Source organism: Neomonachus schauinslandi, chromosome 4 (assembly GCF_002201575.2).
Source record: "Neomonachus schauinslandi chromosome 4, ASM220157v2, whole genome shotgun sequence".
NCBI classification, from domain to species: Eukaryota; Metazoa; Chordata; class Mammalia; order Carnivora; family Phocidae; genus Neomonachus; species Neomonachus schauinslandi.
The window spans coordinates 17,102,128-17,172,657 of NC_058406.1; the positions used below are offsets into that span (position 1 = coordinate 17,102,128).

Below are 70,530 nucleotides of genomic sequence, written 5' to 3' on the forward strand. Positions count from 1 at the left end.
TAACAGGTTTAGGACTATGTCCAGCACAGTCAGTACTGAATAAATAACCAGCACATGCCAAGCGCTATGTCAGTAGGGTTCTTGTTCTGGGGACATGGGGATGAAAAGACAGACAAGGATCCTGCCCTCATGGAACCCACTGTTCCACAGAAGGAAATGGACACAAAATAAATAAATAACGTAATGTGTCTTGTGATAAGGGCAAGGAAGAAAACCACAAAGTGGCAAGACCGAGTGACCAGGTACTGACTCAGCTGGGTGGTCATGCAGGGAAAGCCCCCTGTAGGAGGTAACATTTAGGATGAGGCATAGAGGATGAGAAAGAGGTCATGCAGGGAAAGCCCCCTGTAGGAGGTAACACCTAGGACGAGGCGTGGAGGATAAGAAAGAGTCACCTAGGCAAAGAGCAGAGAGGAGAGTAGTCCAGCAGACAGAAGGGCACATGCAAATGCCCTGAGGCAGGAAGCACTTGGCATGCTCAAGAGACTGCAAGGAGAGCAGCATGGCTGGACCCAAGTAAGCAGGGAGCTGAGGGGCATGAGAGAACGGCGGGGAAGCCACCCAGGGGGGAGAGTCTAGATTTTACTCTAAGTATAGTGGGAGGTTTTAAACAGTAAAGTGTTGTGATATGATTTATGCTTTTAAAAGCTCACTCCAACTGTTGTGTGAAGATCAACTATCTATGAATTCACCTAAATACTTCTTGTAGCCACTAGTATTTTTAGCAGTACCCCCTCTGTGCAGAACAAAACTTCCCCTTATTGGTCTTAAATTTACTGCTCTCAGGTTTCAAGGGGAGCCCGCTTCTGCCTTGTCTCATAGGGTTACCAGCCCCAGTCAGTCTCTGCCCAAGATTTTTTACAGAAGGGGTGAAAGAATGGTCCCCCAGGTTGCCTCTAACCTGCGCTGTGATGTTTGCCCACCTGTACAACGAGAGTGGCCACTTCAGAGAGGCTGGAAGGAGGAAGTGCCCTCGGCAGCATGGAACGGCTGTGCCGGCAGTGCAGTGCAGGCAGCGGCTATGAAAATGAAGATGATGATGGCGGGGGCGATGGGGATTCTGCTGCGTGATCTTGGGCGAGTCATTGAACCTCTCTACCCTGAGATGGTAAAGAAAACGAAATAATGATGTTGTAAAATAAGGGTGTTGGCCCAGATGATGCACCATAGGCACAAATCACTACTATGCAGTTACACTCCCATCCCGCCCCATGGGCACTCACACCTTGATGGGGACATGACCTCATGGGACCTGCCCCCAGTTGGCCCCAAGTCCCCCCCACCCAGCAGAGTGTGGGCTCTCACCATGCCCAGTGTGATCCTGGCGTTCAAAGGTGTTTTATACTGCGTGGCCCTAAATACAAGCCAACCTAATCATCTGGTGGTCCGCAGAAGCCATGGCCATCTGCAGCAACACCGGGGAAAGAACCTGCACTATCCACTGTCCACCGGTGGATGACCCTGCTTCCTGTTTCACTGGGAAAACAGAAGCAATCAGAGGGAAACTTCCCCAGGCTCCCACCTCACCCCCTGCTCATCTGGGCCGGTTCTCTGCGTCTCCCTGTCGCAAGGAACCCTTGCGTGTACTCCCAAGACCACACCCTCCAGGTGGGCACCATACTGCATCCTCTCTTGTCTCCGGGGCTCATCCAGCAATTCCTCCTGTGTCTTCTGCAGCAACAGTTTTCCTCCTCTCCTGCTGGCCCTTTCCCATCAGCACACAATCATGCCATCATTCTCCCAGTCTGAACATGCACGCACGCACACACACAAACACACAGGCTCTTTTGCTTCCCTCTTACAGTAAAAGTTCTCCAAGAGTTTTCCAATTGACAGTCTTAATTGGCTTTTCCCTCTTTCTTTCTTCAGTGCATTCTAGTTAGGCTTTCATCCCCTCTGATCCACTGAAAGTGCTGTTGTCAAGGTCACTGATGACCTCACACTGCCCAATGCAATGGTCAATGTCTGCTCCTCATCATCAGCATCTGACCAGGTGACTGAGCCCCCCTACTTGAACACATCCTCCCTGAAACTTCCCAGACCTTACTGTTGTGGTTCCCCTCTCACCTCATGGGACCCCTTTTTGGTCTCCTTCTCCTTCATCTCTCCAACGTCCACATGCTGGAGTTCCTTGGAAGTCAGCCCTTGGACCGCTCCACTTCCCCAGCTCACTCTGGGGTGCTCCCCTCTGGTTCTGAGGCTTTTACATGCATCCTACATGCTGATGACTGTAGATTTGTTTCTCCAGCCCAGACCTTCCCACTCAACTCTAGAATCACACATCCCTGCTCAGCTATTTAACAAGAAACCCAAACTCAATATAGCCACAACTGAAGTCTTCTTTTACCCCCAAACCTGATCCTCCCTTGGGCTTCCCATCTCAGTGAATGGCAACTCCATCCTTCCCATTGCTTGGGGAAGGTCATCTCTGACTCCTCTTTCCTATACTCACACCTGACCCAGCACAAATACCTCCAGCCCTACCTTCAAAAGATGTCCAGAACTTGACCCTCACCACCTTGATGCTACTAATTGCACTGAGGCACCATCTTTTCCTGCCCGGATCTGTATAAAAGCCTTGGGGTTCCCTTTTTCTGCCCTTGCTCCTCCCTCCACCTTCTATTCTCCATACAGTAGCCAGCAGGATCTTTTAAAAACATGAGTCAAATCACTTCCATCCTATTTTCAAATGCTCCAAAGGCTCCCTTGTCACTTGAAGAACATCTTAGCACATTTCCATGACCTAGAAGGTCCTACCTGAGCTGTGCATACCCCTCCTCACCTATTCTTCGCTTGCTTTCCCCTCCCTCCCTTCAGCCACCCTGGCATCGCTACTGATCTTGGAGCAGCTAAGCACAATCACACCTCAGGGCTTTTGCACTTGCTCTCCCCTCTGCCTGAAGGAGACTACTCTGTATCCAACCGCAGGGTTCACTTCTTCTCATCATTAAGGAGACTTTCCCTGGCCACTCCTCATAAATAAGCACCCCATCCTCCCTCCCTCACCTCTGCCACTTTCTAGCTTTCTTTTACTTTTCTTCCTGGCATTCATCACCATCAAAGGGACATTCTCAGCATTTTATTTATATGCTTATCGTATGTCTCCCCACTAGAATGTCAGCTCCACAAAGGCAGGGACTTGGTTTCATCCTCTGCTGTATCATCCATAACAGTTCCTGGGTCATAGTAGTTGCTGAGTAAATATACACAAAATGCATGCAAGTGTTTGAATAACTGAGAAGTTATTTGTTGGTACCCATGGTGGCATCTTCCCTAAAGGATTTTCAAGCATTTGCTTATGCAACAAACATTTTATGGGTTATTTTATTTATGTGCCGACCTTAAACCCTACCCGTCATGCTAAGATGAATTTCCACTGTATTCTCTGTGTCATGCCTCTCCCTACGCTCAGCCCTGAGATGGAGCAATTACACATTCAACATTTATTTGTTGAGCATTTATTATGTGCCAACTATTGTGCTGGGGTCTAAAATTCAAAAAGGAGCAATCAAAATAAGATCGTCTCTGGAGAGAGGCAGATATGAAAATAAATAATTTAAATACACAATTGCTCTAAAAGCAAAAGTATTGGTGAGGATGTGGTAATTGGAGAGTCTCATGCATTATCAGTGGAAGGGGTAAATTGGCACAACCTTTGTGGATGGCTTGTCCCTTTGGTCTTGAATCTCCATTCTAGGAATTTACTTTCAGGAGATTACCACCCAAAGGCACAAAGACACAGGGATCCTCATTGACCTTTTTTTCCCCATGATAGTGAAAAATTGGAAACACCCATGCCCAACCATAAGAGCATGGTTATGAAAAATATGATAGATCTATCCAGCTGATACTAAGGGACCATTAAACATGATTCTGTGCAAGAATATTGAGTGAAACTTGAAAAGATATTTGCAATATATTATTATTACAAGTGAAAAACTTTTTTTTTTAAGATTTTATTTATTTATTTGACAGAGAGAGACATAGTGAGAGAGGGAACACAAGCAGGGGGAGTGGGAGAGGAAGAAGTAGGCTTCCCGCCGAGCAGGGAGCCCGATGCGGGGCTCGATCCCAGGACCCTGAGATCATGACCCGAGCCAAAGGCAGCCGCTTAATGACTGAGCCACCCAGGAGCCCCACAAGTGAAAAACTTTTAAAAACCAGATTGCAGGGGATGCCTGGGTGGCTCAGTCGTTGAGCGTCTGCCTTCGGCTCAGATCGTGGTCCCGGGGTCCTGGGATTGAGCCCCACGTCGGGCTCCCTGCTCAGCGGGAAGCCTGCTTCTCCTTCTCCCACTCTCTCTGCTTGTGTTCCCTCTCTCGCTGTATCTCTCTGTGTCAAATAAATAAATAAAATCTTAAAACAAAAAACAAAAAACAAAAAAACAAAAAACCAGATTGCAGAACAACATGTAAAATGTGATGTCATTCTTACATATACATATTTGTATCTGTTTAGATCAGAAAGATGTTCAGAAATAGGGCCCCCACATGTTTAAAATGTGGTGGTTTCAATTACTGAATCGAGGTGATGTGTGTACAAGTGTTTACTATGCTACTCTTTCAACCTTTCTGTATGTTTGAAAAAAAATCTTACAATATAAAGTTGAAAGAAAATGTGGTTATTTTTGAGTAGAGTAATTTGGGGAGGGTTTTTTTTTTCTTCTTTGTACTTTATATATTTAATTTAATTTTCTATAATGAGCCTCTACCACTTTTTTTTTTTTTTAAAGTAAGCTCCATGCCCAGCATGGAGCCCAGTGTGGGGCTTGAACCCACAGCCCTGAGATCAAGACCTGAGCTGAGATCAAGGGTCAGACGCCTAACTGACTGAGCCAGGTGCCCCAACTACCACTTTTACAAAAATCATTAAGTGATTTCGAAATAAAATGCAGCTCTTGTTAGAAAAATGTTTAAATCAGTTTTGTTTTGTTTTGTTTTGTTTTAGTAAGCTCTACCCCCAACATGGAGCTTGAACTTACAACCCTGATGTCAAGAGTCGCATACTCTTCAGACTGAGCTAGCCAGGCACCCCTAAATAAGTGTAAAAAAAAAGAATATTTGCCCCCTTTAAAAAAGAGGGGGCACCTGGGTGGCTCGGTTGGTTAAGCATCTGCCGTCAGCTCAGGTCATGATCCCGGGGTTCTGGGATCAAGGCCCAAGTCAGGCTCCCTGTTCAGTGTGGAGTCTGCTTTTCCCTCCTTCCCCCCACCCCGCTCCTGCTCTCTTGCTCTCTCTCAAATAAAATAAATAAAATCTTAAAAAAAAAAAAAAAGAATAGTTGCCCTGATAGATTAAAAAAAAGGGCAGGGGGAGGCAATGCAGACACCTGGGGATAGAGAATTGGGTAAATTAATTGTGGTAGTCACACAAATACTGTGCTACTGTTTAAAAAGGTGTTACCGAAAAGATATTTGTAGTACTTTGATAAGTAAAAAAAAAAAAAAAACAGGCCATAAAACAGTTTGTACAGTATTAACCCGTTTTTGGAAAAAAAACAATGCATAATGCCCACCCCTAGAAAAAACTGGAAACATCCACGCCAAAATGTCAGCAGTGGTTTTCTTTGGGAAATGGCAGTGCGGCTGGTTTCCCCCTTCCTTTTGCTTATTTGTATGTCATAAATCAGCTTTGTCCGATAGAACGTTCTGCAGTGATGGAAATGTTCTGTATCTATTCTGTCCAGTAGGGCAGCCCTAGCCACGTGTGGCTCCTGAACACTTTCAGAGTGGCTAGTGAGACTGAGGAGTGGAATTTTACATTTTACTTAATTGCGTTTAATATAAATGTGAATGGCCGTGTGTACCAAGTAACTACTTACTGTGCTGAGCAGTGAGGTTCTGAATTGTTTACAGAGAACACACAGTGGCTTTGCAAAGAGGGAAAAAAAGAGCTTTTCTTTCTTTTTTTCTTGTTTGTTTATTTGTTTGGCTACTGGCAGAGCTCCTTGGAGATCTTGGTAAGAGGCGCTGAGTGTCAGGGCTTTGCAAACTGTGAAATGCTGTACTGAGGAGGTGCTGCCGTCTCTGACTCTTCGTCCTCTCATCCAGCCCCTTTTTCGCCCTTCCCTCCTGGGCTCTGAGAGCCCTGGTGAGAGGCAGCATCTCTGGATGGTCTCTGGAAGCGGGGAGAGTGTCCTAGGGTCTGGCCCTGGCCACTAAGGATGCATTCATTCACTCATTCATTCATTCAACAGTCATTGTGAGCCCTCCCCCTCCTGGCTGGGCACTGAGCTAGCAGAGGGGACAGTGGGACAATGATGTGTATATCAGCATCCCGTAGAGACGGGGTGGGACAGGCTGGGGAGTTACGGAGTGGAAAGTGCAGGGCTGGGACATGGAGGCCTGCCTAGGTTTGAGCTCCAGCGTGGCCTCCTCGGGGCCACCACTTAATCTCCCTAAACCTTCACTTTCTCTTCTATAAAAGCCAGAAAGGAGTGACACTGCCCTGAGGAAGCACAGGGGTGGCCAGAGCTGGGAAAGTGCACTACAAAGGCTTGCAGAGATGTTCGTGGGGGAATAATCGGGTAGCGAGAGTCAGTCCAATGCCTACCATAGATATTATTATTCATATTTTATCACAATGCATTATGGATTCTTTAAGCATAGTTAAGATATCAACCTTAGGGAGGAAGCCTGGGTGGCTCAGTCGTTGAGCGTCTGTCTGCCTTCGGCTCAGATCATGATCCCGGACTCCTGGGATCGAGCCCCATATCGGGCTCCCCACTCCGCGGGAAGCCTGCTTCTCCCTCTCCCACTCCCCCTGCTTGTGTTCCCTCTCTCGCTGTGTCTCTCTCTGTCAAATAAATAAATAAAATCTTTAAAAAAAAAAAAAAAGATCACCTTAGGGGACGCCCGGGTGGCTCAGTCAGTGAAGCATCTGCCTTCGGCTCAGGTCATGATCCCGGGGTCCTGAGATGGAGCCCTGCATGGGGCTCCCTGCTCCGCGGGGGGAGCTTGCTTCTCCCTCTCCCTCTGCCTGCCACTCCCCCTGCTCACACTCTCGCGCACTCGCTCTCTTTCTGACAAAGAAATAAAATCTTAAAAAAAAAAAAAAAGATACCAACCTTAAGAAGACCAAAAGAAGATGTAGTCATCCACCCGCGAAATGGTTCCCCCGTGATGTTCCAGGCCAAGGGGGAGTAGGGTTCTGTCTGGAAATACGGACCCGGATTACAGTCCTCCCCTTGGGATCCTGGCAAGGGAACAGAGGGGACACATAAGGAAACAGGCAAGCTCCATGCCAATGTCCCATTGGTATACGCCTGGCCACTGGGGACACAGTGGAACAAGAGAGCCTCTGCTCTCAAGAAGCTTCCAAAGGAAGCGGGGAGGCAGATGTTCATCAAATAGCCACTCGAATATATAATTGCAAAGTGTGATAAGGGTTAAGAAGAGGAAGCCGAGTGCTGTGAAGACATGTCGTGGGAGATCTTGATTTAATGGGAGTAGGAGGGTCAGAGATGATGTCTCTGAGGAGAGCAGGATCTGAAGGGGCTTAATAAGGGGTGATGGGCCCCGGTGGGAGGGAGACAAGTGCTCCTGAGGCCACTGTGGCTGGAACCAGTAGGCAGAAGGGAGGGGGTCTGCTACATGGCTGGGGAAGGGGCAGAGCCCGCTGGGTCGGCCGGACCATGCTCGGGAGCCCATGAACCGTGGCAGGGGAGGGCTGGTGAGAACAGTTGTTCATTCTGGGATGAATGCTGATGGGGCAGGATGGAAGCAGGGTGGGCACAATGTGGCTGATGTAAAGGGTGGCGGCGGGATGCAGAGATGGGGAGAGATTTGGGATCAGTTTGGAGACTTGGCATTGGATTCGCCCTGGGGGAGGTGGCAGGAGGGGTCTTAGTGTGATGAGTTCTGTGAAAAAGGAAGGTCTGATTCAAGCTGACTTGAGGGGCTTCGGCGCAGACCTCCCAGATGGAGCACATCTCCGCGGGGCTGTGGAAGGGGTTGCAGCGCCCCCCAGTGGAGACAAAGGGGAAAGAGTCTCCGCGGTCGGTCTGCACAAAGACAGTCCTCCGTGTGCTTGCAGAGCTCGGAGCTCGCAGAGAAATGAAACTAAGGTTTGTTGAGTCCTGGCCGTGTGCCAGGCCCTGTTCCAAGTGCTTTACCCTCATCGCCGGATTTAGTCCCCACAACAATCCTCGGACATCGGTGCTATTACAACCCCCATTTTACAGAGGAGGAAACTGAGGGTCAAAGAGGCATTGAGGCTGGGATGTGAACTCCAGCCCAGTCCCACCTTTTCGCAGTGCAGTCATACTGCTCTTGTGGTTTGTGGTGACTAGAGCCCGGAAGAGTTGGAGAAGGGGAAAGGGGTGAGGCGGAGGCTGGAGAGATGGACTCCCCAAACACTGACGGGCTGCACGTGTCAGGTTAGGGGTTCTGGACTTGGCTGTGGCAGAATGGATGGGTAGCACCTTCTTAGGGTGGAGGTGGTGAGGTCAGATGTACTTTTTTTGGAGAAGTCACTCTGGGACCAGATAGGGGGATCAGAGGGGGAGAGACTGAGGAAGGGCATGGGGGTGTCCAGGGAAGAGGCCACCTCAACAGTGGGGGGCAGGCTGTGAGGCGCGAGCAGCAGGGCTCCCGGCGGCAGGGTGGATTCCAGACAGACGGTTCCAAGATAGAGTCAACAGGGTGGTTGGCCGGCGGGAGTGAGGGGTGAGGATTCAAACTTGGGTCACAGGAAGATGCTATTTATTTTATTGATGCATAGAGCAAACTTTTACCGAGCACCTACTAAGTGCCAGGTGCCGAGCAAAGTGCTGAGAACACAGAGAAAAAAGATGGAATTGGTAGGAAGCCAAGAAGGGAAATGGGAAATGCAGGAAGAGAAGAAGGAAGGGGGGAGACAGTGGTGAGTTTGGTTGGGAATGTATTGAGTTGGAGGGGTGGGGACAGTTATGTGGCAATATCCAAGGGGCATTGTATAAGGGATCTGGAACTCAGCAGAGAGGCACATTTGAGATGCAGGATTTAGAAAATCAAGTCTTGAGCACAAACTTGGTAAATTTACTGAACATTATTGAACTGTACACTTAAAATGAGTTAATTTTTGTGACATGAATTATATCCCAATAAAGTTCAAACATGCAACTAGGAAAAAAACCCCAACAAGTCTCAAAAAGTCATGAAAACAGGGAGGGGGCAAACATTCCAGGGGGAAGGCAGAGGGCAGGAGTGAAGCGGGGAGGGCAGGAGGGGGACTGGGGTTATAACACAGTGTGGCTGAATTTGGGCAGCTGTGAAGGATGGGCCTGGCTCGCAGGCTATTGAGCATTGGCCCCCTGCAGGTGCTGCGGGAGACTTTGCTTCCTAGACTGAATCAATCCTCCTGACAACCCCAGAAACGGGATGCCATCCTCATTTTACAGTTGGGGAAACTAAGGTTCAGAGAGGTTAAGCAAGTTACCCAAAGTCACATTGCCTTTATTAAAGGAGTAGAATCAGTTCAGTCCAGGTCTGTTGGTTCCAGAGTTTGGGCTTTTTTTTTTTTTTTAAGATTTTATTTATTTATTTGACAGAGAGACACAGCGAGAGAGGGAACACAAGCAGGGGGAGTGGGAGAGGGAGAAGCAGGCTCCCCGCAGAGCAGGGAGCGCAATGCGGGACTCGATCCCAGGACCCTGGGATCATGACCTGAGCTGAAGGCAGTCGCTTAACCAACTGAGCCACCCAGGCGCCCCAGAGTTTGGGCTTTTAATTAACACTCTGATGTGCCCGGCTAGCTCAGTCGGTAGAGCATGAGACTCTTAATTAACACTCTGGACCAAATTTTGCCACATATAACAAATGCCCCATCTGAGAAGAGGCAGGCAGTGGGCCTGGAACCTGGGAGCCCACTGCCTGGAGACCTGGGGCAGAGACACGGGCGCCACAATGGCGCCATCTGCTGGCCCAGATGTGGAGCTTAGCCGGCGATGGGCAGGTGTTCATTCCCCAACTTGGCACAGTTCTGTTTTTCTGCCCTCTCCTCAACATTGCTTCCTCCCACCAGGCCTGAGAGCTAGTAGACAGGGATTATTGTGTGGCCTCAATTTACCAATGAGGAGACCAAGGCTTAGAGAGGAGAAGATGACTAGAGAAGTAGAGGAGGACCCAGGATTCGAGTCCATGTCCATGAGAGGCTCTCCACATCCTGTCTGTCCCCAGTGTGGGTTTGATCCCCACAGTATCCCCAAGGGCATCCAGGGGCATCTAGGTCAAGTCCCTCCCTTTCTGCTTTACTGATGCGAAAACAGCTTCAGGCAGTGGCCTGACCTACCAAGGTGTGTCTTTGTGTTGGGGTTTGGCTTGCAGAGGTTACTTTAGGATTGACAGGGAGCATGCTGGGTTCTCAGGTTCTCTCTCCACTAGGGAACCTAAGCTGGGCAGCATTGCTCTTTGGAGAAATGACTGCCCTTTCTCCTTCCATAACCCCTCAGGTATTGTGAGTCTCAGGTTCAGGAAGGAGGGAGGGGAGGAAAAAAAAAAAAGGAGGCCCGGGTAGAAGAGAGGACAATGAGCTGGGAGAGGGAGAGGCAGGACCCCTAAGGAAGGGAGAGGGTGGGGCCAGAGCAAGGCCAAGACGGATGATAAGGACAGCCAGGATCCTAAGCTGAGCCACCACTACTGAGGGACAGGCACTGAGGCAGGTACTTTACAGGGATATGACCCTTAACCCTCTCAATGACCCCAACAGACAAGAAGGATTATTACCCTCATTTACAGTTGAGGAGCAATATGAGGGAGTTTGAATAATGTGCTCAAGGTCACATGCAAGTAGATATGAAGTTGGCATCTAAACCCAGGAAGCAAGACTCCCAGGAGAGAGGGAATGATGGAAAGCAGAGAGAAAGGGGCAACAAGTTATTGGAACAGAGATCAGGCTGGGTGTGGGGCGGAAGCAAAGGGGTCCTGCTGCTGGGGGGGTCTTGTCATGGAGTGTATGAATATATATGCGTCACAGGGAGGGTGCCTGAGAGTCTCTTGTCATGTCTTGGTAACAGCCATGGCCTGAGTTGTTGGGCTGTGGCTGAGCAAGCCGGGGTTGGTGAGTGGCCTTTCTTGTCCCCCACATTTCTGGTTTGACTCCTAGTCATCCTTCCCGACTCAGCTGAGAAGTCACCTCCCCTGGGAAGCTGACCCTGCAGAGGCTGGTTAAGGCCTGCCTCTCCGTCCCCCAGCTGCTCTGGCTCAGCCAGGAATCAGGTAAGTCTAGTTCTCTGACCTGTTCTCCTGGTTGTCCCGGGAGGTGGGCACTGAGACCAGACCCAGGGGACAGGAAGAAAGGAGGACAAGGCTGAAGAAGACAGTCAGCATGTCCCCCACCTTCCCAACCACTGTCCCAGCTGGCTGGGCTCCTCTTTTCCCACCCCCTCCTTCTCTAGGAACTAAGGGGGCTAAGTAAACCATCATGGGACAGCCAGGCCAGACCACCCCACCAGGCACCTGGTTAAGGACTGCCACTGGACACCCCCCTCAACACTGTCACCCTCAGCATCCCCGGGAACAGGGGTAACAGAAATAGGAAACTCCCCCGCAGCCTCTCTACCCCCCAACTGCAGGCCTCATCCAGAGACAGGGCTTGGAAATGGTGACACGGGGGGAGAGGGCGCGGGAGAGCCTTAGACGGACTCTGCTACCTACCTGGCAGAGGCATGCGAGCCTCAGCCTCCTCATACGGAAACGGGATGATACTAGTATGTAGAGTTTGCCGTGAAGATTACATAAAGTTCTGGAACACAGGGGCACCTGGGTGGCTCAGTTGGTTAGGCAACTGCCTTCGGCTCAGGTCATGATCCTGGAGTCCTGGGATCGAGTCCCGCATCGGGCTCCCTGCTGAGCGGGGAGTCTGCTTCTCCCTCTGACCCTCGCCCCTCTCATGCTCTCTATCTCATTCTCTCTCAAATAAATAAATAAAAATCTTAAAAAAAAAAAAAAAAAAAAGAAGGAAGCCGGACCACTTTCTTAAAAAAAAAAAAAGTTCTGGAACACAGTTGGGTGTCCAGTAAATGGTAGATGCCCCCACTACCGATACTAAATAGTGAAGAGTCCTCCTTCATATTTCATCCCTCACTAATGTTAATACCTCACATTTACTGAGCACTTACTATATGCCAGATACCATTCTTAGCCCTTTACCTGCACCAAGCCATTTAATCCCTACTACACTGTTGTGCCTGTTTGAGAGCAAAGACGGGGGTCTCAGGCCCGGCGGAGTGCACAGCTAGTAAGGGGTGGAGCTGCGGTTTGAACCAGACGGTCTGGCTCCAGAATGGGTGTCCCTAGCCACTGTCGGGCTGTCAGCAGTTTTCATGTGACTCGGTCATCGGGAATGATCATCCCTTTTACCTCGCTGCTGTTTGTCCAGTTCAGCATTTTCTGATCACTCATTGGTGCCAGGCCCTGTGCTGGGATAGAAAAGGAGGCAACAGAGAGCTCCCTGTCTGGTTCTGGTGGGAGACAGACACTTTAAGAAAACCCACACAAGGGCGCATGGGTGGCTCAGATGGTTAAGTGTCTGCCTTCGGCTCAGGTCATGATCCCGGAGTCCTAGGATCGAGTCCCGCATCGGGCTCCCCGCTCTGCAGGAGGTCTGCTTCTCCCTCTGCCTCTCTCTCTCTCTCTCATGAATGGATAAATAAAATCTTTAAAAAAAAAAAAAAAAGAAAACCCACACTAGCAAGTGATCGGTTCCATGGCAGGGCCTCTACAGGCACAGAGGAGGGAGAGAGAAACCTTAGAACAGGTGACCAAAAGCAGAACGATCGGCTGAAAGAGAATGAGTGTTTGCAAGCTGAGCAGGGTCTTGAAGGATGAATAGGAGTTTGATAGGCGAAGAGGGAGGAAGAACATTCCAGAGAGAAGGAACAGCAGGTGCAAAAGCGAGGGGGCGTGAAACACCACAGCAGGTTCAGGGAAACAATCATTTGGTAAAACTGGAAGATAAAGAGGAGGAGGTGGTGTGGATGTTTCCAGGTATCAGGGTATTTTTTCACTGTGTAGTTAACAGTGACACTACAGAGCAATGGGGTTTTTTTTGTTTTTGTTATTGTTTCTCCGACTGGTGACTTTTATTTCCTTTTTTGCACATTTCTGTATTTCCCAAGTTCTTGTCTTCTTTAATCATAAAAATGTTATGTGAATATGATTTTTACTTTTTTAAATTATGTTTTTGTTGACGTATAGTCGACACACAACGTTACATTAGTTTCAAGTGTACAACACAGTGATTCCACAAGTCTATACCTCAGGCTGTGCTCACCACCAATGTAGCTACCATCCGTCACCATAACAACTTTATTACAGTACCATTGACTGTATTCCCTATGTTGTACCTCTCATCCCCATGACTTATTCACTCCACAGGGCAGTGTTTTAAAAGCTGGCTGTGAGGGGGCGCCTGGGTGGCTCAGTCGGTTGAGCGTCTGCCTTCGGCTCAGGTCATGATCCCAGCGTCTTGGGATTGAGCCCCAAGTTGGGCTCCCTGCTCAGTGGGGAGCCTACTTCTCCCTCTGCCTGCTGATCCCCCTGCTTGTGCTTGCTCTCACCCTCTCTCTGTGTGTGTCAAATAAATAAATAAGATCTTTAAAAAAATAAATAAATAAAAGCTGGCTGTGTGGACTTAGGTAAGTAAGTTCCTTAACTTCTCTGAGCCTCTACTTTCTTTTCTGTAAATTGGAATATAATATAAACTACCTCAAAGGACTCTAGTGAGGGTTAAATGAAATAATATCTGTTAAGTGCCTGAAACAAAGTAAGTGCTTGCTAAATGCTAGCCACCTGTGGTCACTGTTACTGTGAACAATTACTACGAATATGTACTTTAAAAATATGCCGTTACTTAAAAAAAAAAAAAAAAAAAAAAAAAAAAAAAATTCCTTTTTTTAAAAAAAAAAAAAAAAAAAGCAACAAGCAAATTTCCTTTTTTCAGATGGACTCCCAGAAGTGGACAAGGAATTTAAGAGATCAGACAGCACATGCTGAATTAATGAAGTTGGATTATTTACACAGAATCTCCCTCCCTCAAACTTAAAGGCAAAGTTCACAGTTTTATATTAACCCCCAGGAGTATGCAGAAGCAGGAAACATGGGAAGAAACCCAATGTCTCCAATAGTCCTGGGGTTTTGTTTCAAAGTGTTTCAAAGCACTGTAATCTACGGTTATATACGTGTGCAATTTATCTTTTTAACTTTTTCTTGAAATATAACACACACGAGTCCTAAGTGCCCAGCTCAGTTCATTGTCACAAGTGAATACACATGCATAACCTGATCAAGAAGTGAACATGACCAGTCCCCAGAAAGCCCCCTTCTCTGGCCCCCCAGTCACCTCCTCTCCCAAAGGCAGCTGCCATTTGAGAATTCTTTAATTATCGATGTAGATAGCGTCTGTATCCCCCCACGTAGGGTTTTCTTTGGGCTGCTGCAACAAATTGTGACTTAAAACAACAGAAATTTATATTCTCACAGTCCTGGAGGTCAGAAGTCCAAATCAAAATGCTGGTTGCGGGCTTGGTTCCTTCTGAAGGCTGACGGGGAGAATCCATCCCATGCCTTTCCCCTAGCTTCTGGTGGCTCCCGGCGAACTCGCTGGTGTTCTTGGAATGTGACAGCCCTCCAGTCTCTGCTTCTGTCTCCATAAGGCCTTTCCCTCAGTGTCCCTCTGTGTCCCATCTGTCTCCCATAAGGACATTCTCATGGATTTAGGGCCCACCATCATCCAGGATGATCTCATCTCCATCCTTAATTACATCTGCAAAGACTCAAATAAGGTCATATCCTGAGTGGATATGAATTTTGGGGGGGATACTATTCAACTCACTACACCCTACAAGCCTGCAAGCCCCAGAGGGGCCAGTGGTGTCCCTCATCTTTGGATCCCCAGAACCTAGCCCTGGGGCCTGACTTCTGTGAGCTGCTCACGAAATGCTGCTGAATGGATGAATAGCTGTGCCCTGGTATGTGGTGGGTGTCAGGCTGGTGAGTGAATGAGGAGTGACTGAGAGTGATGAGTGAATGAGATTCAGACATGGGTTGAGGGTGAACGCAGAAGGTAGAAGTGATAATGGGTGCTGTCCCTTGAGCACCTGCCTTCTGTGTGTGGTTCCACTTAATCCCACGTTATGGATAAGTAGGGGGACGGTACGTCCCGATTTACCTGGGACGATGTCAGTTTGTGCCCATCGTCCCAGGATGATGAGTATGTATTTCTTGCCCACTCTGCCCTTTTGTTCTCAGAAGTGTCAATAAACTGTGTGGTCACTCCACAGATAAGGCCTCCGAGGTCTTAAAAGTGCCCTGAAGGGAATACATTCAGCACCTGATTTGTACCCACCTGAGGTTCTAAAGCCCTTGTCCTCACCTGCTAGTATGGTGGTTGCAAATTAGGAGGCAGGGATAAATAAGCTGATGTCATCGAACTATCTCAAGAGAGAGGGTAGAGGGTGGGCCTCCTCCTGGGACTGCTGGAGGCCAGCTACCTCCCTGCTCTGGTCCATTGATCTGTGGAGGAGAAGAGGTGGCTCATGAGAAGGAAGGGACCCCCTGGAGGACCCCAGTTTGGAGGAGAACAACAAGACCTCAGAGATGGAGGATGAAAAGAGGGGCCCCCTCCTGGCCAGGCAACCCCTTAGGAGAAAGGTCTCAAGGGAGAAAGCCCCCCAGGGGACATTGTCCCCTTTCCCTGCTGCCCAAGAAAAAGAGGCCTGCAGAAAAGACTGGAAAGTTTCTGAACATTAGCATGACAAGGAGCTCACTCTGAACTCTGCATCTTCCTCCTCAAACCTCCTCCTTTTCCAGATTCCCCATCTTGGCCCATGAACTCCCAACCACACTGACTAGCTACATAATTCACAGGGCCCAGTGCAAAATGAAAATGCTGGGCTCCCTTCTTAAAAAGTTATGAGTAACTTCAGGACAGTGACAGCCGGGCATTAAAGAGGCGCTGAGCCCTTCTGAGTGTGGGATGGTGCAGGTCACACGCCCATGAAGCTGGCCCTACAACCACCCATTACCCACACTGGAAACCTGGCTGCCATCTTTTGCCTCTCCCTCCCCCCACCCCGCCCATCAAGTCCTGTGGATTCGAGCTCATTACACGGCTGCCCCTTCTGCACCCCAAATGCCGTGCCTCCCATCTAGGCAGCATTTCTCAGCCCTGGACAATCGCAGCCATTCCAACAGCCTCCAGCCTTGCCTGGTCTGGCGCATCCTCCCTGCGCAGCCAGAGAGCTCCCTCCCTACAGGCCAACCCGACCCTGGCACATCCCAGCCACCCCCAGTGGCACCTGCGGTGGCTTGAACTGTGTTCCCCCCACATTCACGAGGTAAAGCCCTAAGCCCTGATGGGGACTGTATTTGGAAACGGGGCCTCGAAGAGGTAATTGGGATTAAATGAGGTCATAGGGTGGGGCCCTGGTCTGATTGGACTAGTGTCCTTATAGGAAGAGACAACAGCGAGCGGGCCCCCACCAGCATGGTCATAGAGGAAACAATGCTAGGCAAGGACCCAGCAAGAAGGTGGCCATCTACAAGCCAGGAAGAGACCATCACCAGAAACCGAATCTGTTGCCACCTTGGTCTTGGACTTCTGGCCTCCAGAACGCTAAGAAAATTAATTTCTGTTCTTTAAGATATGGAGCCTGTGCTCTTTTGTTATAGCAGCCTGAGCTGATGAATACGGTCCCCACTGCCTAAGCTCTGTTCCTGGTCCTTGTGGCCCTGCGTGGCTGGGACCTACCTCTCCGGCTCTTGCCAGAACATCTTCTTTCCTGTCTCTGGGGGCTCCACAGGCTCTCTGTCCCCTGGCTCTTCCACATGCTCTTCTTCTACCTGGGGACTGTCCTCTCTACCTCCTCAGCTGGCCAACGCCTATTCCCTTTTCAACCCCAGCTTGGAAATGAAACATCCCTGACACGCCCCACCCCTGCACAATCAAGGTGGGGCCTCTCTTCCCTGCCCCCACAGCCCCTCCAGGCTCCCCCTCTTGTCGGTTGCACTTGTTACTCATGTCACTGCATATTTTGGGCTTCTCTTGCCTGTTGTTCAGGAGCTCCTGGGGACAGGGACCATATTCCCCAGCATCTGCTGCTCCCACGGCTTCTTGTCCCTGGCAGCCTCTCAGAAAGCTTGAGGCCGAAGAACAGGGCCTAAGGAGCAGGGCCAAGGGTGCAAGGAGAGTTCAGTTAACTTTGCACTCACCCTCCTCCAAGGGAGAATTTTTCAACTGTGTCTTTTTGGAATGGGTCATTCATTCACTGGGTCAACAAACATCCATTGCTTTCCCAGGTAGGGCGGGGCCCCGGGCCAGGTGCTGGATGCTGCTGAGAAGGTGCCTGAGTCCCCACCAGGAGACACACAGACACCAGACATCACACTGTATTGAAAGAGGGTCTCCCTGGCAAGTCGTGGGAAAGAGAGGACTCAGATCAGACAAGCCCGGATTTGCATGCAGGCTTCGCTCTTCATTAGTTGGTGACCCTGGGCAATCCGCATGCCCCACTTGTTTTACCTTGAAAATGACCCTGACATCCACCTGTTGGGATTAGCAGTTCTCAAACTTTTTGAGAACCCTGTACACTCTTAAGCATTATTGAAGCCCCTACAGATCTTTTGTTTATGTGGGTTATTTCTTTCAGTATTTACCATATTGGAAATTGAAACTAAGACGTGCTAAAAACCTGAGAACACACATACATTCCATTTTCCATCAGAGTAATGACATAATCTTGCCCCAGGACCTGTGCTCAACCAGAAGAGTGAGAAACAAAACCCCAGCTCCCAGCTCCAACTTTATGAGGAAGCAGAGACAACCTTTAAAAAAATTTTTAGGGGGGCGCCTGTCGTTTGAGCGTCCAACTCTTTTTTTTCTTTAAAGATTTTATTTATTTGACAGAGAGAGACACGGCGAGAGAGGGAACACAAGCAGGGGGAGTGGGAGAGGGAGAAGCAGGCTTCCTGCTGAGCGGGGAGCCCGATGCGGGGCTCGATCCCAGGACCCTGGGATCATGACCTGAGCCCAAGGCAGACGCTCAACGACTGAGCCACCCAGGCGTCCCAAGCACCCAACTCTTGATTTTGGCTCAGCTCATGGTCTCAGGGTCCTGAAATGGAGCCCTGAGTCGGGCTCTGAGCTCAGCACCGAGTCTGCTTGTCCCTCTCGCTCTGCTCCTCCTCTCACTTGTCCTCTTTCTCAAATAAATAAATAAAATCTTTAAAAAATTGTTTTAGGGGCACCTGGCTGGCTCAGTCAGTAGAGCCTGTGTCTCTCTTTTTTTAAATTTTATTTTGCTTAAATTTATTTTATTTAAACGTAAAATTTACTTTACTTAAACTGATTAACATATAGTATTAGTTTCAGAGGTAGAGTTCAGCGGTTTATCAGTTGCATCTAACACCCAGTGCTCAGTACCTCACGTGACCTCCTTAATGCCCATCACCCAGTTACCCCATTCCCTCCACCCCCCACCCCTCCAGCAACCCTCGAGTCTGTGCCTCTTGATCTCGGGGTTGTGACTCGAGCCCCACGGTAGGCATAGAAATTACTTAAATTTGTTTTTTAGTTTTTAAAACCAGCATTACAGGTAGGCAGTATGATGGTGCAACTGGTAAACCGTGGAAATATTTCTCCTTCAGTTGATACACAGCAGCTGCCCTAAACCCTGTGAGGGTCCCCAGCACCCTGGCAGCCTCAGCCCACACCAGAGACCCTTTCATTGTTATAAATAATTCTAGAAAGAATACCCCATAATTGTACCCCCTTTTGATAAATACCTAGAATTAAATTGAATAAAAAGAATGCATATTTTAAGGCTTTGGATTCATATTTTCAAAATGCCCTGTAGAAAGTATACGTTGACTGAAACTCCCATCAATGAAGTATGAAAGTGACCATTTTTCCATATCTTCTCCAACAACGTTTTTCATAGTTTTTTTTTTTGCTCGAAAACCTGAAAGGTAAAAAAATGGTACGTTGCTTCAATTTGCTTTTCTTTCATTCCTCAAAATGTTGGATATTCTTTCTTGGTTTATTGGCTATTTGCCTATTTGTGTGTTGGCAGGGCCTCTTTTTACTGTTTTATAACAGATCTTTGTATATGAAGGTGATGGAACTACAAAGTAAACATCTGGATTCCAGAACAGATTTGGGGACTGATTTTCCCTCTCCTACCCCCTCTAACGCTTTCCACGGAGTTAAGAGAGGAATAATTTTTACTCCTTCTGGGAAGGCTTTTTATAAGAGAAAAGAAGGTGGAAAACAAAAGATACTGAGAATACAAGTGTTTTCATTTTAGAGGATTTTCCTCTCCAATCTACCGTTCCCCACTTCAAACTGTAGAAAGGTGGCTGTGTTCTTTGTAGCCAGAAAAACTGAGTCACACCTCATATGATCTTTCTGGCTTGCTTTACTCTCTGGGCCAAGTGGGTCCCACCCAGGAAACCTCCTCACTCACAAGCTGTGCTTATGCAGATAAGACCCCACTTGTCATCTCACCAAGCCCTGATGTACCAGGTCTCTGCCACTGACCAGCTGTGTGTCCTTGCATGAGTCCCTTAACCTCTCAGTGTCTAAATTCCCTCTGAAATGGGGAAAGCATTACCTCTCAAGGGTTTTTGTGAGGATTAGATAAAGTAATCCATATAAGGCACTGGGCACAGCATAAGGTGCTCAAGAAACATGTGTCAAACTAATAACTGATGATCATTTTTCTTTCAGTTTGTTCTTGGTGTCTACGTGTGGGAGATGTCCTTGTTTAGCTTTCTCTTTCTTTCAGCTGAAAGATCACTCAACTTTTCAGAACAACAATAAACCAAGCCCCTTTACCTTAACCCACAAGGGTTAGGAGACTTTGGTGACAAGCACTGGAAATTAACTGGAACTTAATAGAAAAGAAGGAAGTGGGGAGAATTTATTACAAAGACTCAGTGGTGTCTCAAAGATGCCAAGAGCCTGAAATGGGGATCCTTCTCCCTGTTTCTCCCTGAAGGTCTGCTGTGTCCCTATCTCCCTCTAGACCGGCTTTCTCCACCACTGTAGCCACCACCAACTACTTCTCCCCATTACAGTCTCTACCACACGTAGAGACTCACTAACTGACCCTAAATCCCCAAGCCAGGATCTGGTTAGGGAGATTTTGATTGGCCCAGATTTGGCCATATCCAATCAGATGCTGTCCCTTAAGAAATACACAGTAACTGCCAGAGGGCCAATGAGTTCACCAAAACTCCTCTTTATAGCAGCGCCAGCTGAGAAGCTTGAGTTTTCAGAGGGATTAAGGGAGAGGTGACCAGAAATTGAATCCAGAGCTCCCAGAACTGACCCCAGAAGGTCAGACCTTAAAAGACCTTCAAGCATTACCTCGTTTAACCTCTGCCCGCATTTTATAGAGAAGGAATGAGGTCCAGAGGTATGTGTTTGTCTGAGGCAGTCTGGGCAATCAGTGACAGAGCTGGAACCAGAGCACCATGGCCCAATCACATGTGGCTGTCATAGTTGAGGAACTGAATTTTAAATTTTACTTAAGTTTAATTAATCTAAATTTAAGTCACCACATGTGGGTAGTGACTACCATATTGGACAGGATAGTCCTACAGCTTGAAGCCTTCTGATCGCTCAGGAAAGGAGTAGACATCAAATCCCCCGTAGCTAAAGAATCAAAAGATAAAAACAGAATTCAGGGCAAGAAGATGTATGGAGAAAACTATTACTTTGTAAAAGTATTTAGTAATTATGGAAATGTAAAACTAAATTGCTTTAAGCTCTCCGTTTTGCCTATCAAACAGGTAAAAATAATTAACAGCTGTAAATTATACCATTTAATCTCCCAACAACCTTGTGAAATAATAATTTTGAGTGTTCTCAGAATGCCTGGGCCAGTCATGCCTCCACCCTTTAAGACCTGTGTGTTCTTGGACAAACAACTTTGCCTTCATTTCTTTATCTGTTATTAATATTACTACCTACCTCAGAGGGTGTTTTCTAGGGGCAAATGGAAAACTGCATGTAAACGGCTCAGCACAGTACCTGGCATGTGATAGGTGCTCAGTATATGCAAGCAGAGATTATTATCTCCATTTTGCATGAGGCTCGGAGAGGGCAACCAACTTGCTCCAAATTGCCCACCTGTTAAGTGTTGAGGCCAGGATTCACACTCAGGTGTCTCTGGCTCCAAAGCCTTCTTCTGGGCTCTTTTTTTTCTTTAAGATTTTATTTATTTATTTGACAGAGAGAGACACAGCGAGAAAGGCAACACAAGCAGGGGGAGAGGGAGAAGCAGGCTTCCCACTGAGCAAGGAGCCCGATGCGGGGCTTGATCCCAGGACCCTAGGATCATGACCTGAGCCGAAGGTAGACACCTAACAACTGAGCCACCCAGGCGCCCCTGGGCTGTCTCTTTACATGGCTCAGGATCCCTTAGCACTCTCCCTCTGCCCCCACTCACCCCCTCCTTGTACCCCTTCCTTTAGAACCCTGGTGACTCTGTGTGGTCTCTAGACTCTGGTTGTCCCTCAGACCTGGCTCCTGAGTGCCCTTCCATGCATTGGGAACCTTCTGGACTATACACACTTGTGGGGCTGCTGCGGACCGGCTGGTGTGGGGAGGAAGCTCCCCTGTCCTGCAAGAAGAGAGGGAGAGCAAGGCTGGCCCGGTGAGAATGAAGAGGAGGTGGAGGAAGGGGGAGCAAGCCATGAAGTGGCAGAGCTGACTCACCTGGTCTTTGGATCCCAAAACCAGTTTCCTTCCCAACGCTCCACAGATACACAGAAGCAGGAGCTCAACGTCCGGGGATGGGTGATAAACACAACGATCCCAAGAGCCTCACTTTGCCTCTTAGGAACTTGTGGGACTTATAGCTAAGGAACTGTTAACCACGAAGATGCCAAATAATGAGTGAAAAACAAAGCTTAGATGAAGGTGAACTTAGCTACATGATCCAACCACTCTCAAATCATTTCTCTACCACCACCTGTATCGGAAGAGGAAGGGCCAGAGCTGGTCAGTGTGATCAGCACAGTACTGTGATAATAGCCCTCTGGCTGTCCCCAGCTCCCAACTAACTGCCCAGGTTCTAAGAACATGTTAACCTGTGGTTTGTGGTTAGAGCGCCCCCGTGTGTTTCCACTTTGTCATAAGTTCTTTAAAGGACCAATTATCAGTACCATCAAGATTTATGAGGGAGGGGGCTTATCTCCTTGAAACACCACAACACCAAGAAGTTGGTGGCCACCCAGGCCCGGAGGGGCTCAAGGACCACTGAGTGACTCAAGGACCACTGAGTGAGAGCCGCATAGCCAGGACTCCGATCTGATTAGGTCAGCCTTCTCAGAAGCCTATTCTCTCCGCCACCTTTCCCTGCATCTATCTGGTCTCCAGACACAGAGCCTGGTCCTCAGGAACTGATGTGTGGGTGGTTCCAGAACCTCTGGAGGCTGCCAGCACTGTACTAGCCTCAGACTACAGTCCAGTAGCTTGTCCTCAATTCTGGGGCCAGCCCTTCCGTGTGGGAGACTGCCCCCCCTTCCCCGCCTCATCTTCTTCCCAGGTCCTACCCTAAACATTCATTCAGCAAGCCAGGGCTGGAGGCTGGGACCCCAGAAATGAGCAGGGTCGGACTCACATCCCTTCCTTCGGGCATGAGTTCACTGGGAGGCAGCGCTGGGCTCTGGTGGAGACTCTGCGGTCAGACAGCTTGAGTCCTGCTACTTTCTTCCCAGCTCCTGAGCCTCAGTTCCCTCAGCGCTCAGGTAGAGTTAGCGGTGGCATAAAGGTGACGATGCGTACAGGAGTCAAGCCCTGAAGGCGGCAGCAGTCATTCTGCTTCATTCACCAAACTCAGGGTTTGCCACGGGTCAGGCTGATGCAGGCGGCTGGAGACAGGGATAAATCCATGTGGTTTGAGGCCCAGAAAGGAACAGGAGGCACTTATGTGAAACGCTAGAGCTCCCACCCCCTTGCTCCTTCTCTCCCTACCTTTCCTATACACCCCCCTCCCACAAACACACAGGCCTGAATACCCAGGGACAGCAAGTCTGGGGACCACCTCCCACCCCAGGCCCATCTTTGACCCTTGGGCCACTTCCTAGTGCCCAGCCTGGTGCTAGGGGTGATGGGAACGGGGTATCAATCAGCATCTCAAAGCCCAGAGGAGCCTCCTTTTGGTGGACAGGAGGCTCATCCTCCTCCCAACCCGAGAGGGAGAGCCCACCCCCTGTGAGATGGCTGCTGTGTTCTTCCCATACATCCCAGGACCAGCGGGCCAATAAGAACAAGGGATTTGAGGGGCGGGCTGGAAAAGTGTCTGTAAAAGAGGGTGGGGCCCAGTGCCTGGTTGGTCTGTTCTAGGTGTGAGGAGGTTCAGAGGGGCTTCTCCTGGCTCTGGAGGTAGGCACATCCTCTGGCTAGGGGAGAGATCAGAGCATCCTCAGGTGTGAGGTGTTGGAGAGCCCCCCCACCCCCACCCCGCCCCGCCCCGGCCAACTGTTTTCCTCTCCTGCCTCACCCTCTGCTGGTTGGGCTGGCCCAGTCCCAAGGAAGAGGAGTTCGGGACAGCAGATGGCCAATTTATGCCCTGAGCATACCTGTCCTCTCTCTGAGCAGCTCCCAGCATGGGCAAAGAGAAGACCCACATCAACATTGTGGTCATCGGCCATGTGGATTCGGGCAAGTCCACCACGACAGGGCATCTCATCTACAAATGTGGTGGCATTGACAAGAGGACCATCGACAGGTTTGAGAAGGAGGCCTCAGAGGTGAGGCTGCTCTACCTGGGCTCCCTGCCCCTCCTTCCTAGCCGTGGTTTCCCAGGGAGGGATACCTCATTGTCGGGGAGGAGACTGCTCACTTCCACTGAGCACCTGCTGGGCTGGTAGGTGCTTTCCCTCTCAATCATGTCAGGCAGGTGATGGCTGTCATTTTCCAGGTGAGACAAATGAGGCTCAGAAGGGTAAAACAGCTTGCCTGAGGATGGTGCCAAGGTTTAAATACCAGTGTGACACAGATGCCATGCCGTATCTCAGGAACTAAAGCTGCCATTTAAAAGAGGGGAAAGGACTTATTTGTCATGCATCTACCAGGGATCTTAAGGTAGTCCCATGGGTACCACGGCAGGTGCAAGCAAGCCTTGCCCCCCAGAAACTCCTGGTCACACATCCTTCTGTCACATAGTAAGCTCAGTAACAGCATGGGTGCTGTAGGAGCCCAGGTCACGAACAATGAACACGTCCTAAGAAGCCTTGAAGGATTCCCGAAGGAATGGATCTCCTCTGAGCCTTGGGGAAATGGGGCAGGTGTCCATGAGCCACAGGACATTGAAACAGCAGGTGTAGAGCACCTGAGATGGAGGTCGTTGCCTGGTAGGACAGGCGACATAGCTTGAATGCCCTGCTAAAGAGCCTGGTCACTTTCCCTGCAGTGACTAAAGGATTTCAGGCACGGGAATGGTAGGAATCAGGCAAGATCTTTTTAGGAAGAGCACACTGGCTGCAGCATGGGGAGAACAGGCCAAAGGGCCCAATGCTAGGGGCTAGAAAGCCAGTCGGGAGGTTGTTGCTGTTGACCATGGGAGCAAGGACGGTGGCCTGGGCTCAGGCAGCTGCAGTGGGCATGGAGAGTAATTGGGGGAATCCAGGGACGTGGAGGTGGGGAATCCTCAGAACTTAGCAGTTAGCTGTAGGGAAGGGGCAAGGGAGGAAGAAGAGTTGAGGGTGGCCCCCAAGTTTCCAGCTCTGGAAATTGGAAGGTCAGGGAATACCAGGGGCAGAGCTGATCTGGAGTCCGAACAGGTCTGCTCTAGATGTGTGAAATTTGAGGTGTCCACAGGGCTTTCTGTGCTCATATCCAGGAGGGCAGCTGAATAGTGAAGTCTGGAGCTCAAGACGGAAGCCCGGATTGGGGACTAAACCACGGGAGCGAGCTGGAAAGGTTGAGGGACAGAGCCCCAGGATGGGTGAAGTAAGAGCCCAGGCAGGAGAATGAGAAGGGAGAGCCAGGGAGGTGAGTAAAAAACCTGAGACTTGAAGAAGCATCGGACAAGACAGGAATAGTCTGTAGAACCAGCTGCTGCAGAGACAGAAATAGGATGGAGAAGAGAAAGCAACAGGTCCTAAATCAGTGCCATCAGCTATTCTCATCTTGGCTTCCTCAGGTATAGTCAGAATTGTTGTGGGGGCGCTTATGTGGCAAGGGCTGCCAAGTAAAGCTTTAGAACTGTGAGAAAGAGACTGGTCCATAGCCAGTACGGTAGAAGCATAGCCAAGAAGGTTATGGAAAAACAATGGGGTGGTTCTCAAACTTTCTGGTCTCAGGAACCCTTTGAATTCTTAAAGGTACCCCAACGAGTTTGTTTATGTAAATGAGATCTATATATTTATGATATTCAAAATTAAAACTGAGGTTTAAAAATGCTTAACTCACTTAAAAATAATAGTAATATACTCCTTATATATTAATGTAAATATCACACTTTTTGTGTATGAAAAATAACTATTTTCCAAAACAAAGAATCTTGCGAGGGTGACATTTTTGCTGATATCCTTAATGTCTGACTTAATAGAAGACAGCTGGATTCTCATCTGCTTCTGCAATCAACCTGTTGCGATTTCACCTCTAGAAAGCACCACTGCACAATGATGAGAAAATGAGGGCGGGAAAAGGCAAATAATGTCTTAGCATTATAAAAACAGTTTTGACCATGCAAACTCTAAATGGTATCAGGGTCCCCGGAACACACTTTGATAGCTACTTATCTAATGAATATTCTAACCTGTAATGGACTTCATAAAATAGAAGTTCCTACAGTAGCAAAAGTTAGGATACCTGGGTTCTATGTCTGTCTTTTAGTAAACTAATTAGTTTTCTTGAGGAAGCCACCTGGTCTCTGGTCTTCCCTTTTCTTCACTCTGCCCTCTAATTAGAGCTGAAATGAACATATGCTCAGGACCCCTGAACTGGCAAGTGGTAGAGTATACCCTAGACCAGCATGTTAACTTGAATATGCTACCGACTTTTGGTCACCTTTTTACCAGTGCTGAAATCGGCTCAACTTCCCCAGGCTGCCAAGGGTAATTATCAGTCATAGATACCATTTAACATAGGGTAGCGGCTAAGAGTTTGAACTTGAGTCTGATGCTTTTTGGTTCAAATCCTGACTCTGCTGTTTATTAATCCTATGATCTTGGGCTAGTCAGTTAATTTCTCTGTTACTTCATCTGCAAGATGAGGATAATACTCCACTAAGTTGTTGTGAGATTAAATGAGATAACCCATGTTAAGTGCTTAAAACAGCACCAAGTTCAAGGTCAGCATTACTTACATGTTCGCTACTACTGATTTGAGGGCTTGCTGACCCTCTGCCAGGTCCACATGCTTGCCTAGGCACTTTGTCATTTGGCTCTGGGTCACTCTGACTCCCAAACCAGCGCTGAAAGACAAACTTAATTATACAAGTAATAAATTATGTTGTTTGAAAAATTCAAAGGTCTCTCCATACACAGTCCTGTTACCATCCCTCTGACTCTCAACTCCTTTCGGAACTTCCTTCCTGGTTGATGGGCAGCTTTGGATATAGGGGTGACCCTGGGGCTTTCCCTCCTGCTCCCGGCCCAGGTGGGCAAAGGCTCCTTCAAGTATGCCTGGGTGCTGGACAAGCTGAAGGCAGAACGGGAACGGGGCATCACCATTGACATCTCCCTGTGGAAGTTTGAGACCAAAAAATATTACATCACCGTCATCGATGCCCCAGGTCACCGTGACTTCATCAAGAACATGATCACAGGGACCTCACAGGTACCACCGGAGTCGTCTTGGCTCTGCTGCGGGGGTGGGCAGTGGGTGTCCCCGGCCAAGTCTGAGTTGGGCCTTCTTCTGTCTCTCACTTGGGCCAGGCAGACTGTGCTGTGCTGATTGTGGCCAGTGGTGTAGGTGAGTTTGAGTCTGGCATCTCCAAGAATGGGCAGACCCGTGAGCATGTACTGCTGGCCTATACGCTGGGTGTGAAGCAGCTCATCGTGGCAGTCAATAAGATGGACATCACGGAGCCTCCTTACAGTAGCGCACGCTTTGAGGAGATCAGCAAGGAGGTGAAGGCCTATATCAAGAAGATCGGTTACAACTCTGAGGCTGTCGCCTTTGTGCCCATCTCAGGCTGGCATGGAGACAACATGATAGAACCCAGCACCAAGGTGAGAACTGATTGGGATGGGGCTAATTAAATGCAACATTCCCACTCAAATCTTTGAGCTTCTTCGAGAATATAATACCCAGGATTTACAGCATGCTTATGGGCCAATCACTTTGAATGATCCCCATTTTACAGGTGAACAGAGGTTATTCAAGACTACACGACTAGTAAGCATAGAGCTGCATTGTGCAATGTAGCATTTAGTTACATGTGCTTATTATTTTTTTTTTAGATTTTATTTATTTATTTGAGAGAGTGAGAGAGAGAACACAAGCAGGGGAGGGGAGGGGCAGAAGGAGAGGGAGAAGCAGGCTCCCCACTGAGCAGGGAGCCCGATGAGGGGCTTGATCCCAGGACCCTGGAATCATGACCTGAGCTGAAGGCAGACGCTTAACCAACTGAGCCACCCAGACGCCCTGCCTATTAACTTTAATAATTTAAGTCAAATGAAATAATTTCAGTTCCTTAGTTGTATTAGCTATGTTTCAAGTGTTCCACAACCGCATGTGGCTACCATGTTGGACAGTGAAGTTACAGAATGTTTCCATCATTGCAGAAAGTTCTGTTGAGCAGTGCAGGCAGAGACTGTAATTCTAGTCCACGCTCACAGCATCTAAGCTACCTCTCTAGGCAGGTTAGGAAGTGTGGGGGCAATATAATGTGTCTAAGATATAGTCACTGCGCTCATGAATCCCAGAATCTAGCCAGGTTTAAAATTCTTAAATGAGTGTCTCCCTACAAAGGAAGTCTAGTTCTCTGGCATCAGACCTGGGGTCAAGCCCCAGCTTTCTCCCTTGCCCACAGTAAAGAGGTAAGAGAGGAATTAATACTTTGGGCATTAGGACTTACTTCATGGGACTGTGAGCATTAAATGAGAGACTCCACACGGGCATCGGTTCATGCATACAGTTGGTGCTCAAATGCTAACTGCTATCCCTTACTACTTTATTGCCTAAAACCTAACTTTTCCATAACTGACTTGAGGATCCTTAGCCTTTTCTTCCACATGGACATAGCATAATCTTTTTCTGATTATAAAAGTAATGCCTAACATTTTTACAATGAGCCTTTCATGCAGATATGAAGCATAAACTTCATGGCTTATAGATAACCTAGTTTTCATACAGTTCTTTCTAGATATTCACAGCTGGACTCAAACTGTACATAATTTTCTATAAAACTCTTTATTTTTAAAATTTCCTTTGCCATTTAAACATGTTGAATACTTAGTGGGTGTTTTATATCATAGATCACAGAGGTACATTAGACTGTGTAGCCATATCCATTATTAAGTAAAAGTGGTACTGAGAGATTACCACGTGCCAGACACCAGACTAAATACATGCACACAACCTCATGAAGAAGACATTTTATTCCCATGTAAAATAAGAAAACTTGGACACAGTATAGTTAAGTGATAGCCCAAGGTCACAAGCTTCTAAGAACACTGTTTCTAGTTTTATTAAAAATTGCCATAAGCATCTTGCTAAATAAATCCTTGCATGTGTCCTCATTAATTTAATTAGAAAAAGCTCCTAGTGAAACAAAGGGTAGGCATTATCTTGGAGTCTTCTGACACATATGGCCCAATTGTCCTTGGGAAAGATTAGAGCTACCACTGGGCAGTGTGTTCCTTTGGATGGTACTTCAATATTTGCATGCTGGGCACTGTCCTTGGTGCTGAGGTTGTGGTAGCAAATGATAGGCAACCCCGCTCGTAGCAGTATGGTCTTCTGGGGGTAGTGGTAATATAGGGGATGATGACAAGTGCTAAGAAAAATGTAAGGCTGAGGGAGGCATGATATGAGAGTGTTACTCTATATTGGGTGGTGAAGGGGGTCTCTTCTAAAATGACAGTAGAACAGAAGCCTGAAGCTTTGTCCATTTCCCCACTTCCCAAGTATTACCACAGAGTTCAGCTAGTGAAATAAGGGGATTTCATTTTCCTGTCCCTTTGGTTATTTATTAGGCATCTAGTATGTTCTAAAATATTTTATTCATTTGACAGAGAGAGAGAGAGCATGCACGCACACAAGTAGGCAGAGGGGCAGGCAGAAGGAGAGGGAGAAGCAGGTTCCCCGATGAGCAGGGAGCCCAATGTGGGGCTTGATCCCTGGACCCGGGGATCATGACCTAAGCCAAAGGCAGATGCTTAACAGACTGAGCCACCCAGGTGTCCCATATCTAGTATGTTCTAGATGCTAAAAGAACAAAGCATGCACTCAGTGGACTAGATAGATTTAGGGTTTAGCCTTTGCTCTCAAGAAATACCTGTGACATCGGAGACCTCAGTTTCCCCATTTTTAAGATGGGGATGATACTGATCTCATAGACTTATTCAGGCCTCTGAGTTGGCACAGAGACAAATTAGTTGCTAAGTTCACCAAACTAATAGAAGAACTTATCTTTACCAATGAGGCTGGTGTTTGAGTGGGAAGTTGACCCACAGAAAGGAGCCAAATGGAATTCCAGTTAACTGATACATCTCTGAAGGCAAAGATGATGTCTTTGCTGAGCTTTGGCCAAGGTTTTTAGAGAAGTAAATATAGTATCTACTTAAAAGGCGTGAATACAATACACTGTCATCTTTAAGGTTATCCTTCTAGAAAGCCTTATGCTCAATAATGCTGCCCCTCCTTGCCTAAGATGTTGGGGAACATCTAGTCTTTAGAAGGTATAAGTGTTAGAGTATTTGAGTCTTGTTTTCATTCTCATTCCTGATGCTTACTTAACTGTGCCGCATGTTTTCTCTGCTCCTCCTGTGTAATGAGCAGATGGAATAAGACCTAAGAGCTAATCAGATTCAAGGAATCTCTGCCCCCTAAAAATATTGGCTCAAGTGAGGGGCAACACCTACAAGATTTAGAGGAATGACCACCATTTAGTGGGTGTGTAGTACATGTCAAACATTGTGCTTGGTGGACTGTGTGTGGTCTTTTGTGTCTTCACTTGAGCCTGCAAAGTAGGTGATGGTATCTGTTTTACAGATGAGGAAGCTGAGGCTCAGAATGCATTAAAAAATTGCTTGAGGTGCCATGTTAAATCCAGGTTGGCACCTGCGACAGGCTCCCTCGAGCTTAAGCAAGCTGCACATTTGGTGGCTTTTCCAGATGTCCTGGTTTAAAGGCTGGAAGATCACCAGGAAGGAAGGAAACATGGTGGGCATGACACTGCTAGAAGCACTGGACTCCATCATGTCCCCTGCCCGCCCTACGGACAAGCCCCTGAGGCTGCCTCTGCAGGATGTATACAAGATTGGGGGTGAGTATGTGCTATGTGGGGGTGCTTGGGGTTGGGGGCTCACTGAAGGCTGGCTGCTGACCATTCTGGTTGCTCTGTCCCCCCAGGCATCGGCACCGTGCCCGTGGGCCGGGTGGAAACAGGCTTCCTCAAGCCAGGCATGGTGGTGACTTTTGCCCCCTGCAATATCACCACAGAGGTCAAGTCTGTAGAGATGCACCACGAGGCCCTGGCTGAGGCCCTGCCTGGAGACAATGTGGGCTTCAATGTGAAGAATGTGTCGGTGAAGGACATCAGGAGGGGCTACGTGGCGGGAGACAGCAAGAATGACCCGCCCTTAGAAGTGGCAAGCTTCGTCTCCCAGGTGAGGAGGCCCATTTAAGGGGTGTCTTCTGAGACAGCCATACTGTCCTACATGCAGAATGGTTCACTGGGTCATTCAGGAAGTGGGCACTGAGCATATGCTCTATGCTGGGCTCTTGACCAGCAGTATAGGTAGAGTCCGGGTTAGAATCCTGACTGCACCTTATTTGCTACTTTGCCCTTGAACAAAACAATGCAGTTCAATGGTCTTCTTAGTTTCCACAGTATGGTCTTAAAGCAGTTGTTTTCAAACCCGGTGGATTAGAATCACCTGGGAAGCATTTCAAAAATGCAGATTCCTGGGGCGCCTGGGTGGCTCAGATGGTTAAGCCTCTGCCTTCGGCTCAGGTCATAATCCCAGGATCCTGGGATCGAGTCCCACATCCGGCTCCCTGCTCAGCAGAGAGCCTGCTTCTCCCTCTCCCTCTGCACCTCCCCCTGCTCATGCTCTCTCTCTCTCTGTCTCTCTCTGTCTCAAATGAATAAATAAAAAAAAATCTTAGAAAAAAAATGCAGATTCCTAACATTTTTCCCAGTGGTTCTGCGGAATGATTCAGTAGACATAGGTGGAAGCCGGGAATCTGTATGTTAGAGCTCTCAGGTGTTTCTTCGGCCCAGAGTTAGAATGTGGAGGCTGTTCTGAATGCAACATCTGGCACATTCTTACTTCTGCAGGTGGAGGCTTGCACAACCTCACAGTGAGCTTGGGAGCATTACATGAGGTGATGATATGTAAAACAGCTGACCTGGGGCCAACAGGTCATCTAACAAGTTAGTCAGCTGCTATTGTAATGCATTTTTCTAAGTGGCAGGGAAAAGTAGTACATAAATAACATGTATGTGTGTAGGTTTTAGTATCACTCATCCCTAGCTCTGCCACCTCCCTGCTATTTCATCATGGGTAAATTATCCAGGCTCTTTGCTATGAAAATTAAATTGGAATGCATGAGATATGCTTAGCACAGAACTTGGTATACTCTATAAATGTTCAAATGCTCACTATAATTTAAAGTGTGTCCAAGGTGGGACGCCTGGGTGGCTTCGTCGGTTGAGCGTCTGCCTTCAGCTCAGGTCATGATCCCAGGGTCCTGGGATTGAGTTCCGAGTCGGGCTCCCTGCTCAGCAAGGAGCCTGATTCTCCCTCTGCCTGCCGCTTCCCCTGCTTATGCGCGCTCTCTCTCTGACAAATAAATAAGATCTAAATAAATAAATAAATAAATAAATAAATAAATAAATAAATAAATAAATAAGTGTGTCCAAGGTGCCTGACCCCTTAGCTGGTTAGGGCTACCTCCTCTGGAGGATGCTGGGCTAATGCCTTCCCCCGCTCCCATCCCACCCTGGGTTCCAGGTGATCATTCTCAACCACCCTGGCAGCATTACCACTGGCTACTCACCAGTCCTGGACTGCCACACGGCCCACATTGCCTGCAAGTTTGCAGACCTCAGGGAGAAGATTGACCGGCGCTCAGGCAAGAAGCTGGAAGACAGTCCCAAAGCCCTGAAGTCTGGGGACTCAGCCATCGTTCAGATGATTCCACGAAGGCCCCTGTGTGTGGAAAGCTTCTCAGAGTATCCGCCCCTCGGTAAGTCCTGATAGCACTTGGCTCCTGGAGCTGCCCCTTCCTCCTCCTGGCTCCAGGGAGCCAGTGTTCCAGCGGGTCACACCCAAACCAGATTGCAGAACCTGGTCAGAAGGACTGGCGTTCCAGGTTAGAAGGGCCCCCAAAAAGGAAAGTAGCTTGCCTAGTGTCACACAGCAAGGCAGGGCCATTTTAGAGCCTTGTTACTCAAAGTGTGGTCCATGGACCAGCAGCATGGGCATCCCCTGGGAAGTGGTTAGAAGTGGAGAACCTCAGGCTCTATCCAGACCTGCTGAACTCAAATCTTCAGTTTAACAAGATCCACAAGTAATCGGGATGCACATCAATTTGAGAAACCCTGATTTAGAGGAGGTGAATAAACCAGAGATTAGCAGGGATTTTCTTTTTCCTTCTTATTCTTCAGTACAGTCGTTTTCAAACCTGGTGGATAATCAGAACCACTGATGGACCCTATTAAACCCAGAGGTTCAGACCCTGACAGATTCACCTGATCAAGGCTGCAGCCTAAGAGTCTGTTTCTTAGATTTCCCCAAGTCTATTCTGCATGGCTAGGTTTGAACAATTAACCTAGAAAGTTCTGACCTCAAATATATAGGGAGTAGGCATTTTTTATACAGTGCCTGCTCTGTGCTAGATGATAGATATTTATAAACAAACAGGTTCTTGCCCTCGGCGCCTCCCAGTTAATGGGGAGGGGGGCGAATTTCAAAAGGCTAGTTTTATTTATTTTTTTATTATGTTATGTTAATCACCATACATTACATCTTTAGTTTTTGATGTAGTGTTCCATGATTCATTGTTTGCGTATAACACCCAGTGCTCCATTCCTCCATTCAGTACGTGCCCTCTTTAATACCCATCACCAGGCTAACCCATCCCCCCACCCTCAAAAGGCTAATTTTAGAGGTGGGCCACAGATGCTGCCACATGAATCTTGCAAAGCTGGTTTAGTTTTTTCTTTTTTTTAAGATTTTATTTATTTATTTGAGAGAGAGAATGAGATAGAGAGAGCATGAGAGGGGGGAGGGTCAGAGGGAGAAGGAGACTCCCTGCCGAGCAGGGAGCCCGATGCGGGACTCGATCCCGGGACTCCAGGATCATGACCTGAGCCGAAGGCAGCCGCTCAACCAACTGAGCCACCCAGGCACCCGGTTTAGTTCTTTCTACCTCTGCCAAAAATACTGTGAGTTTGAAGCCAGATGCCAAAGCCTTGCCCTCCACAGTCTGAAGTCAGAGGAGCATTCAAGAGCCCCCAGGAGAAGCAATTGCCGGATTCACAGCTGAATGTAAATGAGATCTATCCTATGGGTTGTTGTGATGGGCACAGAGAAGGTGCTAATTGCTTGGAGGCTGGGAGCATTAGTATGTATGGTAGGGTGGTGGGTGCACCAAAAGCAAAGTTTTCCCTGTGACCTTTACTTATGGAAGTAGGACAGTCCAGTGGCTAAGAATATAAGTGCTAGTGTGAGACTTTCTGGGTTTTCAACCATCACAGCAAAGTGACCTTCTACTTCTTTGCCCAAGTTTCCCCAACTGTAAAATAGAGTGAGATCTACTTTGAGTTGTTGAGATAATTAAATGCACTCCTATGTATAATTCAGAATATCACTGATTTGACCTCACGTGCCAGTGTCCTATAGCTTGTGCCCTGTGGTAGCATTCCCCACCTGTTTCTTCATGTCCTGTGTCCTAGGTCGCTTTGCTGTGCGTGACATGAGGCAGACCGTGGCTGTTGGGGTCATCAAGGCTGTGGAGAAAAAAGCAGCGACTGGTGGCAAAGTCACCAAGTCTGCCATGAAAGCAGCCAGGAAGTGAGTGGTGACAGCTACTCTAGGACTTTCTGGGAGAGGGGCAGCCCAGGAGGAGCCACAGCTGGAAAAGAACGGCTCAAGAAGCCTTAGGTTACTCTTCTCTTGCCTGAACAGTCTTAAACCCGCCCCTGCTAATGCACTTTTCTTTTTGCTGATGAGTCTGAGGCATGGGAATAAAGCACAGCAAGTCTTTTTGCCTCTGCTTCTACTGACCTTGATTGCAAGCAAGGAGGAAGCAGGTGGGGTGCTCAGTCTAATTCTACCCCTCACCTTCCTTCTGGTGCCTGCCTGAGCAAGAACCAGAGAGCTAGGGTCACAGGGAGGAAAATGTGTAAAGAGGAAAGTATAGGGCAGCTTTTGGCCCAGGCCAAGTTCATCAGTTCCTAGAACAGGACTCTGGTGTTTTAAACTGCCTGACTTAAATAGTGTCTATAAAAGTTACTGAATCTTCTGTGTGCCTTGCTCGTCTGTAAAATGGGAAGATACTATTATCTGCCTCCACAGGGATGTTGAAGTTTGAGTGAGCTGGTACCTGCTGGGCATGGTAATCAGCTACTCTCATTCACATGGTGGGGGCACTGGAGGCAAGTGAGCTCTATTATGGGGACGTTCTATTGGAAAAAACTTGAGGAGAAGTGGATGAGCCTGAGGTTTGTAGGATGAGCTGTTTTATATTTCCTAGGTATATGTTTCCCTCAGGTTACTTTTTAAACTTCAGTTTAACAATTTGAGTCACAAAGTTGCAAGAGGCAATTTCACCCAGATTCCCCAAGTCTTATTTACCATTTTTTACCCGAATTATTTGAGAGTAAGCTGCAAACACGGTGGCCCTTTACAATGAATACTGTAAGTCCAAGAATATTCTCTGATATAATCAAGGTCAAGTAATCAGAATGAGGACATTAAATTAACATGGGTATACTTCTGAAATCTGCAGACCTGATTCAGATTTTGCCAATTATTCCAGAAACATGCTTTATAGCAAAAGAAAATCCAGGATCATGTGTTGCATTCAGCAGTCTTGTCTCTTTATTGCAAGTTTTGGAGCAGCCCCTCCCTTGGCTCTGTTCCTCCCAGAGGTTTGGTTGAGACATCTGCTCTGGGCTAGCTAGTTGCTGCCTGATGGAGGAAGCTCAGAGGTGCGGGTTGGTAGGAGGGGGTGTCTCTTTGCTCTCCTCCATCAGCCCAGCTTTCCAGAAGTCCCTTGCATCCCTACTGGATGAAACCAGGAGAGCCCGGGGGCTTTTATCTCCCCTGTAGCAGCAGGAGAAGGGAATTACGGCAGCAGAAGTGAGAGGCTTGTCTCCTTTTCCACCCAAGCCCTTTGCCCATTTATTCTGTTAAAGAAACGGCAGATTCAAGACCAAGTCAAGGGATCCACATCAAGGGATGTGGATCCTGGCAGCCCCTCGGGTCTTGCTGCTGAGGATTAGTGTGAACCAGGAAGCCCTACTCTTGTTTGCGATTGGAGCCTGTCTGTCAGACTAATCTGCAAGCCATTTTTGTGCATGCAGGATGACTCTGTTGATTGTACACCATGTCTAACACTTTTTTTGGGAGGGGGTAAAGGGTTGCTTGGAAACAGTGGGTTTATATTAAGAGTAACCCCTTATTGCGAGCTTAACTGTGCTCTACACAATTACCTCGTTTAATTTTCACAACGATCTCCTATGATATCGGTACCCATTTTAAAGCTGAGGAAAACTGAGGCTGAAAGAGGTCTAATTAGTAACCCGCTGTAGGTCGCGTGTCTATCAGCCAAGACAGGAGCATACTGTCTCCACAGCTCAGGACTCTTAAGTCATCACTGTTCTAACTATAAATTCCATTTGTTACATTGTCACCGAGTAAATTACATACACTTACAGTTTGCATAACTGATTTCACATAGTCCTGGAAGTCTCATCACGCCAAGAACCACCAGGTACGGAGACTGTGGGAGGGAAGGGCGCCCACAGAGACCGGAAGTTCAAGGAAAAGCCCGTTCAGGGAGCTTTAAAAACCAATTTTGGAAACCGGATCCTGGTGTCCCGCGAGCGCGGCTCACACTGGTGGGCGGCGCCCACCAGGCCGAGCCCCGCGCTACGCCGCGCCGCCCCCACCCCTTTTCCTCCGCCGCAGCTCTCTGGGTGTCCTGCGGAAAGAGCCCGCCTCCCGACCCATAAGGCCCTGGGCCGGAAGCCTCACTTTCTCTTCCTGTTCTCCACCATGGCGGTGAGTAGCTGATGCCCGGGTTTGCTTCCCTTCATCCGCCTTCATCCACGGCGGGCCGAGGCCGCGGGAGCTGTCTCGTCCGCGGCCCGAGAAGAGAGGAGCCCGCAAGGCTGGCCGTGCCGAAACTGGCAGAGCCATGCGGGCCGAGAGCGCAGAGCTGAACGTTGTCGCCTCCCCTTCCGCCCTCTTAGGAGCGGGCTCGGGGCAGCCGCTGGGAGGGCTCAGAAGCGCGGCCCGTAGGCTGCAGGGAGGGCGAGTGGAGCGAACGGAGGGGCTGGCACACGGTGTCCGGACTTGTTACCCGTCCCGGGGACTTGAGACTTGCCGCGGGCTAGGGAGCCTCAGCTTGTTCCTCCGCTTGGGGAAGGCGCTAGCCTTCTGCCGCGGCCACCCGGCTGCTTCGGAATGGAATGGGGGGACGTCGCAGAACCACGTGATTCCCGTTTCCCCAGCCGTTTAAATTCTGTTTTCTCCCCCGTCGGCTTTATAGTGCGGACGCGCTCCGACACCTTACACGCTGAGCCCGTTGGGGTTCATCCTCTGCCTGTAACTTTAACTCCCGATACCTGTCCTCAGTTTCTGATCGCCCATTCCGTGCGTGGAGAAGGAAACCAGATCCCGAGCTGTCTTCTGCCTTGGTGCCTCCCACACAAACGCCGTGATACTTTTTAAACCCTTTAGGGCTTTCGTTAGGAGCCAGGATGAGCAGAAATAGGTATGCTGTGTATGCTAATGCTGGCCTCGGGGCTGTGGCGGGGTTGTGTGTTGACTGCGGCGCTCCCCTTGTTGCAGCAGGATCAAGGTGAGAAGGAGAACCCCATGCGGGAACTTCGCATCCGCAAGCTCTGCCTCAACATCTGTGTGGGGGAGAGTGGAGACAGACTGACTCGGGCAGCCAAGGTGCTGGAGCAGCTCACAGGCCAGACGCCCGTGTTCTCCAAAGGTGAGTGGTGGCAGTCGGGGGAGAGGACCGGCGGCTGCGTATGCCTGCATTTTTCCTAATTTACGTGGCGTCCAGCCTGTTCAATGCCCGTTTTGAAAGTGACAGTTGGTGTCCCTTAAAAGCATTACTTTCCTGAGCTACCCAAGAAGTATCTTCCTTTCAAGATTGGGTTTGGTGTTGGAATACCGGGTTTTTAAGTTAGCAGAAATTAAGCTAGGACTAGTCCCAAGTAGAGATTTTCCGGGGAAAGTTAGAAATGTTGGGAATGCAGTAAATGGTATTTGGCTTGATTCACATTTGGAATTTATAGGCTACATTAAGAACAAGAGCTGTGTGCCTAGACCAGCTGGGTTCAAATCCTGGTTCCATCATTTGCTAGTCTGACTTTGGCCTTTCTGGGTCTCAGCTTCGTTATTTACCTAAAGGGGATGATAATACTTAATAAGATTGTGAAGGATTAAATGGGTTCTATGAAGTGCCTGCTATATACCAAGCTCAGTGTAGATGTTACCATTGTTTTGTTGCCTTTTTTTTGTTTTTGAAGTTCCATTGCTTTAGGATAGTGGAATATGGCAAGTTCTTGGGCCCAGATCCTGCCTTTTATTACCAACTGTGATTTGGGGCAAGTTAACTTCCCAGAACTTCCTCTGTAATTTGACGATACCATTACAATAACGCTTTAGAGAATCTTAGCTATTTTCAATAATGTTTTGTTTTCTTTAGAACACAGTGAACCTATTTCTTTCTAGTGGCCTAGTCTGGCTGTGTACTTGGCCCATCCTGAGACTCCGACATTATGGCTTTGAGCACTTTTTTTTTTTTTTTTTTAAGATTTTATTTATTTATTTGACAGAGAGCACAAGCAGGGGGAATGCAGGGAGAGGGAGAAGCAGGCTTCCCTGCTGAGCAGGGAGCCCGATACAGGGCTCCAGGGCTCAATCTCAGGACCCTGAGATCATGACCTGAGCCAAAGGCGGACGCTTAACCGACTGAGCCACCCAGGCGTCCCATTTCGAGCTCTTAATTGCCTAAGTATGACTGAGGACTTGGAAGTTGAAAAATATGTTTTCTGTGTTATGGGTGAAACCAGATGTAGGTGACACTGGTTAGAACGCCACCGTTTGGGATGTGGGTAGATATTTAATGTCTTCTAGGAGTTACGAAGATGATCTGGGTAAGAGGTGAGTGCAGTGGGAGTGTGATACCTGACTCCTTGTTTACCCCTGCCTGCAGCTAGATACACGGTTAGATCCTTTGGTATCAGGAGAAATGAAAAGATTGCTGTCCACTGCACAGTCCGTGGGGCCAAGGCAGAAGAAATCCTGGAAAAAGGTCTAAAGGTGAGGCTGATCCCCTCATGGGATAATAATAAAGAGTGCCAACTTAACACAAGTAGATAATAACAGTGGTGGTGGTTACACTTCATGTACTGTCTTTGGTGCCTTGGCTTTTTAATTTTAATTTTTTTTATTATTTTTTAATCTCTAAAGGGGGTTTCCTGCACTCAGCAAGGTTTAAACCATTCTTAATGATTTCTCTGGGTTTTTCCATGCCTTTTAAATGTTGGGGAAAATTCTGTGAAATTCATCGTTGGGATGTGATTCGGTGTTGTGGGGAAATGATGAGATTTTGTTCAGGATCAAATTATATCGAATTGCATCTCTGGGGTGCTGAGTGTTGAGGACTAAGCTAGGAATTTGCGGGGGGATTTGAGTTGACGAGGAGTGTGATTGCTGCATTTTTCTCCTTAGGTGCGAGAGTATGAGTTAAGAAAAAATAACTTCTCTGATACTGGAAACTTTGGCTTTGGGATCCAGGAGCACATCGATCTGGGGATCAAATATGACCCTAGCATTGGTATCTACGGCCTGGACTTCTACGTGGTATGAATATTTAATCATTTCTATTCTTGGCATGTGAGGAGAGTGGATCTGCTACTCCTTTGTGTGTGCTATCTTGATGTTCAGGTGTTGGATTAAAGCTTTGAGTGTTGTCTGCCTTTGTGTTCTGCCCCTTGGGAAGATGTGCCTCGTTTGTGGCAGGGGTCAGGATACAGCACTGAACTAGATGGACAAGATCCTGCTATTGCGAACCTTATAGTCTAGGATCTAGCAAGCACCAATATGGCTTAGAGGTGGAAGAAGGAACTCTTCCACCCACTGAATTGAAAGTTTGAGAGAGTTCTGGTGCTGTATTTGGTGTGTGGGTTGGCCGGACTGAGGCCACTCTTTTCCCAGCTCCTTCCCTTAGACCTTGGGGATAGAGTGGCTTCCATCCAGAGGATGGAAGTTTGGTGAGTTTGGTGATGTGGCTGTTTGCTCAGTCAGGATAGTAGGGATTTCAATGTAGAAATGACCATTTGTGTTACTACATGTGTCTGTCCAACCATGAAACCACACAGCAAAAAGCGGAAGTCCTGATTAGTGTGGAACCTGAGTCATGGCAGCACCCTCATTAGATTTGAGTATCCAAACACTAAGGAGAATTAGGTGCTCACAGGGAGTTTGGGAACAGCAAGCCTTTAAGAAGCACTTTTGAACTAAAGCAGAAGAGAAGAATAACTATTTCTTTGTGCTTCTCAGAATCTTAAGTTTTCTATAATGCACATACTATAGTAAGATTTTTTTTTTTTTAACATTACTTTAAAAATGCACTTTGGAGACTGGGGAGCCGTGAGGGAGAATCCTTAGCTACCATTGGAAGTTGGGCAGGGAAGGGGGGAGGTACTGTAAGTTCCAGCCTCCAGAGCAGACCTATAATGTGGTATGTTGTCCAGGATGCTGCTAACCAGTTTATCAGACCCTGAGATCATGGGTCTCTTGCTCTGGAAATCACTGGGCTACCACATGACTCTTGAAGATCAATCTCCAATGTGTGAGTCTTGTCCGTCTACTCTTGACTGTGAGCTGGCTAGGTGACTGTTGGTTATTCCTGGGACAGGTGCTGGGTAGGCCAGGTTTCAGCATCGCAGACAAGAAGCGCAGGACAGGCTGCATTGGGGCCAAACACAGAATCAGCAAAGAGGAGGCCATGCGCTGGTTCCAGCAGAAGGTAAAGCTGATTTATCTCAGGTGACCTGGTGGAATGTGGTGTTGGTGAATAGAGTTGGGATTTGGGGGTGCAAAATCCCGCACCATTTGGTGGGTAGTTTCTTTAAAGATAGAGTATTTGGGCACCTTGGCAAATGTGGGTTTCCAGGGTTGGTGGTTTGAACACCCAGAGTCAGGCTTTCTCCCCACCCCCATACATGCAGGTAGAGGAAGGGGAGGAATATGGCTTTAATAAGAGCCCCCTTTTCTCGAGGTATAGTGCAGTTCAGCACAGTGTAGCCGTTGTTAAAACTGGCCAGTTTCCTGTTTAGTCCAGAAGGGATGTGGGGTTCAGAGCTGAATTCACGTATCAGATGTGAATTCTCAAACGTTAGCCATTGCTGCCATCTTTGCTGTTGCCTCCTGTTGTGAAAAAATAAAATCTCTTCTCTTGCAGTATGATGGGATCATCCTTCCTGGCAAATAAATTCCCGTTTCTATCCAAAAGGCCAATAAAAACTTTTCAGTGAAATGTATATTACTGTTGTGTGTTCTGTGAAAGGAGCCTGGCCATATTCAAGTCCCTGGACCTCAAGCCACTTAAAGCTTCGATGGGAATAGCTGGTAACGACCCTGTCGTCCTCTGGATGCCAGTGTTTCCTGGCAGATTGAAGCCTGAGCTTCGCAGCATTGCCTGTGCTCCCCACACCCTTGTGGTTAGGCTGTGGTGGTGCAGTAGTCACGTGGAAACTGATTTTAGAGGGGAGGGTATGATTGGGCCTGGGGTTTGAATATAGAGCTTTGGTGAGAGGTGAAGGTGGGGTGCAGTGTTCCCATGTTCCAGGAGGCTCCCCTCTCTTCACTAATTCTAGAGATTATAGCAGCACTCGTGTCTGATGAAGGGAGTCACAGGCTTTGGTGTGTCATGTTTGGGATTAAATTTTGGTTTAACTGTTCAGACGCCGTTTTCCTTTAAAATGAGAATGTATAGGGTTGTTGAGACAATTTATAAGCCTAGAAGAGAATGGTCTTTGAGGCAAATTGCCTGGATTTGATTCCCTGTCCTGCTTTTTATCTGATATGTTACCTTAAATAAGTTAATCTCTGCCTCAGTTTCTCTTCTGTATCATGGAGGCAAGTGATAGCCCTCAGAAGGTTAGTACTTGCAGAATACTTAGACTTGGACCAGGCACGTAGTGCTCAAAAGGGGTTAATTTTGTATTTTGGTACATGAGAAATGTTACTCTTACCAGTTTGCTCTTCCTTTGGTGTGAAAGTAGAACTTTCTTGCCTTTTCTTGTCACTGAACCAGTGACATTCAAAAGCCACCATTTCTCTGGCCGTTAGACACAGTAGTTGGCCAATGGTTAATAGTTTTCAGTGTAGTTTACAGTTTGAGCACATGTTAATTCAGTTCAGTTTACCCACTTGTGACTAATGAGTTCAGTTTTTCTTGGGCCACCTTTTCACTGCCATTAAATGGTTCTCTTTAATTTGTTAGCTACCTTTGTAGTTATTTTAAAACCCAGAAATCTCTTTGGTGTGCCTTCATTATTATGGAAATACGACATTTTTGTCTTCCTGATAATAAAGTCTTAGCCAGTGAGATCAGATACAGTTGGTTAAAGGGGAGAATCGTGGAATGTATTACCATGTACTTTTTGTTTCACTTAAAATATTAGCGTGCATTCACTTTCCAGTCTGACTGTAGGGCCAGGACTATCACGTTATAAACAGGGAAAGTTGTGAAGGCGTGATTCTTGTTCAGCTTCATTGTGGGGGGGGGTGACTTGTCTTAACTTCTATAATTAACAGTAACAACTACAACTGGAATATACACATGAGAACAAATTGTTGGTGAAGATACATAATTTGTGTTGGTGGGTGCTAGCTGCTGTGGGGAGTCAGTATATTGTACAGAGGAGACCGCGTTATGCTCGTTTAAAGCATTTCAGAACTATGAAGTGTAGAAAGTGAAGGGCCCTCGAATACAATCACTGGCCTTCTGTACTTTACTGTTAGCCGTTTGCTGTTACCTGTATGTTTTTATGTTTGTGTTCCTATTTAACAATATAAACCTGTCCACCTTTCATTTGGTTCTGCCATGTCGTGTATTCAGTTGAGTTGACTCCCCATTTTTAAAAGTAAACTGCCTGAGCTCTTGGCATAGTAGAAAAAGGACTCTTGGGAGTTTGGTGATCTGACTGGATTTTAGTCCTACCTCTCAGATAGTCTGGTGAGTTCTGAAACATGTTGGGGCCTAGAGCAAATGGGGAGACTTCCCTAACCAGATTAGAGTGGTCAGGGCCAGGAAAGCTTGCCTCCTGCCCTGGTTAGAAGCATGGGTTCCAAACATGTCACACTGGTGTCTGAAGTATATTTGTTTTGAGTTGACATCCATTCACTTGCTACAAAGTGGTTACAGTCACCTGGGGGTTTGTTACTACTCTTGGGCCTCAACCTCAGATCTACTGAATTAGAATCTGCCTTTTAACGAGATCCATAGGTGGTTTGTGTACACACAGTAAAGCCTAGAAACTACCCACATACTAATGCCAAAACGGGGGGAAGACCCAATACCTAAGGAGATTTCTTTAATAAATTTAGCTTTGTGAAGTTCTTGCTGTGTGGTTGTTTTTCTCATTACTTCAGCTGCTCTCCATGAAAACTTAGATCAATGTTAGGTCGCCCTCTGCCCCCATGTCACACTGGTTGTCTTCAGAATAAGGTGGTGTTCCAGCAGGCATCTGTCTGTATTCCAATACCAGGCCCAGAAATACTAGATGCTACTTTGCTGAGTGAATGTTCTAGTTCTACAACTATCGTCTACAACAAAGTTCTCAGTCTGGGGCAATAATCTATCCCCATCCTGGGGTATTTGAAAAATTTGTGTGGATGGCCCTTCAGTTACCACTTTAACTAGGGCTGCTATTCGTATTAGTGCCTATAGGTCAGGAGTGTCAAACATTCTACGATTCAAGATGACACAAGTAGTGAGTTGCTATGTAGATGGGTACAGGATGGTCACTCATGTGAGCAGGTAACGTGATGGGGCCAGCCAGCTGTGCAAAGGCTTGGACGTACCATTCTGATTGAGAAGCAGCAGGGAGACTATAGAGAGCAAGGGTGGAAGTCCGGAGTAGATCAGATCAGGCTAGTGAGAGCCACATCAACCCACCATTGAAGGCCACAACCTACCATTGCTGCTGCTGCAGTAAGATTTTTAAAGGAAATTGGGGCAGAAATGGGGAAACCGCTTAGGTTCCAGAGTGCTTGGCATTTTCATCCATGTAGGATGGGCAAAGGGGAGAGATCAGAATCCAGATAAGAGTAGTTGGGTTCTTTTTAAAGATGGGATCAAATTTTTTCAGGATAGTGTGTGTACATGGATAGGTTTCTATTTTGAGCTGGTCAGTATCAATCCACAGGGCTGTGTTTATGCCAAATAACTTAGAAATACATGATGATCCCAGGACTAAGGACAGTAGGTGCTCTTCCTCTATTGGAAACACTAGTTAGCAAACAGGGCTAACGTTCCCTTCTAGGCTTTTTTTTTTTTTTTATAATGAGAAACTAGATGTAATTTTAATTTGTGCTTTTATGTATATTTTCATGTCATTATGGAGGCTTTATAATATGCTGTCTTTTAGATGTATAGCTGATATTGCCTTATCTATGCAGCCCACACTAAATATCACGAGTGTTATAGTTCAGTAGGACTGCCCCATGCGCCCTACAGGCTCTTGTTTTGGCCCTCTGTATAGTATCTGTGAGGTCCTTGCATAGTATCTTCAAGTTATCTGATGGTGTGGTGTAGTTGAAAGAACACTAAGCTGGAGAGACGTCATCTGTGTTGTTTTCTGCTCTGCTTCTCCTGTTAGCATCGTGACCCAAAGACAAGTAACCAGGCAAATTGCAAGCCCTTTGGCCCTCTAGAGCGGACTGAACTGCTAGATTTTGTCTATGACTTTATTTTCTGATTTTGTGCTTTTGCCTTTTTGTGCAATTTAACCGCCTGCTAGTCCCAATCTGTTAAACTCCACATGTAGGTTGAAGTGCTCCAGCCAACTGGTGGGTAAAGGCCTCAGTGAGTAGGCTGCCAGTGGCTGAGTCCTAAAGGGTTAAGGCCCAGGCTTTCTAAGTGAGTGGCGAGGTCAGGGCCCAGGAACCACCCACAGATAGTTTAAGCTGCCAGTCACCAGGGACCTAACTGGTGCCTGGGGTACAGAACCACTTGCACAGCAGCTTGTTATGGAAACCACAGTGTGGTTTTCAGGGGGGAATCCATCGTAAGGCACCCGGGGGGCACTACCAGGAGAACAGAACTTTCTGCTCGAGGTGCAGGAAGGCTTAGGAAACAGATGCAGAGGTTTGTGTTTTCACAAATCTGAACAAAAATGATAAGTTGTGATTGTATCAGTTGAGGACCTTATATAACTTGATTTTAAGGTGTTACGTAATTATATTTATCACTATTGATTTAATTTGCTTTTAGACAAATATGTCCACAGTTACCTGGTGTCTGAAAGTAGCATGATATGCCATCTTTTAGATGTATAGGTTATATTGCCTTATCTGTGCAGCCAGCACTAAATGTTGAAGGCAAAGGCATTCAACAATGCTCTTCTAGACTCCCCTGTTACCCTGCTGAATGTACTTCTTTGATAGCAAGACTTTTAACCATTTTAATACCATGGTGGCTGCCTCTGAAAGGGTTTTCCTACAGTGTATTTCGGTTTTTTGCTTTTCAAGATTTGTTCTGCTTAAACATGGTATATCATGGTGTATACGAGCACAGAATTTGATTTTAAGCATCTCAACTATGGTTTTTTTTTTTCGAAGATTTTAATTTTTAGAGGGAGCAAGCACAAGTGGGTGGAGGGGCAGGGGGAGAAGCAGACTCCCCCCTGGGATCATGACCTGAGCCGAAGGCAGACGCTTAACCGACTGAGCCACCCAGGTGCCTCTAAGCATCTCAAATACCGTGCAGGTCTCTGACGGATAGCGTAGGCTTCTTTCCCCTGAAGAGCTCCGCTAGCTGCCAGCCGGCCCCTCTTCCAACTCTACTGATAGCAGATAGCTACACAATGGTTGTTGCACCCAGTGTGGTCATCCAGGCAAACTCCAGGGGTGGGATATGCTTTCTTGGATGTTGGTCAGGATTCTTTTCTGACAGGCACCTATGAACTCATTTCGTTCTCATGGCTCTGTGAGGTGCTACAATGATTAGGACCCAGAGAAAGGCACCGAGGAGGAAATGAATTTTCCAGTCACAGGAGTGGTGATGGAGCCATTCTTCAAAGGCAGGCAGATTCCAGCCTCTCCAGACCTATCTTTTTGTACAGGTTTATAGCTCTTAAGTAATAGGGCTAAACCACACATCTTCCCCTTGAAATATGCTTCCGTCAGTTTTTCCCTGAAATTCAGTTGACCAACCTACAAAATGCTGTTTACCAATGTAGCTTATGCACCCCAATTCTCCAGAGAGGGTCAGCAATCAGAATTGGAGTTGGTCTTTACTTGTCAGCAGTTGACTAAGGGGCCAAACACCCAAGTAGCCACTGAATTATAATTAAAGGAAGACCGTTTTCGTCAAAATGGGAAGTGTGTGTATTTTGTAGCTGATGTGTAATGTCTCAGAAGACTGCATCTCCCTGTTCCCAGTGTCTGACCTCTGAGAGCAGCTGGTTGCTCAGATTGGACACACAGCAGCACTGCCACCTGCTACCTGGGTGAGACCGTGGGTAAATCAGCCAGCTTCTCTGGGCATCAGGTTCCCCCCTGCTTGTGTTTCCTCTCCCGCTGTCTCTCTCTCTCTGTCAAATAAATCTTAAAAAAAAATAAATAAAAATAAATAAAATAGGTCAGTAGCTGCCTTACAGAGTTATTTTCAAGAATTAGAGGTAGTATATGTAAATCAGTTGACACATAGTAGGAGCTCTTGTCATGTAAATATTATGCATTTATTGATTACACATTGTATGTGTTCTCTGGTAGGCTTAACTGTAAGTTTTATTCTGTGGCTTGAGTGCTACTCTTCTGAGACAAAAAAGATGAGGATGGGCATTATTCCCTATAACGTTACTGAGTAAGCTCAGATTCAGGGGATTGTTTGCTGGACTCCCCTTCTTTCAAGAAGTCCCTAAAATCTATGAAGAACCGGGCTTTGGAGAGCGCCTGGCCAGCTCAGATGGTAGAGTTTGTTACTCTTGATCCCAGGGCTATGGGTTCGAGCCCCATGTTAGATGTAGAGATTACTTAAAAAAAAAAAAAAAAAAAAAAAGAACCAGGCTTTGGGAGTGACAGCAACTTGGAGAGGGACCACATATAGCTTCCTGTCTGCTCAGTTCAGGATTTCTGTCTCTTTCATTCAACATGTGCTTGAGTGCTTACCTATATAAAGCACGTCCTTGAACCAAACAGATACAGTCTGCTGCTAAGTGGACAAAAAGTACATGTCCCTCCTCCTCCCCCATCTTTTCAGGTAGAAAAAAAAATCCACTGCCCTGTATAAATAGCAAAACAGGATTCCTGCCCAATATAACAGTAGAGTGATATTAATTATGCTTTTCCAAATCATCCCTTACTGCCTCCACAAAAATGAGGGGTTGGATTTGTTCCTCCTGAGGGCGTTCCATACCGCACCCTAGCCCCCAGTATTGAAAAGCACTGGATGAGTTGGGTCCTGGGGACAGGTTTGAGTTCACAGAGCACAGTAGTCCACATGTGGTCTAGGGCCATCTGCATCAGTTACCTGTTAAAAATGCAGATTCCTGAACTCAGAGACTTGAACTTAGTGGGGCTCAGAAATTCACATTCTTACTACAAAGAAGGTTAAGGTTCATTATTCTCTCAACAGCAGTGGCTTGCAAAGTTTTTTTTTAACCACGATCCACATTAAAAACTAAATGTATTTTGTGTTACCCCTGTACATATACTCACCATTGAAAAAATGGTTCAAGAAATGAAACGCGGGCACCTGGGTGGCTCAGTTGGTTAAGCGACTGCCTTCGGCTCAGGTCATGATCCTGGAGTCCCTGGATCGAGTCCCGCATCGGGCTCCCTGCTCGGCAGGGAGTCTGCTTCGTCCTCTGACCCTATCCCCTCTCATGTGCTCTCTGTCTCTCTCATTCTCTCTGTCTCAAATAAATAAATAAAATCTTAAAAAAAAAAAAAAAAAGAAATGAAACGCTTACTATAGGCCATGCATTTGCATTTTATAGTCTTTTATGTGTAATTTTTTCCTAATGCTGGTTCTGACCCATTAAATCTGCAGTCTGAAAAACGTTGCTCTACAGTGTAGTCAATCATGTCTCAATAACAAAGGCAGAACTTCTTAGTTATAAAGCCCTCAGAGGTCATCTGATCTAATAGTCCCTAAGACCTAACTAATCCTTGCCCAGTACTGGACTATTACAGGAAAATCACCTGAGACATTTATTTAAAATACAGAGTCTGGGCCCCACCCCCAGAAAGCTTAGAGAAGAACACAGGAATCTATTTTTAGCAAGCTTCCTAGATGATTTGTATGCATGGCCAAATTGAAGATTCTAGGATACAACCCTTGTTTTCTGTCCCTCTAGAGTGGCAAAGGATTTGATTTGCCTGTCTCTGCTGTATAGAGGGCAGGGTTTCTCAGCTTGTATATTACCTTCAGGTTACTTAGGAAATACTATTATTTGGGGTGCCTGGATGGCTCAGTCAGTTAAGTGTATGCCTTTGGCTCAGGTCATGATCCCGGGGTCCTGGGATCGAGCCCCTTGTCAGGCTCCCTGCTCAGCGGGGTGTCTGCTTTTCCCTATGCTCATCCCTATACCCCCTCCTCCGCTCATGCTCTCTTTTTAAGAAATAACTAAAATCTTTTTTTTTAAAGGAAATATTATTCACCAGATGTTTTCTTTAAAAGTCCCAAAAGAACCTGTCACTACTGAACTTAGAGGCTTGCATGTTTATTATAGGACTTTCTAGTGTGCTAAAATAAATCTGTAACTGTCTAAAAAGATTTGTCCTGCTAAAGTCATTTATTGAATAATTTTTTGAGTGCCCACTCTATGCTCGGCACTGTTGAAGGTTCTTAGGATACATCAGTGAACAAAGACAAAGACCCCTGCCTTTATGGAGCTTACATTCTAATGGAGAGAGATGGACAATAAACAAGACATGAGTAAATTGTAAAGTACATCATTAAGATGATCTGTGCTGTGGAGGAAAGAAGGAATAGGGTAAGGGGTAGGGGAGGGCTGGTCATGGTAGGCTTAGCTGAGAAAGTGAGATTTGAGATGATTGGAGGGAAGCAAGAGTTGGCCAAATGGATCCATGAGGAAGAGCTCTCCAGAGAGGGATCAGCTAGTGCAAAGGCTCTCAGGCAGCTGGAGGAGCATACAGCACAGAGACCAGTCTGGTTAGGTAGGGTGAGAGGGGATGAGGAGCTGTTTATGTAGGGCTTTGTAGGCCATCATAAAGATCCTGTCCTTTACTATGAAATGAATCACTCTTCACAGAGTTTCGAGCAGAAGCATCACATGATCTGATTTCCATTTAAAACTAATCTGGGGGGCGCCTGGATGGCTCTGTCAGTTGAGCATCAGCCTTGGGCTCGGGTCATGATCCCAGGGTCCTGGGATCAAGTCCTGCGTGGGGCTCCTTGCTCAGCAGGGAGCCTGCTTCTCCCTCTCCCTGTGCCCCTCCCCTCTGCTTGTGCGCAGTCTCTCTGTGTGTCAAATGGATAGATAAAATCTTTAAAAAATATATAAATAAAAAAAATAAAACTAACTCTGCTATGTTGAACTGGAATTTGGGGGGCATGGGTAGAAGCAGGAAAACCTCTTAGAAAGTCTTGTAGTAATCCAAGCAGTCATGTTGGCTCTGGCAGGGTGGCAGCATTGGAGGTGGTAAGAAATGGTCAGGTAATGGATATGTTTACAAGGTAAACCATTAAAATGTCTTTGAATGAATGGTTGAGGAATGGGAGAGAAAGAAAAGTCAAGAATGACTAAAATTTCTGGCATAAGCATTAGGAAACACAGAGCTGCTGTTAATTCAGGTAAGGCAGTATATAAAGCAGATTTGACAGAAAACTAGGAATTCCATTTGAACATGTTTAAGATGGCTATTAATCATCTAAGGGGAGATGCTGAGTAGGCAGCCTGGAGTCTGGAGTTTGGGCTACAGATACGTGTTTGGGAGTCTTCAACATAGAGCTACACATATTTAAAATCTCGAGACTGGGTGGAATCATAAGAGTGAGCATGATGAAGAGGCCTGGGACTGAACCTCCCATTATTACGGCATGAGGACAGCTGGGAAAAGACAAGGAATTGGCAAAGGAGACCGAGGAGGAGCGACCGGGAAAGTAGGAGAAAAGATAAGCGTTTGGTCTCCTTGATAGATCCACATGGAACTAATCTTTTCCAATATAGGATTCTCTTGGCTCTTCCTAGAAGCGTCTCAACCTGTAGGACTGTTCTGATAATAGAGAGCTGCCCTGTGAGCAGCTTCCTCTCATCTCTGCTCTTGGTCTCTAGATTCTGTCTTGGTTGTCTTCTAATTCTGCTCTCTTTGTCCTCTGGATCAGTGATGATCAAACTTAAGAGTGCATCAGCATCTCCCATAAGATTTGTAAAACCTAGACTGCTGGGACCTCACTCTGAGTCTCTGATTCAATACATCTGGGGTGATGTCTGAGAATTTGCATTTCTAACAAATTCCCAGGTGATGCTGAAGCTACTGATTTAAGAGTCATTCTTTGAGAACCACAAGTTAGACCATACGCTTCTCCATGGGGTTTAAGTTTGTGAGCTTGGAAGGCATCTGTCCTCTGTTGTGTCTTAGGAATACCTCCCACTGACTGTGTTCTAAGAATGTTTGCTGAGCTCATTCATTCAACAAATTTATATTGAAAACCCAGTGGCTATGTGTTGGGATCTGGGGGATACAGCAATGGAAGACTGTCTCTGTCCCCAAGGAACTGGCATTTTAGTGAGGGAGACAAGTGAATAAATCAAGAATAACTTCAGCATTTCCCCCCAGCTTTGCTAAGGTAAAATTGACAAATCAAATTGTTTATATTTAAAGTATAGAGTGTGATGATCTGATATATGTATGTATTCTGAAATGGTTCCTACCATCAATTTAACAGCCATGATGTTAATCAAGTTCATTAACAGCCATTAACTTACATAGGTACTTTTTTTTTTTTTTGCTGAGAACACTAGAGTGTGCTTCTCCACACCGCTTTTAGTGTTTTTATGTTCGCCATATCCAGGTATGACCTGTATTATTACCTAATGTTTACTTTAGGTAGACTCCTGCCTTTGTTGTTGTTGTTGTTTTAGTTTTTTTATTTAAATTCAGTTAACATATGGTGTATTATTAATTTTAGAGGTAGAGTTCAGTGATTCATCAGTTGTATATAACACCCAGTTTTCATTACATCATGTGCCCTCCTTAATGCCCATCACCCTGTTACCATCCCCCCACCTGGTTTTTGTATTTTAGAGAGAGAGAACGTGCAGGGAGGAGGACAGAGGGAGAAAGTCTTTTTTTTTTAATGTTATGTTAATCACCATACATTACATCATTAGTTTTTGATGTAGTGTTCCATGATTCATTGTTTGCGTATAACACTCAGTGCTCCATGCAGAATGTGCCCTTCTTAATACCCATCACCAGGCTAACCCCCCACCCCCCTCCCCTCTAGAACCCTCAGTTTGTTTCTCCGCATCCATAGTCTCTCATGGTTCGTCTCCCCCTCTGATTCCCCCCCTTTATTCTTCCCCTCCTGCTATCTTCTTCTTTTTTTTTTTAAACATATAATGTATTATTTATTTCAGAGGTACAGGTCTGTGATTCAACAGTCTTACACAATTCACAGCACTCACCATAGCACATACCCTCCCCAATGTCTATCACCCAGGCACCCCATCCCTCCCACCCCCCACCACTCCAGCAACCCTCAGTTTGTTTCCTGAGATTAAGAATTCCTCCTATCAGTGAGGTCATATGATACATGTCTTTCTCTGATTGACTTATTTCACTCAGCATAATACCCTCCAGTTCCATCCACGTCGTTGCAAATGGCAAGATTTCATTCCTTTTGATGGCTGCATAGTATTCCATTGTGTATATGTATATATATATATATACCACATCTTCTTTATCCATTCATCTGTCGATGGACATCTTGGCTCTTTTCACAGTTTGGCTATTGTGGACATATCTGCTATAAACATTGGGGTGTATGTACCCCTTCGGATCCCTACATTTGTATCTTTGGGGTAAATACCCAGTAGTGCAATTGCTGGATCGTATGGTAGCTCTATTTTCAACTTTTTGAGGAACCTCCATACTGTTTTCCAGAGTGGCTGCACCAGCTTGCATTCCCACCAACAGTGTAGGAGGGTTCCAGAGGGAGAAAGTCTTAAGCGGACTCTGTGCTGAGTGTGGAGCCCGACATGGGGCTGGATCTCATGACCTTGAGATTATGACCTGAGCCGAAACCAAGAGTTGGACACTTAACGGACTGAGCCACCCAGGTGCCCGTAGATGGACTCTTGTTTGTATCTCTTTATATTCTATAAATGGAACCTCAGCATCACTAGCTGGTTAGATTCTGCTGCTTGCTAAAGGCTCTGGGCCTGAGGCTTGCTCTGTTCAAGAGTAAATAGCAGTGGCTAGAGAGGTGCTAGAGAGAGCTGTGATGGCCCCCACTCCTGAGCACTTCCGTGTGCCGGCACGCTGCCAGCAGCCCTTTTGATCCTTCACATGACCCTGTTCACAGTATTACTCTCTAGTACAGGTGAAGAAGCTGAGGCACGGAGAAGTCAATCGGCCCCTATGTGGCATAGCAGGGGTTGAACCTAGGCAGTCTAGCTCCAGAGCCCATGTTTTTTTTTTTTTTTAAAGATAATTTTTTTTTAATTTTTTTTTTTTTAAGATTTTATTTATTTGCGAGAGAGAGAATGAGAGACAGAGAGCATGAGAGGGAGCAGGCTCAGAGGGAGAAGCAGACTCCCTGCCGAGCAGGGAGCCCGATGCGGGACTTGATCCCGGGACTCCAGGATCATGACCTGAGCCGAAGGCAGTCGCTTAACCGACTGAGCCACCCAGGCGCCCCAGAGCCCATGTTCTTAAGCACCACCTAATCACCACCCCCACATTGAAGCTTCCCCCTTGTAGTCAGTGATTGAAAGAGAATTGGAATGATGTCCTCACCTTGTGATTCAATATTAATTAATATTATATGTGCCATCCGAAATCCTGTATGCTACCGTAGTATCCACCCCATACTTTCAGATACAGGAGATCAGAAGACTGATGTGTGGTGGGCCAGAGGTTTGCTTAGGCTGTTCTGTGAACACTGCGTGTGTGTGAGTGTGTGTGTGTGTGTGTGTGTGTAGGGGAGCGGGGTGAGGAGCAGGGAGGAGTGATGACAAAAAACTCACTTGAAGTAAATCTCAGTGTCATGAGTGAACCAGGCAAAGAAAAGGGTTGAGGAAAGTCTTTTCAGGCAAGACAGCGGTGATGACTAAGGTTGCAAGACAAAGGATGTTGTTATTTGGCATGTCTGGAGCTGAGAGAGCTGTTGGGAGCATGATGTGAAAGCCTTGGGAAGACAGTCAGCTGTAATGAGGAGGACATGGGCTCTGGGGCCACAGAGATCTGGGATAAAATCCCAGATCTTGGCTCTTAATAATCTCCTAATGTTGGTGAGTGTCTTAATTTCTCTGAATTCAATTTCTTCTTTGGTAAATGGGGATAAGTATTCCTATCTGACATGGTTACTATGAGGAATAAAAATAATGTAAGAAGTTATTATGGCATGGGGTGCCTGGGTGGCTCAGTCGGTTAAGCGTCTGCTTCGGCTCACATCGTGAACCCAGGGTCCTAGGATCGAGCCCCACATCAGACTCCCTGCTCAGCAGGAAGCCTGCTTCTCTCTCTCCCTCTGCTGCCCCCCCTGCTTGTGCCCCATCTCTCTGATAAATAAATAAATAAATAAATAAAATCTTTTTTTAAAAGTTATTATGGCATGAATGGTCATTATTATATGTTACCTCTGTGTTTAGAAGCTCATGCTGGCAGCAATGTCCAGGGTGCATCAAAACTGGGCAGAAGCAGGGGCTCCTGGGTGGCTCAGTCGGTTAAGTGTCTGACTTCGGCTCGGGTCATGATCCTGGGTTCCTGAGATCGAGCCCCGTGTCAGGCTCCCTGCTCAGCGGGGAGTCTGCTTCTCCCTCTGCCGCTCCCCCTGCTTGTGCTCTCTTGCTCTTTCTCTGTCAAATAAATAAAATAAAATAAAGTAAAAAGACTGGGCAGAAGCAGAGTATTTTGTCGTACTCCTGATGGAAGATGATGAAGCCTGAATTGCAGTTGGAGAGGGGATGTCAAGTAGGGATAGCTGAGTGATATCTGGTGTCGGCAAATTTTAGTCACAATTACTGCTGTTTCCAAGTAACCCTGAAAGTCCATAGCAAATTTTAATTTGTAATTTTGCTGAGATACCCTACGAGGTATTTTTCATGAAAGTCATTTGCTGGTGAGGGTGATGGAGGTGAACAGAAAATGCTGCGGTCTCAGGAAAATGGTTTCTGAGACAGAAATCCATTGGGGATGAAGAGTGGAGGTCACATTCAGCACAGTTGGATCGTGATGTGGCTCGGCCTCTGTGTAGGCAGCGCTGTGAACTCTGCAGCAAAGAGGGAAAGCCATTTGTCTTCAAGGTTTTCATCCAGTGTAAAAATTACACATCCGAGGAGATGGAACAAGTCAAGCGAATGTTGGAAAGAGTTTCATTGCTTTACAATGAATGTAGCTTTACAAACAATGTAGCCCTGGATTTATATGATCAGCAGTTATCTGACGGTCCTTTTTCCCAGTACACTTTATTTCATATTTTGGAGGCAGTTATATGGAAGTATAAATTTGGAGAATTCTCAAAAGTCTTCTATCCCTCCAGAATATCAGGAGTTTTCTATAGAATTGATAGGCTTTGGTCTATAATTTTTAAGGCTCCATTTTTCTCATGTTATCAAAGGTGGTGACAACAAATGAAGTCATCGAGTGTAGGTCTGAAAAGCAATTACAGGCCAGGGAGCTTAGCTTGAGACACATTAATCTAGTACCCTGGTCCAGTCTTTCAAAGTATTTGCCACTGATTAGAGAACATCTGGAGGACTGGTCAGTTTGAAGGTTTGTATTTTAAGAGATAAGTTGACATATTAGAGTAAGGTCCAAGGAGGGCCTCCAGGTATAAAGTATAAAAGGTGTCTGGACTGTCTGAAATCTTAAATATACCTCATTCGTCTAAACTAGAAGCACGTAATTGTACCAACTGGTGGCTTCAGCCTAGACTGACTCCTACTGGGCTGTAATAGCGATTAGAACTGAGATAAAGGGACCTTAAATTCAGACTTCCCATGTACTGTTGAACTTGAGCTTGTGCATTAACCTCTTTGAGTTTCGGTTTCCTTGTCCGAAAAATAGAGAAAATACTATTGCACGAGATCATTGAGAACTAAGTAAGATCATTCTTGTACAGTGTCTGACATATAGTAGGTCCACAACAAACATCAGCATAAGGTAAACACTTTTTAAAAAGATTTTATTTATTTATTTATTTGAGAGAGAGAACTCACATGCAGGAGCAAGGGGGAGGGGCTGAGGGGAGAGGGAGAAACAGACTCCCTGCTGTGCGGGGAGCCTGATGTAGGACTTGATCCCAGGTACCTGTGATCATGACCTGAGCCAAAGGCAGACCTTAACAGACTGGGCGCCACTCAGGCACCCTGCATCAGCAACTTCTAAACAGCCTTTGTTTAGAATCAAATTCAGTCGAATAGAACAGTCGAATAACATCTCTCTAGTTACTCATCTAACAAATATTTATCATAGGCTGCTATATTTCAGGCACTGTTTAAGCTCCGGGTATACATATTCTTGTGGAGCTTACGTTTAGTAAACAAATGTATAACATCCAAAATTGATGAAGCGGTATGAAAGGTAACTGGGTAGAGAATGATGGAAGGTGTTTGGAAGTTAGGGGAGTTACATTCCAGCAGAGGGAGGACATGAAGGAAGCAGCCTTGTGAATATCCAGGGGAAGAGCTAATTTTCGACTGGGGGAACTGGCAAAGACCTTGACATGAGAAAGGACTTGGCTGCTTTGAGAAACAGCAAGGAGGCTAGTATGCCAAGCACAGCAAGGGAATGAGAGAATGGAAGGAAAAGAGGCTGTGGTTGAAAAGACTTTGGAGGGCGCCTGGGTGGCTCAGTCGGTTAAGTGTCAGGTCATGATCCTAGGGTCCTGGGATGGAGCCCCGCATCGGGCTCCCTGCTCGGCGGGAAGCCTGCTTCTCCCTCTCCCACTCCCCCTGCTTGTGTTCCCTCTCTCGCTGTGTTTCTCTGTCAAATAAATAAATAAAATCTTAAAAAAAAAAAAAAAAGTGTCTGCCTTCAGCTCAGGTCATGATCCCAGGGTCTGGGCATTAAGCCCCAGATCAGGCTCCCTGCTCATCAGGGAACCTGCTTCTCTCTCTCCCTCTGCTGGCTGCTCCCCCTGCTTGTGCTTTCTCTCTGACAAATAAATAAAATCTTAAAAAAAAAATAAATAGAAAAGACTTTGGATTTGCTGTGTGGTGGGAGGGTGTCAGAGGGTGGGTCTGGAAAGGGGATTGAAGAGGTCTGATGTAGGTACCCCCGCTGTGACATTTCATCAACTACCTTTTTTAACTTTTTATTATTTTTTAAAGTTTGTTTATTTTTTGTTTTAGCAATCTCTTCCCCCAGTGTGGACCTTGAACTCACAACCCGAGACCAAGAGTTGCATGCTTCTCTGACTGAGCCAGCCAGGCACCCCTTTAACTTTTTATTTTGGAATAAATTTAGATTTACAGAGTTGCAAAAAGTAGAAGTCATACACACACAAATGATTAGAAGTGAAATGAGGAAGATGGGTAGATTGTATCAATGTTAGTATCCTGATGTGATGTTACATTATAATTTTGCAAACTATTACCACTGGGGGAAACTGGGCAAAATGTACAAGGCATCTCTGTATTATTTTCTTACAACTGTGTGAGTCTTCAATTATCTCAATAAAATTTTCAATTAAAAAATAGAGAGCGGGGCACCTGGGTGGCTCAATCGGTTAAGTGTCTGACTCTTGATTTTGGCTCAGGTCAGGTTCTCAGGGTCTCAAGATTGAGCCAACATCATCATGCATTTTTTACAAGATTAGCAGTGAGGAGCCCAGGTTGTAGGGGCAGAGGATGGATTGGAGACCCTTCAGTGAGTGTGAGCGACTTGGACTAGCTTGGTAGTGGTGAAGCCATGGAGAGCAGGGAAGGATTCTGGATATTTCATTCTGCATCTATTTGAAAATGATTGACGGGATTTGTTGACGAATTGGATTGGATAAAGGAGCCCTGGAGAGAGGGTGTCATCAAGATTGGCATCTGGGTTCTTGGTTTAAACAGCTGGGTGACCGCCATGCCGGTTCCCCGTGGGGAAAGACTGCAAAAGGAACAGATGTAAAGGGAGAAATCAAGAGTTTGGTTATAGGGGCGCCTGGGTGGCTCAGTCGTTAAGCGTCTGCCTTCGGCTCAGGTCATGATCCCAGGGTCCTGGGATCGAGCCCCGCATTGGGCTCCCTGCTCTTGGAAGCCTGCTTCTCCCACTCCCACTCTCCCTGCTTGTGTTCCCTCTCTCACTGTGTCTCTCTGTCAAATAAATAAAATCTTAAAAAAAAAAAAAAAAGAGTTTGGTTTTAGACACATTAGATTTGAGATGTCTAAATGAAGATGTCAGGTAAGCAGTTAGATAAGTGGAGGAAATAAATATAAAGTTGGGAGTTACCAGAATACAAAATGAATTCATTTATGCGTTGTGTATAGCAAAGCGCTTCTCACACCATTAGCGGCTTGCAAATTTCCTAGGGCTTATGAAAACATAGATCCTGGACTTCCCAAGGATTCTGATTCAGTAGATTTGGGGTGGTGTTGAGACTTTGCATTTCACAGGTGATGCTGATGCTGCTGGACTTCCAAACATACTTTGAGTAGAACTTGATGCTGGCCTTTTCCCCCTGTGTATTCAGTTTTTCCTTCCTGTCTCTCCAAGAAGCAAAATACCAGACTTTGGAGGACAAATGATTGAAAGTCATATGCCTTGGTAATGATTATTTCTGAGCTGAGTCTCATTTACTTTATCTTGCCTAAAATCACAACATGAATGAAGGGCAGAGTCAGAATTTGAACCCAGATCTTTTGAATGCTTTGCATTATACCCCGCTGCCATATGCAGGCTGTGTAACCTGAGACAAATCCTCCAGCTCCCCATCTGTTTCCTGCCAGGCTCAAAAGAGATAACCCATGTGAAAGTGCCATGCAACTCCAGCACCGTGCATCCTTGAGAGCTGTTCTCATCGTCATCGTTTCAGATGTGTTCAGTGTTTGTCAACGTGCCTAACATTGCTGACCTGAGAATAGTAAGGACTCGATCAGCTCTAATTGTGGACTCAGCCTCCGTGGAGAGAACACATGGTGTATAACGAGCCCTCTGTGCTCCAGAATACGTTCCTTTGGTCTCTGTTTTAGAAATTGCCCCAAGGTGATCAAAACCGTAAAGGCTTTCAAATAGGGCTTATCATGCCTGTCAGCTGAGCACACAGGATGTGTGTGGTGGTGCTTAGAAAAGGAGATAAGGAAGAACCAACATTTTATTGACAGCACCTCCTTTTTTCCAGGCCGTTTACATATTTGAGATAATCTTCACAGTTGCACTATGAATTGTATAATACCATTTTACAGATGACGAAAGACAGGCTCAGAGTCACTACCAGGAAGTGGGGGAGCTTGAATTCTAACCTCATTCCTCTGACTCAAAACAACTTTCATGGGGCGCCTGGGTGGCTTAGTCGGTTAAGTGTCTACCTTCGGCTCGGGTCATGATCCCAGGGTCCTGGGATCGAGCCCCGCATCGGGCTCCCTGCTCAGTCGGGGGCCTGCTTCTCCCTCTCCCCCTGCTTTGTGCTCTCTGTCTCTCAAATAAATAAATAAAATCTTAAAAAAAAAAACCAAAAAACTTTCACATTGTGCCCTGTTGCCTCCAGAAGAAAAGAGAGACAAAGATACTTGGACTCCCTTTTATATGATTCCTCCTAATAGCTTTAAGGATAAGACCAGAGGGAGGGTGAGCCCCACAAAAAGGCATGAAAACTTAAAAAAAAAAAAACTGGGGCAAACAAGACCCCCTTGTGGGCACCCTCTGGGACAGAAAACCTGTCAGGGACCGCTGCCCCTTTTCTTCTGTTTCCATCTGCTTCGGGGTTCCCCTTCCCCCAAATCAGCTAAGTTGCCTTTTGTTCATTCACTTAACAAACATTTGACTGAAGCACCGGCTCATGCTCGTCCCAAAAGACAGACATGGTTCTTCCCCTCATGGGGCTAAAGGCTGTGATGGAGGAAGGGAGCCGTGAGAGTGTAGAAGAATGGATAAAAAGCAATTTATATTAATCATAGAATTACCATTCAATACAGCAATTCCACTTCCAGGCATAGACACAAAAGAGTTGGAATCAAGAGAACAGATGTCTGTACGCCCGTGTTCATGGCAGCACTATCCGCAGGCGTCAACAGGTGGAAGCAACCCAAGTGTCCCATCGATGGATGAGCACACAAGCAAATGCAGTACATCCGTTAACGACAGAACAGTCTTCAGCCTTAAGAAGGAGTGAAAAATAAATAAAGTAAAATAAAATAACGTAATAGAGCAAAGTTCTGACACATGTGACAAGCTGAAGGAACGTTGAAGGCATTACGCCAAGTGAAACAAGCCAGTGACAAAAGGACAAGTATTGTATGAGTTTATGTATACGAGGTCCCTAGAGTAGTCAGATTCATGGAGACAAAGTGGAACGGTGGTTCCCAGGAACTGAGGGGAGGGGAGAATGGGGAGTTATTGTTTAATGGGAGTTGAGTTTCAGTTGGGGATGGTGGAAAAGTTCTGGAAATGGCTAGAGGGGCTGGTCCCTGGACAGGGAGTGTACTTAATGCCATTGAACTGGACACTTAAAAATGGTTAAAATGGTAAATGTTATGTTGTGTCTATTTTGCCACAATAAAAAAAGTAATACATTTGGGACTCTGTCTTGAAAAAAATGAAAAGTTACAAAAATAGATTCATCTTATATTTAACCAAAAAAAAGTAACCCAGTTGGTCATCTGATAGCCATCATGGTAAGGGCCAGAGAGGGCACTCCCTGGAGCTGGAAGAGAAGATAGCAGGTAAACCTGCTCTGGTCAGTGGGGTTGGGGAAACAGAAGGGCTTCCTCAAGAGAATGGTGTTTAAACTAAGCCCTGAAAGAGTTAGCTTGGTGGAAGCGGAGTGGGTATGTGTGGAGGGCACAACCTTGCAGACAGAAGGAACAGCAAGGGAAGGCCGGGAGCAGGAAAGGCCCTTGGTGCCGTTGGGGACGCAAGGTCTGTGCGGTGGAGTACAGGAGGAGGTGGGGTGGGGAGAGCAGATTGGGTTTGCAGGGCCTTGCAAAGGATTTTAGTTTCCTCCCAGGAGCCGATGGAGTCCTCCGAAACGTTTGAGCAAGGGATTTTTATTTCTAATTTGCAAGCCCATTGATTTTAGTTGAGATTAAGCAGGAAGGGAAGCAAATTAATGTTATCAAGGGATTACTCTGTATCAGCTAGTTGCTTTACCTACCATTCAGCTGTCACTAAGCATTACACTTGGCACAGAGGAGGTACTCAATAATGATGTGGATGGTTGGCTGTACAGATGAGGCTTGGGGAGGTAAAGCCTTTTGACCCCTGACAGTGCTGCGTGTGGGATCCTGGGCTGTGTGCATTACAGGGTCCTTCCCTGGACCTCCTCTAGGAGCTGTGCTCTTCCCTACAGGCTGAGAAAGCCAAGTGGCCCAGAAATTGTACCAACCCAGAGCCCGTACCTCTTCCAGACCATACTGTAAGTGCCAAAACCCCACTTTTCCTTGCTCAAATAGCCTCAGCCCTCTTCCAGAGCTTCTTCCGTGCATCCCTTCTCCCAAGAACACTAGTATGTGTACCCCCAGGCCCAAGGGGTGGCAAAGGGGCAGTTATTTGGGGGAGTGTGACTTTGGATTTGTGGCTGAAATGGCCCCACAGGTGAGCCTGAGGCCCTCGTGCAGGGCAGAGCCTAGGGCAGTTTACTAGTCTCCTAGACTTATCCTCTTACATTTCTGGGGCTCAGAAGTCGGAACTGGGGCTCGGTGGGTTATCATCCAGGTGCTGCCAGTTCTCTACTCCTTCCTGGAGGCTTTACAGGAGAATCCATTTACTTGCTTTTTCCAGTGTCTAGAGGCCACCGATGTTCCTTGGCTTGTGGCCCCTTTCCTCAAAGTCAGTAATCTCATCACTCCAGCCTGCCTGTGCATCACATCTTCCCTGACTCTGATTCTTCTGCCTCCCTCTCTCACTTGTTAGGATCCTTGTGATTGCACAGGGCCCACCCGGATAATCCAGGATCATCTCCCTATCTCAAGGTCAGGTGATTAGCAATCTTAATTCCCCTTTGCTGTGTGAAATAACATATTCATAGTCCCTAACCCCAGCCCTGGATCAGCCAAATCAGGGATTTGGCTGTGGATATCTCGGGCAAAGGGGGTATTATTCTGCCTACCACGGGTGGGAAGAGAAGTGGCTAGGTCAGGGACTAATTTTCCTTGTGCACCATAATCCCAACAACTCCGAGAAGTCCAAATTCAAACCTAGCCTTCCAGGTCATTATGAAGGTGTATTTATTAAAGTAGGAGAATAGAAACTATATGTAATGGTTTGTTAGTTTATAATTTTTAGCTCTTTGGACATACAGTGTATTGGTCTCCATTTGCACTCTTGCCACCAGCCCTGCATATAGTAGGGGGAGACCTAACCTAAAGTCACACGGCAAGTGTTCGAGTTAGAATACAGACTTCCACCACACAAAGAGAAGGAAGGCAACAGGTTGCTACCACTGTTTTACGCAGTTGTTGTTTTTTTTTTTTTAAGAATTTGTTTATTTGAGAGAGAGAGCATGAGCAAGGGGAGGGGCAGAGGGAGAGCGAGAAGCAGAGTCCCCGCTGAGCAGGGAGCCCAACGTGGGGCTCGATCCCAGGACCCTAGGATCATGACCTGAGCCAAAGGCAGATGCTTAACCACTGAGCCACCCAGGCGCCCCTGTTTTACTCAGTTGTGATACTGTGTTTATCTCTCTGCCTCCGTGGTGGTTACAGGGCTGCCTGTTTTTGAATCTCCCATTCAGATCAGAGCTTGGCTTTGTGAAGCTCCTGAGGCTGCAGTTCTCTAACTAGTTTCCAGGCTGCTCATACCATTTATTGCCCCATGTGAGTACCTCTTATACAGACCCAACAATTGGCACCTCCACTGGGGATCGGGAGATGGTTTAGTCACTGTCCCTGTCCCCAAGGAGTTAAGAGTCTAGTGAGGGCACCAGACAACGAAATGGACAGTGACAACAGTAGTTACAGTGGCAGGTGTGATGATCATCAGGGCAGATCCAGGGCTGGGGTTAGGTCAAACCTTTTCAGAGAAAGTGGTTCTCAAGCTGAGTCTTAACTAGGCCAGGAGGCTGAGGGCTGGAATTTGGGTTGAGAGAGTGGCATGTTCATAGGCTGCAGAACGGAAGTTTCGGGTCATGATCATAGAACAGAGTGGGGGGTAAGAGGAGGCAGAAATAAGGCTTAAAATACTAAGAGCTGGATTGACCCTGATAGACCATAGGCCTAAATGTTACTCTTTGCTTAGTCTCTGTGTCAGCAAGGTGTCTGGTATATAGCAGGTGCTTAATAAATATCTGCTGAGGGATGCCTGGGTGTCTCAGTTGGCTAAGCGGCTGCCTTCGGTTCAGGTCATGATCTCAGGGTCCTGGGATCGAGTCCTGTATCGGGCTCCTTGCTCAGCCGGAAGTCTGCTTCTCCCTCTGCCCGCAGCTCCCCATGCTTGTGCTCTCCTTTCCTCTCTGACAAATAAATAAATAAAATCTTTACTTTTACTTATTTATTTTTTAATAAATAAAATCTTTTTAAAAAAATAAATATTTGCTGAAAGATTGAGTGACATGGAGTTCCTGAAAACCATGCAGAGGAAGCTGTGCTCTATATCCCAGAGACTGGTGGTTCTCAACCCTGGCTGCACATTAGAATCACCTGGGAGAGGTTTTCAAAACTAAAAATCTGGGTGCACCCCAAACCAGTTTAGTCTGAATCTCAGCATATGGGGACTTGGTTCCTTGGGATCATCTTAAAAACTCCCTAGGTGATTCTAATGTGCAGCCAGGGCTGATAATCAGGGCTGCAGGCCACAGGAGGCCATGGAAGGGTTTTACTCCAAATCAGATTTGCATGTTAGAAATGCTCTGAATTGACAACACTACGGGAAAAGAATGGGGCTGTGTGCTAAGGTGGTGGTTGTTGAGAGTTTATTTTGGTGATCCAGGTGAGAGAGGATGAGAGCCTCAACTCAAGGAGATGGAGAAGCAAGTGGATTTAGAGAGAGTCTAGGAAGATAGTATCAACAGGATCTGGTGACTGGGGGTGGTTGGGTAAGAATCTAGGGAGGCCCCCCTGACCTCAGGCTTGGGCCATTTAGGTGAATAATGTTAAGTGTGACTTAACATTCATTGAGTGACTGTTAAACTTTGGCTTTCCCTAATCTCCTCCCCCTTGCGTCAGGCCCTGAGGATAGCTCCAGCTACTTCCTTTTCTTCTTCACCACCATCACTACCCATTCTATCCACTCGGGGAGAGGGGATGACATTTTTTCCACAAAATCCGGCTCACAGGTAACAGTCCCTAGCTCCTCTCCTCCATGCCATCCCAAAGACACACTCTGGGCCTGTTTTCTTTAAAAAAAAAAAAGTAATAAATAAAAGGGGTATAAGAATAGGGGGGCAGCAGGGAGAAGTTTTCCCCTATTGTCATCTAAGCAACACTCATGTAAGAACATTTGGGAAACACTGAAAAAAAAGTTTAATCAGTTCAGGCCCATATAAATCCAGTCGCCACAGTTGTGCTGGTGTGTTTCCTGTGCCCCTCCCCTGCTTCACTACACATAGATGATTCTGTTTTGTTCCTTTTACAGTTGTAATCATACTGGTAACACTGAACTGATTATAAAAAGGACAAGGCAGCTGTAGAGAGGTAGCTTGAGTGCGGTGCAGAGAAAGCAATGGAGAGCTATACCCAGTGGAGACAAGAGCGTGGAAAGCAGGCTCTCCCGCGTTGTTGGTGGGAATGAACTTACACTGGTAGTGCCTTTCTGGAGGGCAACTTGACAAAATCTGCCCAAATCTTATATATGCATGACCTTTACCCCATAATTCTACTTAGAATTATCCTACAAAAGTAAATGTTCAAGTGCACACAAATTTAGATGAACAGGGTGTTTTAATACATCAATTTTTAGTAAAACAAGAAGACACTGGAGACAACCTAAGTGCTTATCAGGAGCTAAGTTAAATAAATTACAGTGTGTCCATGGAAATGGACCGATGTTGATATGGAAAGTGCTCCGTAGTATGTTGTTACGGCAGACAGCCCTAGCAGGATGGTATGTGGTGTCCCCTTTCGGTATTAAAGGCAAACACAAAATGTCTGTATCTTGAAAGGGAGGCACTGACGTGTGAACAGTGGTGATCACGAAGAGTGAACTGGTGAGATTCGGGAGGCAGGGACTTGATCCCCGGAAACTCCTGAGGCCTGCTCATGTCGCCCTGAGATTCGGGCTCTACATTGAGGCCGTGTGGCTCGGTCCCAGTTCTTCTTACTATCTAGGTGACCTTTGACAAGTCACTGCCCTTCTGTGGCTTCATTTTCTCGCAAGTCAAATGAAGATCATGATTGTCCCTATCTCACAGGGTTGAAGTGAGAATTAAATGATGTAATTAATGCACAACTCTTAACGGTGCTTAAAGCCTATGAATTTGCAGAATCAGTATTAGCGTCAGATTCCTGAGTTTGCATTCCAGCTTTGCCATTCATTGAGCAAATTTCACTTCTCTGAGCCTCTGTTTCCTGCAGGGTTGTAAGAATTTGGGCTAACAGTATGTAAATATCTTGCTGAAGAAATTGCCTCTGGCTGCAGTTCCTGGCCCTGTTGCAGAGTTGGTAACCCCAGTCTCTGGATTGTGTCCCTGAGAGTGGATCCCATTAAATCTCCAATCGAGGGGGAGCATACTTCAGTGCTTTCAGAGCTGGAAGTAATTGAAGTGGGCCCAGCGGCCCCAGTGCCAGAAGCTGGGGGGCTGGTGGGATGCGGTGAGAGGCAGGCTTCTGCAGCTACTTGGCTCTGCACATGTCCAGTGGAGACCAGCCCAAGAGCTACCAGATTTTACCATTTTTGAAGAGAAGTTGCAAAATCTCCTGATTTTTCCTCTTGGCAAAGTTCAATGTTCTAAACACTGTGAGGACAAACAAAACATGGCGGCCAGTTGTATGTAGCCCTCGAGCTTCCCATTTGCTATCTCCACTCTAGCTTTCCTATGTTTGGGTCAGCAAAATATTTACTGAGTGCCTGCTCTACCGGGCTCCTTCAGTGCCTGCTCATGTTTACCGTCCCGTCGCCTCAGGTCTGCCAGCCTAGCGTTCCCATCAGGTACTAACTCAGCTGGGTTTGAAATGATATCTCATTGTGGCTTTAATTTGCATATCCTGGATTACTACTAAGAACGATCATCTTTTTATGTATCTGTAGATGTTTCCTCTTCCTCAATAGAATTTTTGTTTCAAGTCTTTGGATCATCCTCTAGCTGCTGATAGATTTAGGGCTTCCCTAATGGAATTTTTTTTTTTTTTTTTTAAGATTTTATTTATTTGACAGAGAGAGACACAGCGAGAGAGGGAACACAAGCAGGGAGAATGGGAGGGGGAGAAGCAGGCTTCCTGCTGAGCGGGGAGCCCATTGCGGGGCTCGATCCCAGGACCCTGGGATCATGACCTGAGCCAAAGGCAGGCGCTTAACGACTGAGCCACCCAGGCGCCCCTGGAATTTTTCTTTTGAATAACATCACACCCACTAGACTGGCCTCCCTGTTTAGGTTTGGGGCTGTCTACCCATCTTAGGAGGCCCACCACCAAACACAGTGCCTGCCGCAGAGTAGGGGCTCACTAAAGAGTTGAATGAATCAAGTGCTATTTCTTTTTTCTTTTTTTAATATTTTATTTATTTATTTGTCAGAGAGAGAGTGAGAGAGCACAAGCAGGGGGAGTGGCAGGCAGAGGGAGAAGCAGGCTCCCTGCTGAGCAAGGAGCCCGATGCAGGACTCCATCCCAGGACGCTGGGATCATGACCTGAGCCAAAGGCAGCTGCTTAGCTGACTGAGCCACCCAGGCACCCTCAAGTGCTATTTCAAGAGCATGATATTTCTTTATTTATTTTGCAGTTCTTGGCACAAGTATTATTGATTTAGCTATCAACTTATTCAACAAGCACAACTCCGTGCTTTGATGAGAAAACAGACTGAGAGAGACTTATCTATGTCTTGCCCCATTAAGGCCAGAAAGTAAAAAGAGGAACTGGCTGGCCCTAAGGGAACTGTAATTCTTTTAGGTGATTAGGGAAGTATCTTTCAAAAGGAGTATTGGCGCTTGAGAGAGGGCAAGATTGGATCTCGATAATCATCAGCATAGAAATTATCCTAACATGAGCCTGAGGATAATAAGCCTGAGAGGTGAGCGCTCCCTTGGGAGTTGGTGCATCACATTAATACCTGGAATTGAATGTGCCCCTTTCCCCATGACATAGAGGGCCCTCCCTCCTTCATTGCTCAGTCACAGAGTGAAGCCTCTTCCATGTGAAGTAGAAAGGACATTGTTTTCACAGCCAGAGACCTGGGTTCCATTGCCAGTGGTTTCTGTTAACTGACCAAGCCTCAGTTTCTTTTTCTGTAAAATTGGGACAATTATAACCTGACTCATGAGGCTATCCTTTGAATGAGAAAACAAAGCAAAACAAAACAACAAAAAAATGAGAAAACATATAAAGCACTCACTTATGTTAATAATACTAAGTCTCCCATTTGATTTTTGCTGTTTTTGTTACCATAACTAGCATTCCCTCATACCAGGTCAGAGGGGCCTCTTATCTGGTAGGGAGGAATCTGGCACCATAGGTGACTCTGAATCAATCAGCCTGTCTTAGGCAACTCTGCTCCCCTGCGTGGTCTTCCAGCGGATTTGCTGATCAAGCCTGGTCTGTCTGTGGTGGCAGTTTCTCTGATTCTTGGTTACGCAGCAACTTCTCTAGAGAGTAAGTTCCTTGAGGGCTGCAGGGCGGTCACGCTGGTTTGAACACGGTGGTTCTGTACGGCTGGAGGTCATGCTGGTTTGAACATGGTGGTTCTGTATGGCTGGTTTTGCGCCTGTGCTCAGATGACCTGCTTTCTGTTTTCAAGGCTTTCTGTCTCACAACCTTTTCATCAGTACCCACTGGAAGTATTTGTGGATGTGTTTATCAATTTCAGGGTGTCTGGACCAAGACTGGGGCAAGGGGGAAATACACTGTGAGCACTGCTTTTTCCCTTGGCTCTCCTTCATTTACCCTCCACTCGAGCCATGCTTCCATTTCCTCCAATACTGCAGATTCTGTGAGAACTCCAGTGCCTTTATACCTGCTGTTGTCTCTCGGGGAGTGTTCTTCCACTCACTTCTCCCCCCGCAAATTTCCTTCCTTCTCATCCTTCAAGAGCTAGATCAAAAGATCCCTCTCTGAGGTCTCCGCTGGCCCTCCAGCGCAGTTAGAACTCTCTTCCCGGTCCATATTCATTCACTCCCTCACTTAGTTAGCTACGGCTAACTAAGGGTCTATTGTGTACCAGGCAGAGGCTATTGGACTCATTTAAAAAAAAGTCCTTGCCCTAAAGAAGTTCACAGGCTAGGAGGAGAGACTGACGCAAACATGCAGACAGAGAAGCTGACTGTGTTAGGGAAGCACCGACGAGAGGAGTACCACACTGGCCTTGGGGGACGGATGATAAGGAAGTTTCCTGAAGGTGGTGACCTAAGTCTTAAGAGTGTGTGGGTATACAGGTGGAGGGACTGGCTCAGGCAAAGGCACAGAGGAAAGAAATAATGTGGTGTGTGCAGAACAAAGGTAAGCAGTTGGTTTTGCTAGAACATACGCAGGAGCCAGAAAATGTAGGATACTTTCTAGCACCATATGAAATTGTCATTTCTGTGGGTCAAAACAAAAATAGTCAGATATCATCAATTTCATATGGTTCAAGTTAATATGTTACCCTAAGGGTCTTGAATCTTAGTGTTTCTCAAACTTCTGTCATTCTTGAACCAACTTCATGATTTTAACCTTCCAGGAATTCCTAGCTACTAAGTATCCTTTTGATTTTTATATAAAGAGGCTCCCTTTTTTACTTAGATAAATTTATTTTAAAAGGAAACTTTATGTCAAAATGGAAAAAAATGTATCATTTGACATAAAAAGTAGCTCTGAAAACAAAACTCTTGCTAGATCCTGCTGCCTGCCATGCTCTGGCTAAAAATAGTCCCCCAGAAAGAGGTCTAAACAATTGTTAGAGAAGTTTGCCGCTGGAAAGTTTGAGAGAGAGGACATCATTTAAGAACCCAAGAAAGTTCATGGCAGGGATTTCAAGAAGATGGAATTGAGAAATATTTGGGAGTGAAAATCACCATGTTTAATGAGATGTGGTAGAAGAGAAAAGGCGAATCAAGAATGGCCTTCAAATGCCTAGCCTGGAAGGCAGAGGGTAGATGGTGGTGCCAGCTAGATGTGGGAAACAATAATTTAGGAGGGGAGGTGGATGAGGTAAATTTTGCACATCTTGCATTTGAGATACCCAACAAACAGCAGGGTGAGGTTTTGGAGCAGAGCTGTGGGGTACAGACGGTCCTTGAAGCTGAGACTGTAAGCCCTCTGATAGAGGAGCTAGGGAGGCAGCCATTTGGGTGGCTGTGCTTTGCTGCAAATCCTCCCAGCCTGAGAATAGGTCTTTGCCCTCGCCGATGGAAGAGCGTTGGAGTGTCCAGGGGGCAACAGTGTTCTTAGTCATCTCTGCCTCAAGAGCTCCTAGGAGGAAGAGGGGGAGGAGAGGAGGTTTAAGAAGATGGCAAGTTCCATCTTGAGCCTGCTGAGTCATAGGGCCACGGGGCGGGGGAGGGGGGACATCCAGGGGGAAATGCCCATCCAAACAAATTCTGAACTCCATCCAGGCACTCTAAAGTTTGAGTCATCCTATAGATTTGAGAGTCACCAGCCTATAGGGGGTGGTAGAAACCATGAGAGTGGCTGAGAACACCCAGAGTGTAGTACCAAAAAAGTAGCAGACCCAGGACTAAACCAAGAGGAACCACATCATTTAAGGGAGAGAAGTGGTGGAAAAGGAGACCATTAAGGAGACAGAGAAGGAACAGATTCAGGAGAGTGAAGTGTCGTGGAAGCCCGTAGCCTGGAGTTTCCCAGAGAGGAGAAATCACTGATGTCAGATACAGCAGAGACGTCTGCCACTATGAAAACAGCTTGCAATTGGGATTTTACTGGTGACCTTAGAAAAGGTATTTTCAGTATAGTGGTGAGAATAGAAACCAACATTCGTACTGCACTGAGGAGATGAACAAACATAGACATCAAATGTATACTATATTTTTGGGGAGGTATAACATACCTTTCTTACTTATTCACTCAATAGTTATTAACCAGCTACTATGTGCCAGGCACGATTCTAGGTGGTCATGAATAAAGCAGTGAACAAAAAGTCCCTGCTTTGTGGAGCTTACATTCTAAGGGTAGAGAAAGAGAGACACTATATAGAAACATACCAGGTGGATGTAAGTTTTTTGAAGAAAAATAGTGACAGATATGTGTGTGTGCGCACATGCGCTATTTTATATCAGGTGATTAGATAAGGTCTCTGATGGAGTGACTTTTTTTCTTTAAAGATTTAATTTATTTGGCAGAGAGAGAGAGAGCACAAGCAGGGGGAGCAGCAGACACAGGGAGAGGGAGAAGCAGGCTCCCCGCCAAGAATGGAGCCTGATGTGGGGCTCAATCCCAGGACCCTGGGATCATGACCTGAGCCGAAGGCAGATGCTTAACCAACTGAGCCACCCAGGTGCCCCAATCGAGTGACTTTTAAAAGGGATTGCTGAGTTTGTTTTAAAGGACAATATCAGATTAATTGTAGTCCTTAACTCTTGGTACATTGTCTACAATGTTAAAATACTTAAATTATAGGTTTTATCACTCCCCTACCTAGAATCCATGAAAGATTACAATAAAATACAAATTCCTTGCCATGGTCTCTAATCCTAATCTGCCTTCCTCATCAAATTCATCTTCTCCTTCCCGTTCCACTGCAGCCATACTCACCAAAGCTAAATTGATTGAATGCATGATTGATTGAATGAATGAAGTGTGCCAGTTGGATAGTGTCTTCCCAGGTGGCTTCTCTGGCAATGGGCATCAAGGTCAAAGAGCTTGAGCCTTGGTGCCGGACAAACATGGCTTTGACACCTGGCAGTGCTGCTTACATGTTCTATGACCTTTCGCAGGTCTAAATCCTTAGTTTTCTCATCTGTGAAATGGAGATTGCATGAGATCTATATTGTAGGAATAAGGATAAAGTTGATAGTTCATGCAAATTGTTTAGCATGATGCCTGGCATATTGCAAGTGCCAAGAATTTGGATTAATATCATCATCATTGTTATTACTTTGATCAGCCCTCCTCAGTTAACAGATAAGGAAGCAGGGCTGGCCACAGTGAGTCAGGAGGAGAGGTGACCAGCATTAGGTATTCAGACACGTGCGCAGGCCAGTGTGGGCTTTGGAGCTGAGCAGAGCCCTTTGGGGTTTGTCATTTACTGTGTTTGAGCTCATTGCTCAACCTTTCAGAGGGTTCTCCCTCCTTAAAAAGCCTCAGGAGATTGTTGGCGGGTGGAGAGATGACATGTGTAAGAGTGACACCGAGCTGGGCCCACCCACCTAGAAGGCAAGTAGCCCTTCTTCCCGCCCCGCCCCTGAGGTGGTGCTGCCTTCTTAATCTCCACTTAACCCAGTGGGTTTTATTTATTTATAATTTAATCAATCCAGACTTAATCCAATCAGTGTATCTCTTTCTTCCTCGCCTGCCCTCCTCCCCTTTCT

The 70,530-nt window shown here is 46.6% G+C and overlaps 2 protein-coding genes and 1 long non-coding RNA gene across 5 annotated transcripts; 2 read left to right on the forward strand and 1 right to left on the reverse strand.

Annotated features, from left to right (window-relative positions):
- Positions 1-22,651: 22,651 nt before the first annotated feature.
- LOC110574753 lies at positions 22,652-23,831 on the reverse strand. Its single transcript, XR_002479981.2, has 3 exons — positions 23,803-23,831; positions 23,567-23,676; positions 22,652-22,855 (listed from the first exon to the last, which is right to left on the reverse strand). It is a non-coding gene; the product is annotated as an uncharacterized LOC110574753 (long non-coding RNA).
- LOC110574751 (elongation factor 1-alpha 1-like) lies at positions 23,594-34,187 on the forward strand. Its single transcript, XM_021683543.1, has 7 exons — positions 23,594-23,737; positions 26,592-26,771; positions 26,870-27,166; positions 30,276-30,426; positions 30,513-30,769; positions 32,120-32,354; positions 34,066-34,187. Exons 1-7 carry the CDS (start codon positions 23,594-23,596, stop codon positions 34,185-34,187), a joined length of 1,386 nt encoding a protein of 461 aa, XP_021539218.1.
- Positions 34,188-36,362: 2,175 nt separating this feature from the next.
- RPL11 (ribosomal protein L11) lies at positions 36,363-40,905 on the forward strand. Of its 3 annotated transcripts, none has more exons than XM_021684118.1 (6): positions 36,363-36,397; positions 37,190-37,340; positions 38,574-38,680; positions 39,092-39,223; positions 40,281-40,391; positions 40,827-40,905. In XM_021684118.1, the coding sequence occupies exons 1-6, from the start codon at positions 36,392-36,394 to the stop codon at positions 40,854-40,856; spliced, it is 537 nt and encodes a 178-aa protein (XP_021539793.1). In that variant the 5' UTR covers positions 36,363-36,391; the 3' UTR covers positions 40,857-40,905. The 3 variants fall into 3 exon arrangements, with proteins under 3 accessions (XP_021539793.1, XP_021539794.1, XP_044770354.1); XM_021684119.1 differs by having other exon boundaries at positions 36,379-36,397; positions 37,193-37,340; XM_044914419.1 differs by lacking the exon at positions 36,363-36,397 and having other exon boundaries at positions 36,606-37,340.
- The last annotated feature ends 29,625 nt before the right edge of the window (positions 40,906-70,530 follow it).

Coding starts and splice junctions, on each gene's coding strand:
- LOC110574751 (XM_021683543.1), top strand. CDS start 23,594: ATGGGCAAAGAGAAGACCCACATCAACATTGTGGTCATCGGCCATGTG. Junction 26,772..26,869: donor TGATCACAGGGACCTCACAG/GTACCACCGGAG, acceptor CACTTGGGCCAG/GCAGACTGTGCTGTGCTGAT. Junction 27,167..30,275: donor TGATAGAACCCAGCACCAAG/GTGAGAACTGAT, acceptor TGGCTTTTCCAG/ATGTCCTGGTTTAAAGGCTG.
- RPL11 (XM_044914419.1), top strand. CDS start 37,115: ATGCTGTGTATGCTAATGCTGGCCTCGGGGCTGTGGCGGGGTTGTGTG. Junction 39,224..40,280: donor ACGGCCTGGACTTCTACGTG/GTATGAATATTT, acceptor TTCCTGGGACAG/GTGCTGGGTAGGCCAGGTTT. Junction 40,392..40,826: donor TGCGCTGGTTCCAGCAGAAG/GTAAAGCTGATT, acceptor CTTCTCTTGCAG/TATGATGGGATCATCCTTCC.